The sequence below is a fragment of the Pseudophryne corroboree genome, chromosome 12 (assembly GCF_028390025.1).
Source record: "Pseudophryne corroboree isolate aPseCor3 chromosome 12, aPseCor3.hap2, whole genome shotgun sequence".
Classification (NCBI taxonomy): domain Eukaryota; kingdom Metazoa; phylum Chordata; class Amphibia; order Anura; family Myobatrachidae; genus Pseudophryne; species Pseudophryne corroboree.
Genome location: NC_086455.1, coordinates 21,243,614 through 21,315,702, shown reverse-complemented (window position 1 = coordinate 21,315,702; position 72,089 = coordinate 21,243,614). Strand labels below are relative to the sequence as shown.

General features: G+C 44.8%; 1 protein-coding gene across 1 annotated transcript; it reads right to left on the bottom strand.

Annotated features, from left to right (window-relative positions):
• Positions 1–25,358: 25,358 nt before the first annotated feature.
• Positions 25,359–60,543, bottom strand: PLEKHO1 (pleckstrin homology domain containing O1). The gene is made up of 6 exons (XM_063947176.1): positions 60,246–60,543; positions 59,421–59,567; positions 35,381–35,521; positions 34,127–34,231; positions 33,167–33,268; positions 25,359–32,094 (listed from the first exon to the last, which is right to left on the bottom strand). The coding sequence occupies exons 1-6, from the start codon at positions 60,270–60,272 to the stop codon at positions 31,399–31,401; spliced, it is 1,218 nt and encodes a 405-aa protein (XP_063803246.1). The 5' UTR covers positions 60,273–60,543; the 3' UTR covers positions 25,359–31,398.
• Positions 60,544–72,089: the final 11,546 nt, after the last annotated feature.

The following is a 72,089-nucleotide window of genomic DNA, read 5'->3' as shown; positions in this document are numbered from 1 at the left end:
TCCCAAAATCCTTTCCTTGTACTGTCAGCTCTTCCGGGCACAGTTTCTCTAACTGAGGTCTGGAGGAGGGACATAGAGGGAGGAGCCAGAACACACCAGAATCTAAATTCTTTCTTAAAGTGCCCATGTATCCTGCGGAGCCCGTCTATTCCCCATGGTCCTTACGGAGTCCCCAGCATCCTCTACGGACTACGAGAAATAGATTTACCGGTAAGTAAAATCTTATTAAACCACCCAAATCTAAAGGGGGGATCACACGGAGAGATCTGACTAGATTGCTTAGAAATTAAGCACGGATCTCTCCGTCTGTACGCCCATAGCGATGCGCGGCCCTGCACCTCGCTATCGCTGACTCTAGATTTGGCATGCATGCTTGCCAAATCTAGTTGATGGCTCATTTCACCGCTGGGTGAAATGAGCCCCCCCCCCCCCCCTCATTCAGCACGCGTCGCGCTGAGTGCTGAGTGGGGGAAATGTGTGTATGGGGTATATCTCTCTCTGCACATGTTACTTCTGCCAAACCTGCAGTGCACATGGTTTTGCCCATTAGAGGAAGATTTTGCTGCTGCTATCAGGTCTGAATTAGGCACTCTATCAATTACTGTTAATAAATGAAATAATATCTCATCTCTGATGACATCACAAGTGGCGTGTAAAGAACAGCATCTAAAGGTTGACTGCCTTAGCAATCTGCTGCTTAGTGCAACCCCACACATTAGATTTGTGCATTGCAGTATATTGCTGCTATATTAATGGGATGAAGATATGGGACCGCCGGTCACAATACTGGCACCTACATCCTGATCCCTCACTATCCCGAAAGGCGGCATGCTGACCAACAGAGACCATTGCCACTCGTGGGTGGGTCCACGACACCCATAGAGTGGGAATGCGTCGCCACCGAGCCCGCAAGGGGCTTCGTTGCGCTTGCCCCCCCTCCGCTGGGCATCTAAATGCCATACCCAACGTATATTAATAACTGTGATAAATAAATAGGGCACCGGTATCTCTTAGCTGATCCATGTGACCAGGCCTTGGGTTGTTTAAATAGCACATCAGCCGGTCCTTGGATAGCGGAGCCAAAAAACTGCCCCTCGTTTCGCTGACATAATAAATAAATAAAAATCAATGACAAATTACTGTTAGAATAAGTTTATTATACAGAGATAAGACATGGTAGAGGCTGAGGTCAGGAAGCTGGTGGACATTTGAGCCAGGAGAAGGCAGACAAAGGGTTAAAGCCTGGTTATGGCTGGCTATTGAGTAAACGGAACAATCAGAATTCTGTAATGAGCTGGACAGCTCTTATATAGAGGAATGTACTGGTGTTCCGAAGCAGAGTTTCCAGAGAGTATATTTCTCCGTATATCATAATACAGAGAGACAAGAGGGAGCAGCACTTTAATGGAAAAATCTCCTGCGCTTGTAGACCAGTCACGATGAATACAGCAGCGGGTTATAAAGATGTCACTATCTGTGTGAGGTAATGTCCGCATGATACAAAGAGCAGTATCTTTTTACCTCAGTGCTTTATGGCAAATCATTTCATCCCATGTCACACAAATGGCCTGCGGACCACTGTACAGCCTGCATGAGCTCAGTGGAGCATGTAATAGACGGTAATAAATTGCGGGGTCAATATTTCATATGGAGATCAGGGTCCCTCAGAGAGGCAGCAATGAGCCAAAGGTTAGTAATTGCACACTTGCATCAGACTTATTACACCAGATGGGACTCAGGCTGTATGGGGTCATATACATGGCAGTGGCTAATCAACAAATTCCCCTTCTAATAATAAACTGGGGGTGCGGATATTTATGTGAGCATTGAAATGTTTGGATTGACTTTTATTGTAGCCTAGCAAAAATGCTCTAAGGAGCCTTCTTAGAAAAGGACGGGGGGGGGGAGGGACAGGTGTTTTTGCCATTAAGGCCTAGTCATCAAGTATTTGAGGTTGGTGACACCGCAACAGAAGCATTGTAAATACAATAACAAGTTCTGTTCATACAAAAATAAATAAAGTTTGTTAATTCAAAAGGACATTACCATCTGATCCGGCAATCCTTATAAGTTCACCCTCTTAAAATGGCTGCAGAGATGGGGGGGAGGGGAATTGGGAGTGATACCGGGCAAACTGTCTTTGTTATTGCGGTTTCCAGTTGGTTCTCCCTATTATACCCCGTTATGAATGTGAGATGAATCACAGAGCCCTGGCTGATGTGGCTACATTAGTAAGCGGTGCCCTTAGGATGGTAAATTTAAGTTTTAAAAAAAAAACAACAGCCATTTTCTGGGTGATTTCTGCACCACCAAGAGACAGGTATGTTGAAATATCTGTGTACTGTTTGCGATGGTATTAGCAGAGTAATAGTATACATCAGATGATCTAATGTCACCAAACAGCCCAGTGCATAATCAGTAGTGTAGTTTATTGAGCAGTAGTATGTTTGTATCGCCGTACTCACTGTTACATACACTCAGGATTAGAATGTTAGCCTTTTAATGTCACACTGTGCAGGGCAGCAATGAAGTAAAAATAGAAACAGAACAGCAGATAAGAACCTCTTGGTTCATCTAGTCTGCTCCTTTTATTTCCTAAGAAACCTTCAACCCTATTTGATCCTAATTTCTTTGTAAGTATAAACACCTACTCCCCCGGAATGTCTAGGAGACTCCTGAATCTGCTACCCACATCCCAACTTAATATACCCAAATGAAGCCTACCCTCCAGGTGGCTTGATCACACAATCTATATATTATTAGCAAAAGGATGACTTTTATGAGTGACATATTTCTATGATCCCATTGTCTGAGCAGTGCACATCGTATACCAAATTAACAGTCTTGGGTGGTTATTCCGAGTTGATCGCACGCTGACGATTTTCGCTGCGCTGCGATCAGGTCTCTACTGCGCATGCGTATGTACCGTAATGCGCGCGCGCGTTGTACGGGTACAATGCGGATCGTTGCTGAGCTATGGATTAACGAAGAATCCATACGCACAGCCGATCGCAAGAAAATTGACAGAAAGAGGGCGTTTATAGGTAGCAACTGACAATTTTCTGGGAGTGATAGGAAAAACGCAGGCGTGTCCGGGCGTTTGGAGGGCGGGTGTGTGACATCAATTTCGGCACCAAAAAGACTGAAGTGATCGCAAGGGCTGAGTAAGTTCAGACCTCCTCTGAAACTGCACAAAATGTTTTTGCAGAGCTCGGCTGCACAGGCGTTCGCACACTTGCAAAGCGAAAATACACTCCCCCGTGGGCGGCGACTATGCGTTTGCATGGCTGCTAAAAACAGCTAGCGTGCGATCAACTCGGAATGACTTGCAGAAAAATTTTGACATTGTAATTGGTTGCTTCATTTTGCAATTATATGTCAAAATGTACGCCTGCCATGTACAATGCATCACCAGTGTGCTCTGGAAAATGTGACACTTGGTGAACTCTGCCTGTGCATCTGCTGGGTGACCTGGAACGAGTGACCTGCTGGGTGGTCTGGAAACTGTGACAGTTATTTGCAGCCAACCACTATGCATGGTTTTGTTTTTTGTTTTTTTGTTTTTTGACTCCTAAGGGGTGGCATGTATACGATTATCTAGTAATATTTATGCACAAAAAAAAAAAATCATGCCTTTAGGTTGTTGTGCATCCAATTTGCTTTTTAACTGCATGTTGTGTTTTATTTATTCTTTCTTGCATTGAACAATTGAAACGAGGTAATATGCATTTAAGCAGCCCAAAAATTCGAAGTGTATTTTATGTATATTTTAGCATACATCCTTCATGATCTTTAGCAATTACCCGACATTAGCAGTTGAAGACTGCCATTAAGACCGCACTCCCTGCCTCTGCCTTGTGCCTATGGTCTGTGAGTTGTGTGTGTCACGTACGCCGCACACAGCGTAACATCTCTCAGTAAGCACCCACATCTGGCAGTCACAAGCTGTCGGATCCCAGGAAGCTTTATTTAGCTCTCCCACTGCAAAGATATTTAGGAAGCTCTTAATTATGGTACTTCATCCTCTGTCACGCCTACACCCCTACCCAGCCAGGAGAGCCAGATCTGCGCCCTGACAGAGGCTGCTCCCAGGCTTGTGACTACGGTTTATGTACAAGAGCTCCAACCTGGAATTATTACAGCCCATTGTTCTTGATCCCACAAAAGCTTGTGCCTGTTTTAAGGGGACTTACTAGGATTACCCTGTCTTAAAAAAGAAAATAACTACTGAAGATAATGACAAGGCATAAAGAGACTTTCATCTGATTTCTTTCCAAATTATAACCGCTGAGAATTGTATTTAATTATCCTCAAGAAATTATCCTTTCTATATCCTGGCTGGTATACTATAGATACATTTATGTAAAGAATTTCCGAGATCACTATGGGGGTAATTCTGAGTTGATCGCAGCAGGAACTTTGGGGGTCATTCCGAGTTGTTCACTCGTTATTTTATTTTTTTTGCTACGGAGCGATTAGTCGCAAACTGCGCATGCGCAATGTTCGCAGTGCGCCTGCGCCAAGTAAATTTGCACAAAAGTTTGGTATTTTACTCACGGCCTAACAAGGTTTTTTCATCGTTCTGCTGATCGTAGTGTGATTGACAGGAAGTGGGTATTTCTGGGCGGAAACTGACCGTTTTCTGGGAGTGTGCGGAAAAACGCAGGCGTGTCAGGGAAAAACGCGGGAGTGGCTGGAGAAACGGTGGAGTGGCTGGCCGAACGCTGGGTGTGTTTGTGACGTCAAACCAGGAACGAAACTGACTGAACTGATCGCAGTGTAGGAGTAAGTCTCGAGCTACTCAGAAACTGCTAAGAAATTTATATTCGCAAGTCTGCTAATCTTTCGTTCGCAATTCTGCTAATCTAAGATTCACTCCCAGAGGGTGGCGGCCTAGCGTGTGCAATGCTGCTAAAAGCAGCTAGCGAGCGAACAACTCGGAATGAGGGCCCTTGTTAGCAGTTGGGCAAATCCATGTGCACTGCAGGGGAGGCAGATGTAACATGTGCAGAGAGAGTTAGATTTGTGTGGGTTATTTTGTTTCTGTGCAGGGTAAATACTGGCTGCTTTATTTTTACACTGCAATTTAGATTGCACATCGGCGGGGGCCTTAATCATACATTGTGGCGGCGGCTGCGGGCGTATCACCACGACAATGTGGTGATACGCCACGGGACACATAACACCACACCCAAATCTAGCTCTCTCTGCACATGTTACATCTGCCTCCCCTGCAGTGCACATGGTTTTGCCCAACTGCTGCCATCAACTTTGAATTACCCCCTATATCGGTATCCGGTCTTTAAGTCGTCATTAGATCGACCACTATTGGTTGGTCACCAGGACGACATCACAATGGTCGACACATGAGTTACGTTTGTTTTCAACTTTTTTCATACTTTACGATCCACCTGGACTACGATTTGGGAACAATGGGCCAGATGTGTGAAAGTGCGCTGTGGTTTCTGCTGAGCACAGCGCACCTTAAGGCAGCATTTTGCGCTGCACCCATATGTATGAGCGGCGTGTTAACACGTATGCTCTGGCCGCCGCGCGCCCCCGCCACTTACCGCTTCCCCGCAGTACTGGACAGGAGACGAAGAGCAGAGGCAATGTATGATTGCCTCTGCTGTCCCTTTTCGTCTCCTCAAGCCGCCGGTCCGGAACGCCTCCCCCGGGGCAGGCGATGTGGTCAAAATGTGCGGTGGCTTTGTTTTTTGTTTTGAATAAACTTTATTTAACGTGGACATTCTTCTGCTGGTCCACACAGCTCTACTGCGCATGTATCGGGGGCCTCCAGCGGTGCACACAGGAAGAAGGGTGCATGCGCACACATTGCGGCGCCGAGCCGATGTGGAAGCTGCGCTGCCGCAGGACAGGTAGGATAGCGCACTCCCACATCGGCGGGGGCCTTAATCATACATTGTGGCGGCGGCTGCGGGCGTATCACCACGACAATGTGGTGATACGCCACGGGACACATAACGTTCGTTAGGATGTTTTTTTATACATCACCCCCAATAACCTTTGCCAAGCGCAGCGGTAGCGGAGTGAGGCAACTTGCCTGAAGCTCGCTTGCCATGCAAGTGCACTAATTGGGGTTCCTGGTCATTTTACGAAGAAAATGACACACACAAAAAAAAAACTTACGTCGACCTTTTATCCATGTCGACCTATTTCAGGTGTCAACTTAGCCACTGTCGACCAATAGTGGTCGATCTAGTTACTGTCGACCCAACGATCCTCACCCCACTTTATCGTACTCGATAACTTTAGATAACTGTCTCTTCTTGTCACCGCCTATTGCGCCAATAATAAATAATTTTGTGTGCATCTTATCTTTCTCATACCAGGACAGGGGCTCCGATAAAAGTGAACAGAGCGTCACGGCACACATGCAGCGGCCTCCTGGGCTATAACTAGGGGTGTGCCAGCGGTGCCCTACTGCGGAGCGCAGGGTTCTGCATCACTGACGCTGCCCCACAGTCCCTGCATCTGGCTGAATCGCTGACGCAGTGCCGCCTGTAGCCTCCTTTGTATGCTCCGGATATGCACACTGCAGCCTGTACACCCCATGGATGCTCCGGCTCCGCGCAGTGTGGTTCTTACTGGCAGCTGCCAGCTCCGTCTCCTCAGTATGACGCCACAGTGCTTTGCGCTCAAGGAGCGCAGCCTGCACAGGGCGCCGTAAAGCCCAGTTAGGTTCTGGTGGCTTTGGATTGAACCATCGGATGATTCAGCGGCGGACGCTCAGGCGGTTGTAGCGAATCGGCGCTATGCGAGGTAGCGTTGAGGGGGTCAGAGCGCATTAATAAGGCGCTACTTCAGAATTGCATTTTCAGCTGCAAAACCGTCATACCATTCTTTGCAGGATAGACCTGGCACAAACATCCTCTCTGGGCATGTAAATAGGGAAGTGTCACGCAGAAAACTGTACACCGTGGCAGGAAAAGACCAGTCCAATCAAACACTTTCTTAAATGTACACGCCGTGTTCTATAGCGAGAGACTGGTAATGATACAACGCTGGCTGTGACACTTGCAGCAGCACATAGGAAGGCCTAGTGCTGGTGCAGCATGAGAATGAGTGCTCTGTATAGAGCATGGTAATGCAATCCCTGACAGCATCTATTCCCACTCTGTAACGCTAGCAGGACTCCCTGTCTCCTTCCTATCCTTATATGGATAGGAGCAGAGAACGGCCTCGGATTGGCTGGGCTGGAAGACAGAGTAAATAGGAGAAGCTGCTACATAGGGAGGGAAAGCAGCAGCAGGGCTGAGTGACAGTGGGCTGCCCGGGAAACCTGTCTGGGGATGTTAATGGTCCGCTTGAAGTCTGATACTTCTGACGCCTAGTGCAGTTTCCTTTGGTGTAAGAGCCACTACCATGTGTCTTAAAGTGATAGGTGTGGTTGTTTATCCGTGTCAGTATCACTGTGACTATCATGGTCCATGTTCTCTTCATTTTGTTACAGCTATTCATCAACAGCAAAGACGCTGGTGCCAGTTCCGTGTTGTGGCACATAAAATGAATCCAGTTTTGGACAGTAATATATATTAAATCAGGATAAATAGTATATAACTGCCCTCTCTCCCGGAACGACTGGGAGACTCCCAAATTTCCAGGAGCTCTGAGGAGAGCCTGGCAGGGTAAGACCTCCTGTGTCCAGGGCAGTACAGAGTAGGGATGGCCATCGACCATCGATGATTCAAAATCATCGATGGTTTATGGCCAACGTAGAATACTTTTGCCATCGATGGGGGAGAACCAGATGGTTTCCCTCCATCGATGGAATGGTATAACTAAATACTTTTTTTTTTAGGTGGTGCAGAGACACGGTGCTTAGCTCTGCCCCCGACACCCGCTAAGCCCCGCCCCTGGTTTTTCATTGGTCCGTGAACCAGCCTGCACCTTTCATTGGTGACCATCGAGTGGTGCAAACCATCGATGGTTCACCAAAGATGGTTTGTGTACCATCAATGGTTATAGTCGATGGTACCATCGATGGACACCCCACCGATGACCATCCCTAGTACAGAGCCTGGCCGGACCCAGGTACTTTTCAGAGGGTGTGGCCTACTTATGGGAGGCGTGGCCCTTCACACTTAGAAAAACAAAGCAGCGTGTGCTGGGCTGAGGAGAAGAGCTGCAGCTGCTACTGCCAGGTAAGGTGAATGGGAACTTGGGCCCCTCCATCAGGCCTGGGCCCTGGTAAATAGTACCTGCTCCCCCCACCTCCACGGCACCACTGCCCACGTCCTGTGTACCTCTGCAGCGATGATGGGATTCGATGTGAATAGTTGCATTCTGACCCTGTGTCCCGCTGCAAAGTGCCACAGTCCACTGAGCCATGATACAGCAGCTGCCCCTGGGACCTTCCACAGCTTCCCTTGGAAGCTCCTGGAGGAGAGTCCCGCAAAAGTCAGTATATATAGTTTAATGATATGGGGCGGGATTTACTAATAGTAATCGCCGGCCATCGCATCGATGCTAAACGCATATGTACTAACAAGGAGTGCAGGGGTCTCCTGGGGTCACCGTCACCTCCCAGCCCCGAGAGGGGACATCTGCAGTGAGTCCCAGGCTTTTCCTCCTCCTCCTCCTCCGCCCTGCAGCCGGAAGTACAGCTAGCAGTGTTGTTGGGGGAGGAGGAGGAGGCTGGGTTCGGGACTGCGATGGGGAGGCTGCCTGCAGTCAGGTATGGGGGACGGTGTGAGCGGCGCTGGGATGTGGCGGAATGTGGTAAGAAGTCCAGAGGCTTCTATAGGGTATCGCCATATAAAGCTGGCGGTACCCTCTGTATCGAAAAGCTGGCAGCCAGGGGTTGGTACATTTGAAGATGCTGTAAAAACCCGGAAAATGCCCTCAGTGTGGTATCTGCAGTGCCGTAACTAGAGGTCTGGGAGAAACTGGCAAAATCAATTACTTTGGTGCCCCAAATCCACCCCTCCCCCCAAAAAACAAACAAACACAGGTTGGGTCTAAATATGACCCAGGGACTATTGTGAGAAACAGAGGTGTTACCAGTGGATTGTGGGTGTGGCCAGTGTTGTGTGGGTGTGACCAGTGCCATGTGGGCTTGCACACATCCTGCACTATCATCCCAAATGTCTCCCTGAATACGTAAATGTGAAACTGAATAATTCTGTGAGGAAAATAGAAAATCAATTTTAATAGCTATGATTTATGGTAGACTGTGTGGCCCAGTGGTCATCATTACACTGTCATGATGATGGGCCTATTTTTATGTGGGGGCCTGGGGCTGCATAGGCATGCTGAGACCTATCAAAAATTATTATCTTGTCTTTTTTTTAATAACTATTGACCTTCATCCAGCACTTGGGGGTACGGGAATAGCCCTGGTACTGTCCGCAAGATGCTGCTTTTTCGAGGGGCACAATTTTTGTTGTACACCTGATCCCCTAAGGACTGCAGCTCTGTGCTGACTAGACTGGGGCTATTTGGCACTAGGCCTGGGGGGGCCCACGCTGCATACTTCCCTGCTATAGTGCCACCAGCCCCAGCTGACATGGTGCTGGAAGTGGGAATTTTGGGGTCGCCCCATGATTTACACCCTCCCAATTTTGCCGCTACCAGCATGGGATATTAGCGCTAGTGTTGGTTGCACATGTTCTGGGGATATGTTTGTAATTTTACAGTATTAGGTATGCAAGGTACGTATATGCAAAGACGGGTGTGGTATGTAAGGTCGACAGTAAGTAGGTCAACAATGTTTGGGTCGACCACTTTTGGCCAACAGTAAGTAGGTCGACAGGGATGCTGGGTCGATAGGGTATTTAGGTCGACATGTTCTAGGTCGACAGGTCAAAATGTCGACATGAGTTTTTGATATATATTTTTATGTTGTTTTCTCCGTACAGTGACCGGGAATCCCGGTTAGGGCACCGTGTCCCCTTGCATGGCTCTCTTTGCTTGCCATGCTTCGGGCAGGTTACCGTTCCCAATTGTAGTTCACGTGGATCGTAAAGTATGAAAAAGTGAAAAAAAAAATGTTTTTTAAACTCATGTCGACCTTTTGACCTTAGGAAATGTCGACCTAAAGACCCTGTCGACCTACTTACTGTCGACCAATAGTGGTCGACCAAAACATTGTCGACCTAAAGACCGGATCCTGCAAAGACTAAGGGGGAAATGTACTAAGCAGTGATAAAAGTGGAGAAGTGAGCCAGTGGAGAAGTTGCCCATGGCAACCAATCAGCATTCACATAACATTTATAATTTCCATACTGTAAAAGTATACAGAGCAGCTGATTGGTTGCCATGGGCAACTTCTCCATTGACTTCTCCACTTTTATCACTGCTTAGTACAACTCCCCCTTACTCCTGCGTATTGTCATGTGTCCCACCTCTGTGTAATGCTTACCTTTAGCATTTATTTAGAGTTGTACCTGGCCAGTTGATGACACTAGGAAGAGTCTCATCGTTCACCTCCAACGTGAGCTGACACGGTGGCTGGGTAAAGCTCATCTCTATACATAACTATTTGTATTGTTCATGGTTTGTAATCCCAGGCAAGCTACTTTTTCTATATGTTGGATTTTGCACCAGGCCAACATTGTTGACATTGAGACAAATAACTTGACATAAACCCAGAGGAGTTTGGGGCAACTAATAGCCAGGTGGTCTGCTGGCATATTAGTGTAGGTCATCATACAGGCGTGCGCTTACATTGATCCTTTTAGTACCCGCTGGGATGTTGCACAAGGTTGATTGATAGCATTAAGGTAATTCTTCTAAGCTGCTCAAAGCTTAAGATGGCTCAGTGGGCTAATATCCTGCTACATATTTCACTGTTGATGGCAGGATCCCTAGTTTGCATCACTAAGCAGGCCTCCTTATAAGTCCCTTGTATGTTTGCTCCAGTCTTGTAGATGTCATTGTTAAATGTCTCCATCTGCACAAAGCATGAGTTGGAGCTGGTTCGAATGACTGATGGCTAGTGTTGATGCTTTGGTAGTCGTCATGGTTAGACCTTGGTCCCCTGGAACGGTCTCTTTTAGTTCCTTGGGTAATGTGCCTATCTGGTTACTGGAGAAAGGTTGCTCTGCTTGCCTTAGCAGTGAGCTAGTGCAAATGTTTGCTATATGGTTTGAATCCCAAGGTAAGCTTCTTTTGGTTGTTGAACAGTGGTGACTGATGACATTTGGACAAATCTGAGCACAGACCTAACGTCCGCAATAGCACAGACAGCATATAACCAAGCATGTCCCAGCTTTGGTGGTTGCTGTCCTGGTTCAAACGCTCAGACGACAGGCAGGTGGATGACACAAGGTATGAGCTGGAACAGCTGACCAGCAGACAGAAGCCACTGTCAGTGATGGTGGATGTTCCTGGTGCCTTGGATGTGGCAATAGGCTGGCTGATGGCATTGGGGACATCTGCCCCACTTGCCAAAGGCATGTGCTGGCTGAGTGCATTATTAGCTGTCATGTTAGATTCCACAGGCAAGCTTTCTCTTAGCACTATGGGTGCTAATAGGCCCCCTCTGCTCTAAGTAAGAGGTGGTGCAATTGGCTAGAAAACTAACCGCAATGCTGGAGTCTGTGGTTCGAGTCCCAGGGTGCGCTTATTATTTTGCAGTATATTGGCCATTGCTTGAGGGTACTAGATAACATTGAGAAAAATCTTGCAGTTACTGTGAAACCTGAGATGGCCATGTCAGCTGGTATTCTATACTCATGAAGGCTCTGACACAAGTCCAAAGAGTTTATTTTGTGCCATGCTGCTCCTAAAGAAATGACTGTGCTTGAACTGTGGACTGATCCGTGGTTTACCAATGTTGGTCCTGACTTGTGTTACTTTAACTACTTTTGAAGCTCTGAGTGGACACCCTGTAGCTGCCCTCCCTACTGGCAATGATGAGGCATGTCCTAGTTCAGATTTTCTTACCAACGATGGTGGAGATACTGATTCAAGTGGAAAGAGAAGACTCCTACTAGTCCCTTGGATGTTTGTTAATGAGAATAAAGCTACTACGGAGCTTCAGCAGTTTGGCTAGGTAAGGATGAGAAGAAAAGCCCAGTTCTCTAGTACGTGTGTGATGTAGCTCAGTGGGCTGGTGTGCAGGTCTTCTCCTGATTATGACAGTGGAACTCCTTGTTCACGTCTGCAATTCTCCTGCTATTTAACGCCTTTTTAGATTTTTTACTACCTTTGCAATTGACTGGTTGATAAATAGTAAAAGTCTCCATACTGCTCTGTGTATCTAATAGTACAATGGGCTAGGAGGCTAACAGCAATGCTGGAGTCTGCGGTTCAAATCCCAAGTTGTTCTGATTTTGCAGTATATTGGCCATGGCATTTGGGTAATTGATAACTTATATTTTTACTACTTACGATCCCAAGATAGCTCAGTCATAAGCAGGCGCTCTACAGTTGTGGAATCCTTGATTTGAATCCCAAGGTGTTCTCACAGGTGTGGCTTTGGTTGGCCCTCTGCATTGTGCATTGGGGCGGCTGCAGCAGTCACACTGACCTTAGCACAGCCCGTACAACGGCTATACTGGTTATATGATTCCATCATCTTAAACTTAAAAGGCAAGGACACTAATTAGAGAATTGCCAAATGTGACATTGATCAAGCTACAGAAGACACTGTATAATATTAGATAATGCCTGGGTCACCAATGTCATAAAAAAAAAAGGTCTTCTCAGTAGGGCGGCATGATAGGGCTGAGTATAACCCAAATCAGTGCCTGCAAAAAGCTTGCAAAACTCCATCTACAAGATCCTGAAAACGTGGCAGAAAATATGGCCTGAGGGACTAAAGTGGAACTTTTTGACCTTAGTCAGTATGATGACCCAAATAAACCACCGACCCATGGAGTATGCTGGTGGTAGCATCAGGTCATATAGATGTTTTTTTCAGAGGCATGACCTATGGTAGCTTTACTAAGGAGCAGATTGTTAAAGACACTGATCATCGGTCTTTGACCGATGGATTTAAAACAGCAATAGAAATTGATGCTAAACAATCATGGTTTACCATTTATTCCTATTGCTGTTTTAAAAATTTTGGTCAAAACCACTGATGATTGGCGGCTGTGAAATCTTGCTCCTTAGTAAATGCGATTCCATGATCACTGGTTACTGCGGGCTATACTGATCTTTTTGCTGAGGTGCCCCTAAGCTGTACTTACCACGTGCCCCGGCAGCACACCAGACCATGTGCACATGAAGACTATCGGAATATGGCCATAAATGTTGGAAGAGTAATGTCCCACTCTGGAATCAGTCTCCAGCAATCTGCGCAGAAGTTTGTCTGCAGGTGATAGAAGGTCTCGGTCGTCATTGTTTCTATTCCTGTACAGCCATAATAGTGATTAAACCAGATAACCTTTAGCGTCTTCCATCAGTGGACCGAAAACCTGCCTATTCATTCCTATTCCCCATGTCTATTAATAGCTAGCTACTTGTCTTTATTTGCTGAGCCATGAGGCTTGCACTGGCTGGCTGCTCTGCCTGGAAAGATGGATTTCCGCAGGACAGGAGATGTTGGCAGGCAGATTTGCTGTAGAAGGAAGTTCAAGTAAAACCGAGGAAAGAAAAATCACATCCTCCCATTGGTAAGAAGACAAGTTTTATATCAATTTGTAAGCGTTAACGCTAAAAAGAAAACTGCATGGGGAATTGAACCTGGGTTTCTCCATAACTAACTTGTACAGTATCAGATCACAAGTCGTGTGCGCCAGCTTAGGACATGGAACTACTTGTGATAGTGGAGGTCAAGGCTATCTTTAAATTTAGTACCTTGAATCTTGCAGCAGGCTGATGTAATCACTGAGAAGAGTACTGTATCACATATCAAACACAATGCGAGTTGACTCAGGCCCAGATTTATCAAGCCTTGGAGAGTGACAAATTGCACGGTGATAAAGTACCAACCAGCCATCTCCCAACTGTCATGTTACAGGTAGTTAGGAGCTGATTGGTTGGTACTTTATCACCGTGCAATTTGTCACTCTCCAAGGCTTGATAAATCTGATCCTAGCGAGCTAATAGCCTGGTACACTTTATGCAGCATAGTGAGGATCCCAGTGTGTATCCTCTCTGGCTTCCTTTTTAATCTTAGTGCCTTGAAAGTTGCATCTGAGTGGCTTAAGACTTTGAGAAAAGTCTCTCTGCTCGACACAGATATGTGCAGGCTCAGTGGCCTAGTGGAAAAGTTCCTTGCATATAGATATGGTGAGGTCCCCAGTTTGAATCCCTGGATCAATGTTGTTTTCATTATTTGTAATTTTCCTCCTGGCTCCTGATGATATTGGTAATAGTCTCAGGAAGTTCTCGGTCATGTGGTGGCTCAGCTGAAAGGCTGCCTGGTATTCTGCTGCCTATCAGTTGCAGGAGGTCTGGGTTCAAATCTCCAACCAGGCTTGAGCACCTTCAGAATACATCCACATGACACGGAGCACCCTGGGCTAGTGGATGATGGTTGTGTACTCAGTCAGGTGTCCTGAGTTGGATGTTGCGCTGTGTTTATTATTTATTAAAGTGCAACATCAACACTAAGGGACAGCCTTCTGCAGGACTACACACCTTTTGACCCTGTCGCCCTACTGTCTTTCTAACATATGGGGGTAAATTTACTAAGGTGGGATTTTTTTATTAGAACTGGTGATGTTGCCCATAGCAACCAATCAGATTCCATATCTGATTGGTTGCTAGATAAATGTTAAGCAGAATCTGATTGGTTGATATGGACAACTACAACAGTTCTAAAAAACCTCCCACCTTAGTAAATTTACCCCACGGTGTCTATCTATTGACTATCTAACTAGAGACTGTCTATCAACCCACACCCAAATAATTACCAAGAAGCCTGGTGTACATACTAAGACACAACTGAGTCAGATTTTGCTTTTGGTCAATTATATTTCTCAATATCATCACTTATACCCCTATCACATCGCAATGCCGGGTCACACCCAAGAAGAGGAAATGGGTCCTTCCTGGTGCGATCCGGCATTGGACCCTTATACACTGGCTTCCCGACCCGGCAATATGCCGGGTCAGATTGCCATTGGGGGCAGGGACCACGGGGGCATGAGATCATCTCTACGCCGCCTCTGCCTATACTATGAACGGGTCCTGGGTCACACTGACCTGACCCGGTAATAACCTGGGAATAACCCTTCTTTATTCCCGCTTTGAATGACCGGGTCAGGCGACCCGGGAATTTGTCCGTGGCATCTTTCACACCGCACAGCGACCCGCGTGGACCCGGCAATATTCCAGGTCACTACCGGGTTACTTGTGCGGCGTGAAAGGGGTATTAGTATGAGCAACTGTAAATTCAGTGGTAATTTCACTAAAGGTCGATTGTAAATTTATGTTGGGTTTAAGGCGCTAAATTGCACATTTACTAACATATACATTTTTCTATACATTTTTAAGTGTTAGTACTAAAAAGAAAGCTGCATAAAGAATTTAACCAGTGTAGTATCAGGCTACTAGCCCTGTGAGCCAGTAAAGAATCTGATACAGAGGTAAGGCTCATTGAAGTTTTATAAATCACTCAATCTATCTAACAAAATACATGTAGACTTCTTAACTAACTAACTATACAACTGCACAGGGTATCAAACCTAGGCCACCCCATCACTAACCAGTGCAGTATCAGGCTAGTAGACCTGTGAGCCCACACAGTACTTGACACAGAGGGCATACTCCTTTACATTTTATAAAGGACTTGAATGATCTAGTGAAATACATGGAGACTTCCCAACTAACAAAAAAAAAAAAGCTGCATGGTGAATTGATCCAGCAAATACTAACACTGTGAGCCACCATAGTAGCTGATCCAGGGTGGAGGCCCTTTGACGGTTTATCAAGCACTTGATTGGTATAGTGAAATACTAACTACAAACAATAGTTGCACGGGGAATTGACCCTGAGCCTCCCCAACACTAATCAGTGTAGTACCAGGTTATTAGCCCTGTGAGCCAGCACAGAACCTGATAGAGAGTGAAGACTCCTTGAAGTTGTATAAAGCACTCAATAAATCTAGTGAAATACATGGAGACTTCCAAACTAACCAAAAAGATAGCTGCATAGAGAATTGAACCTGGGTCTCCCCATCACTACCCATTGCTTTATCAGGACATTATCAATGTGAGCCAGCACAGTACCTGATATCAAGAGAAGGCTCCTTGAAGTTTGATATATCTAGAGAAATACATGGAAATTTCCAAATTCATTAAAAGGAGAGCTGCATGGGGAATTGAACCTGGGGCTTCCCATCACTAACCATTGCAGTATCAGGATACTAGTCATGTGAGCCAGCACAAAGATTAGTACAGAGAGGAGACTAATTTAATTTGTATAAAGCACTTGATCGATCTAGGTCACGGGTTCTCAAACTCGGTCCTCAGGACCCCACACGGTGCATGTTTTGCAGGTCTCCTCACAAAATCACCAGTGAAATAATTAGCTCCACCTGTGGATCTTTTAAAATGTGTCAGTGAATAATGAATACACCTGTGCACCTGCTGAGTTACCTGCAAAACATGCACTGTGTGGGGTCCTGAGGACCGAGTTTGAGAACCCCTGATCTAGGTAATGCATGGTGATTTCCCAACTAACCAAAAAAGTGAATGGGGAATTGAACATGGGCTGCCCCATCACTAACCTGTACAGTATCAGGAAACAAGCTCTGTGAGCCAGCACAGTATCTGATTCCAAGGTGAGGCTCCTTAAAGTTTTATGAAGCACTTGATCGATCAAGTGAACTATATAGAGACTTCCAAGCAAACTAAAATGGGTAGTTGCATGAGGAATTTATAATGTTTGCTTCAATCGTAACCCGTACTCTCTCCGATTTCGGTTGGCTCCACAAGACACACTGAGCAAGCCTAGATGCAATGTAATAAAGTTTGATGTTTGGGAGACATAAGACACCTCTAGATGTACGTTTTTGCAAGATGTCACGTCTTAACCTTGTTCGCTTTTTGGACCATGTAAACTGGGAAGTGTTATGATGCAGGTATTTCTAAACATATGAAGGGATCCACACCGGAAAGGTTTGTAATAAATACATAAATCTTGGCAATAGGTTCATCTTGACGGCATTGATCCGACCGATCTACGAAATATAGCAGTCATTTGTCAATGTCCTTCTTAAATTGCTTGGGATAGTTGGCTTGGAATAATTGATAATTTTTAGTAAGAATAACTACTAAATATTTAAAATATTAAATTTTTCATATTGATTATTAAGTGTTAGTACTATAAAGAAAGCTGCACGTGGTATGGAACCTGTGACTCCCCTTCACTAACTATTGCAGTATCAGGATACTAGCCCTGTGAGCCATCATAGTACCTGATACAAAGACCAGGCTCCCTGAAGTTTTATCAAGCACTTGATCGATCTAGGGAAATACATGGAGACTTCCAAACTAACTAAAAAGAAAGCTGCATGGGGAATTGAACCTGGGTCTCCATCACTACCCAGTGGCAGTATGAGGTTACTAGCCCAGCAAGCCATCACAGTACCTGATACAGAGGGAAGACTCCTTGAAGTTTTATAAAGCAGTGATGCTGCAGCAGCCCCAGACTTGACTCCCGTCCTGTCACTTTTTCCAGTTGATGTCTCATTATTGCCACGCAGGCCGGTGAAGGAGGGAGAGGTGGACACCACCTGCATCATTTATGGCTGGGACATGGCTGGCCTTGCATTGTGACTCCTCTGTGAGGAGTCCAGTTGATTGTCAGGCCAGGAGAACTGCTGTGGTTTTGCCCATGGCCAGGATGGCGCTCCCTCTTCCTTCACCCAGCACCCTGGCAGGAACCATCTTTGAAAGCCAGTATTGGACAGTAACATTTATGGCTGGATATTGCTCAGATGAGGGGAGTGTTTCTAAAATCACTCAAAGCTCAGTGAACGATAAACCACAGTCAGTAACATTCTTGGTCATTTTGAAGCCATGGTCAGGACCCCGTCTGCTCTCTCCAACACTTTTACAACACCCCCCCCCCCTCCCATTTTGTTAATGATTATGGGGGAGTTGTATCAAACCTGCTAAAGACGACAAGTGTAGAAGTTGCCTATAGCAACCAATCAGGTTTTAGCTATCACTAAGCAGATTCTATAAAATGATAGGTTAAAGTTGCTATAGGCAACTTCTTCACTTTTCCTCTTTAGAAGCTTTGATGCATCTCCCCCTAAGCACTGTGTTCTCTAACCCCGCGCCCACCCTTACCCCCATCTCGCACTTACTTTGATCTCTGTTTTACTGACGCTTCCCATCTTCTAAGTTTTCACAATACAGCCGGGATGCTACTCATCACAATATGACATCACGTGCATGGCAAAGAGGAGAGCCTGGAGCCAGAATGAGGAAGATGGGAGCCAGGTTGCACATCCTGTATTGCACTGGGTGCTTAAGTGGCAGATTCAATTAGCCCTGAGCTTTTCAATCATGGGTCGCTATTTCGCACGTCAAGCGTCAGAGGTTGCACTTTATGCAGATTTTCACTTGTAGCGATGCATTGTCTAGGGCTTAATACGCAGGATAACCCATAGATTCCTGCACTTAATGCAGAATCTATGGATTAACACATATTACCCAAGGTTTTACTGTGCAGAGAAATTGACTAATAATTGAATAGCTCAACCTGCACGGTAAACACCATAGGTAATTAAATATGCAGGAACTGGGGCACAGGTGTCGCTGTGTTTGTGGCTGTGCCGCACCCCTCTGCATTGTGTGGCTGCAGCAGTCACATTGACCTGGGCACGGACATTACTACAGCTATATTGGTTATACAGTATGATTCCATCATCTAAAACTTAGAAGGCAAGAAGGACACTAATTAGAGAATTGCCAAATGTGACATTGATCAAGCTACAGAAGACACTGTATAATATTAGATAATGCCTGGGTCACCAATATCATAAAAGAGGTCTTCTCAGTAGGGCGGCATGATAGGGCTGAGTATAACCCAAATCAGTCTCTGCAAAGAGCTTGCAAAACTCCATCTACAAGATCCTGCAAACGTGGCAGAAAATGTGGCCTGAGGGACAAAAGTGGAACTTTTTGCCCTTTAACCAATATTAATGAGTCAAATAAACCACCGACCCATGAGGTATGCTGGTGGTAACATCATGTCATATAGATGTTATCAGAGACGGTGACCTATGGTAGCTTTACTAAGGAGCAGATTGTTAAAGACTCTGATCATCGGTCTTTGACCGATGGTCTTAAAACAGCATTAGAAATAGAGCCTGGTTTACCATTTATTCCTTTTGCTGTTTTAAAAATATCGGTCAAAGCCACCGATGATCGACGGCATTGAAATCTTACTCCTTGCAAGATGCTTTTTGGGGGAGATATATCAAACCATCCAAAGGCTGGAAAAGTTGTTCATAGAAACCATTCAGCGTATTTGACAGAGTATACCTGGTAAACGCTAGCTAGCAGCTGATTGGTTACAGCTTCTCCAGCTGTTCACTTCTCAGAAGCTATGATACATTTCCCCCCATACTAGATTATTGTGTCTAATTACTACCGTCCAACGGTCTTGCGATTCCATGATCACTGGTTACTGCGGGCTATACTGATCTTTTTGCTGAGGTGCCCCTAAGCTGTACTTACCACGTGCCCCGGCAGCACACCAGACTATGTGCCACATGAAGACTATCGGAATATAGCCAAGAAGGTTGGAAGAGTAATGTCCCACTCTGGAATCAGTCTCCAGCAATCTGCGCAGAAGTTTGTCTGCAGGTGATAGAAGGTCTCGGTCGTCATTGTTTCTATTCCTGTACAGCCATAATAGTGATTCAATAAACCAGATAACCTTTAGCGTCTTCCATCAGTGGACCGAAAACCTGCCTATTCATTCCTATTCCCCATGTCTATTAATAGCTAGCTACTTGTCTTTATTTGCTGAGCCATGAGACTTGCACTGGCTGGCTGCTCTGCCTGGAAAGATGGATTTCCGCAGGACAGGAGATGTTGGCAGGCAGATTTGCTGTAGAAGGAAGTTCAAGTAAAACCGAGGAAAGAAAAATCACATCCTCCCATTGGTAAGAATACAATTTGCAATAATTGTTTTCAGTTTTTCCACTGCCTCGTTGTGGTTTAAAAATTACCTTTCATTTCTTTCTAATGCATCTGTGAGCCGGAGATTTCACCCCACACATTTTATGGAGAATTATGCAAGGAGATAATAGAGGTCAACGATTGGCGGAGAAGTTGGGGTCAGATGTGTTTTTGGAGAACTGAACAGATTTCTCTCTCGGCTAAGGGCAGTAGTATAGGGACAGGATGCACAGCAATTCCTGGGTGCAGCTCTGCTGGGAAGACAGCAAGACATCTGAAGGCAATCTTAAACTGTGGGGTGAGGTGTAGGGTTGAAGTACAGTAGTAGGCTTATTTGAAGGAGATGAGAAGAGTGAGGGACGTTAGAGACACGGTAATAAAGTATATCAAATAAAAATTGCCAATGAAAATGTAAAATGTATTATAAAATGAAATATTAGGGGGTAAGTGTGTAATAACCTAAGACTTGCAGGCATTGGCTACAACTGGCAAGTCTGACCAATGGCAGAAAGGGGGCAATAATTTAAAAGGCAAAACCAGATTGGCCTTTTAAATGATTTCCCCTTTAAATCATTGGTCAGACTCTCCAAAGAGTCACCAACGCCTGCACGTCAAAGGCATATTACAAAATATGCCTCAAAACATCATCATCATCTCCCATGAAATCATTGTTACCATCTGGGTGCTAGAGTTAGATACTGTCCAAGGGAGGAATGGTCAGACATATTCTCCATCTCACACTTGATGTTGAGATGTTTTAACCAGAGAGATGCTTTATAGTTAACCCATCATCTTTACTTATTTACCACTAGAATGCATTAAAACTTCCCCTCCACAAAATTGCCCTGAGGAAGGCACCTTCTTCTACATCTTCCTGTCTTCCACCCTCCCCACGGCTCTACTAGAGCTGCCATTACCACAGCTTGGCCATACCAGAACAGATGCACTTAGTTTTATGAGTAGTACAAAGTAACTTTTTGCCAAGTCTCCCTAAGAATTTATTTTTCTCAATGGTGTATCATGTGCCTCTGTGTAGCAGAGCCTGTGTTCTGTTCATTGGGTGTGTTATTATATTTTTAGGATGTACCAGAGAAAATATATCTTAGTCCTGATCTAAAACTTATTTCAAATAACAATCATCAAATCTATTAACATTAGACATTAGACAGACCTTCTTCTAGTGACCTCGTAATGGGGCGGAGGGATAATTCAGCAAAATGAGGGCTAAAAATACTAGCCTGATGTCAGAAGTTTGTCAATTTCAGGGAGATGTGGATGTCAGTCTGCCACTGAAAATCTGTCCATGTTTTGGCCTCCCAGATGGTCACACACAATTATGTATGCAAGTTTTGACTCATGTTTATTTTATGAAACTGTTTTGAAATGATATTACTGTATGTCCCTTTGGTATCCATTCTCTACATACACATCAAGCACTGTGACTTTCTTTAGCATATTAAACTCCACTCAACAAAGTTCTGACTTTGTGTTCTTAAATGTATGTGCAAGTTTAGCTTGGTTGTTTATAAATGCTACATTTGAGGCATATATCTATTTTGGTTACAGTAAATCTCAGTAATACAAACTATAGAACATAGTATTACTGTTGTATAAATCACTAGTTAGTCCATATCTTGTATATGAGCTACTTTTTTTAATCCCCCTTTTTAACCCGGGATATAGAATTCTAGGGGGTGCAAAGGACAACCACATTAATGGAATGGGAAGGGCTAATATATAAATCGAGATTAGAATAGTGGTTGATTGCAGCCTATTTTCCCTGGTTCTGTCAGAGCAACATAAATAGTTTTAAAAGGTCCATTAAACCAAACACAAATTGAAACAATGGGGGTCTTTCCGAGTTGATCGCTCGCTAGCAGATTTTAGCAGCATTGCACACGCTAAGCCGCCGCCCTCTGGAAGTGTATCTTAGCTTAGCAGAATAGCGAACGAAAGATTAGCAGAATTGCGAATAGAAAATTCTTAGCAGTTTCTGAGTAGCTCCAGACCTACTCACAGATTGCGATCAGCTCAGGCCGTTTCGTTCCTGGTTTGACGTCACAAACACACCATGCGTTCGGCCAGCCACTCCCCCGTTTCTCCAGACACTCCCGCATTTTTTCCTGGCACGCCTGCGTTTTTCCGCACACTCCCAGAAAACGGCCAGTTTCCGCCCAGAAACACCCACTTCCTGTCAATCACACTCCGATCACTTCAACGATGAAAATTCTTCATTCGGACGTGAGTAAATCTACTAAGTTTTGTGTTAAAATACTTAGCGCATGCGCACTGCGTACCATGCGCATTTTAGCCTTAATCGCTCTGTTGCGAAAATCGGCAACGAGCGATCAACTCGGAATGACCCCCATTATTCATAAAAGTGCATATAAAAGTTCCATACTCTGATAAAACCTAATAGAATGTACCTAACCTTATTATGTACTTTGAAGCAAGATACCCTCATTAGATTCTATAAAATCTTTAAGTGGTTTATTAATTTTTTATTTAGCGTGACACATAGTTTGATATGACTATATCCTTCCCCCACACACACACACAAATACACACACACAGTCACACACACACACACTTTATGAAATATTTTGTTGACTACGTTCAATTCTTAGAAACACATGTGAATAATGAATTTTGCAATTTAGACTTTGTGAATGTTAAAACAATAATTTGTCTATTTAACTGTGCTTAGCGGACACAGCAGCCACCTGTCTGCTTGACCTGATAGAATGATGCTCAGTCTCTCTTCATGTAAGTTTAATACTGTGCAGGAAGTGGAACTTCTGCATCTTGCATCACTTTGTAATGAGCCGGGAAGTAGAACATAGAGAATAATTCATGCTTGCACGCACTTGCCTACGCACCTGCAAATCTTTAGGCTACGGAATCATGGCAAGTGAAGCTGCCGATCAGAAGACAGACACCACCGGAGTCATCGCAACCTCATTCGCAACTATGCACGCATATGCAGCCTATACACAATAACGAGGATCATCGACTGCTTATTTAGATCTATGGCTGCGCGGACCGGACACGGCAGTAGCGACGCTGGCACCACGTTTTTGTACGTACATGATCGCAGCTGGCGACATATACATAGAGGTGACTGAAATGCATCGCCGCTCCCTACAGGTGTGACTTATTTACCACGGTGATCTGCCTCCAAGTATATCCAAGTTGGAAAGTCCATAGACCAATGAACAATACCCGAGTCTGTGGAAACCTCTGCAATCCGCTGAGAACCTGTTTTCTGTGTGATCCCCGGAGCTGCTGCAGCTACTAATTCCCTGCTCGAAACTCAGACAACCAGCTCACTGGAGGAAAGATGAGACTTATATTGGGGTGGCCCAGAGACCCTTTGGGACTATCCGCTGTGATGGTATGTAACGGCAGCCAATGAGATGCTGGCTGGCGGAGAATTGTCATCTCCTAGTGTGGCTGGAATGAGATTGGAGACCTGCATGTCTATTTTGGATTCTATAAAGACTGGGCATAGGGCCTAATTCAGTAAGGATTGCAAATTCTGCTAATTATCAGAATTTGCGATCCTTTGGATCACACGCTGGGGGCTGCCCATCGCAGGGCAAGGCCGCCCACCAGCATACTGACCAGCGCCTCCCCCCGTTCAACAAGCAGAAATTGCGAACGCATCGCAATTTCAGCTTGTTAGCAGAAACTGAGGATGGCTCCTGCAGGAGGCCAGCCGCCATGTTTTTCGATCACATCGGCTGCGTGTGATGTCACGCAGATACCGCGATCACGCCCCCGTTAGCGCCACACTCCCCCCCCCGTTCGCGCCACAACGCTCCGGCTCCACCCTGGAAACGGAGCATTGTCACCCCCTGCCTGATTGACAGGTAGAGGCGGATTGCATTCTCTGCGGCCCCCCACAGAAAGTGTGGGTGCATGCGCAGGACAGGCGCTGTGCACACGCCCGCGCCCGTGGGGGCGATCGTAATATTTCCGGTTGGATCACAATTTGCAATCCAACCTGAATTAACCCTATAATACGTTACAGGTTGAGTATCCCTTATCCAAAATTCAAAATCACACATTTTTGGTTCCTCTACTGAGATAATGACACATATATATATGTATGTATATATATATTTATTATATATCTAAATAGATAGATAGATAGATATCATTATCTCATTATAAGATAGATAGATAGATAGATAGATAGATAGATAGATAGATAGATAGATAGATAGATAGATAGATAGATAGATAGATAGCATTATCCCATGATAGATAGATAGATAGATAGATAGATAGATAGATAGATAGATAGATAGATAGATAGATAGATAGATAGATAGATATCATTATCTCAGTAAGGTACCCAAAAAATGTGGGATTTTGGATAAGGGATACTCAACCTGTACCATATGAGAATATTAAATGAGCATTTTGGAGAGACTGCCTTACAATAACAACTGGTATATACTTGTGAGGGGTGGTAGTCATGTGACCGCCGGTCGGCTGACCGACAGTCACATGACCTCCTCCGTGAGCCCGACGGCTCACTATCCTGATGGTCGGCATGCCGACCAACAGGGACTATTTCCACTCGTGGGTGTCCACGACACCCATAGAGTGGGAATAGAACCCGTGGCGACCGCAGGTCGCCACCGAGCCCGCAGCGTGGCGAGCGCAGCGAGCCCGCAAGGGGCTTGCTGCACTCGCCCCTCCCCGCCGGGATCCCGGCGTCGGTATGCTGCCAGGATCCCGGCGTCGGTAAGGTGACCGGCGGTCAGGAGACCGCCGGTCACCCGTACTACACCCCTTGTGAGCACTAGCAAATGAACAGTTATTTATTACAAACATTGTGGCTGGAAGACATATAAGGCGGGATGTAATGACTTCCAAGTTTGCCGGGAGGTGTGGGATGAACTTGGACGTTTCTTTAATGTGGCAGTCGCTTTAAAAAAAAAGGCAGAGTTTGGCGGCATCAAGTACCTCCAGCAAATTTGGACGGCATTACATCCTGCCTTATAATCTCCAATTGCTACAATTAATTTATATTGCTACACTACCCCGTTACCTCCCCAAACAGTCTCACTGCGAGCGCAATTGCAATGGTTCACGGCACGTGTGCATTGCGATCGCAGCACATATGCAGTCTGCTGTTGTCGAGACAAACATGAATTACTGTAGGCCTAGGTGCCCATAAGCCTGCGGCTTACTAAGTTTCAGCTATTGCTTGTTAAAGTTGCGTAAAGACTGGTAGGTTCCAGGACTTGGATTCTGCAAAAGTAAAAATAACCACAGACGACAACGTTTTATTTTTCTGTAAAAATCTCCATATTGTTTATTCAGAATCACAGCTTTTAATCTGTAACATTTCTGCCATCGGCGGCTAGCCAGGGAGAGACCGAAAGCCCAAGTATCAGTGCACATATCTTCCCTGGCAGAAGAAGAGAAAGTTTGACAAATAGTACAAACTTTTATAGAGAAGGAAAAACAAACGTATATAGGATATAGAATGTTAATATGAAGTTGCATTACAAATTAGCAATAGCATAAGACGCCATTTTAAGGTTTAAACATCACCCCCACACCGTCAGAGCAGCCATTTTGTGGGATGAACCATTGTTCATGAGATTGCAGCCTAAGAATTGTTGACATCGCTGAGTCATGAGGCATGTTGTGCCTCACTGTTATCAATCTTTCCTCTAGGGCCAGATTATTGGTTCAGCCCCCAAACTGGCTAGCTCCACCGTGTTCAAGCAACAGATACACTTTGAGAACCATGAAACCTTCCCAGGGTTCAAAGGTCGGTGACTAGATTTCAAGAGCATCAAACATCGGCGGCAAAGGTGGCTCAAGATGCAGAAAGCAGTAGGATTTTGTACATCATGTCATCATTCTCAAGAAAACAAATGTATCACACATTCTTGTTAAATTAAATTTTCCTGACATTTCATTAAAAAAAAGAAAAAAAAAGTTATATTTGAACATGCGGTTTTATTCAAACTAAATACAAATTACTCGTCTTAAAAAAGGCCTAACATAACATACATCTGTATATATGTGCAATTACATATTATTTCCAGTGCCTCGGGCTGAAGCAGTTTTCCGCTGCACACATTATTCATATTAAAGAGTGAACTGTACTGCATTTCCTTTATTTAAATGTAAGAACAGATCTTTTTACTCAGACGTTGCTCCTTGCAAGCTGCCATCTCTCAGTGAAAGTCCAACCCACATCAAGTCATCGACTTAAATCAACAAATAAACTGCTCTTTCAGCATGAATTAATGTAACTTACTGTGTTTCTATACAGAAAAGACTAAAGCAAAATGTAGTTTGTAAAAGTTGCACAAGGGCACATCAAATAAACAAGTCATCTGGAGGTAGAAATCCCTTTTAATGCGGAATGAAAGAAAAGAAAATCACCGGTCTACTGCCTCACACTGGGAGAGATGTATTAAAGACATTGGGGTCTATTCATGAAGCAGTGAAAAGTGTGGAGAAGTGAGCCAGTGGAGAAGTTGCCCATGGCAACCAATCAGCATCGAAGTAACATTTCTAATTTGCACACTATACAATTGTATGGAGCAGCTGATTGGTTGAGAGAGATAAAGTGCCAATTCCTGACATTTTTCAAACACAGCCTGTTACACGGCAGTTATCTTTCTCTCTCCAATGTTTGATACATTTCCCCAATAGGGTGGGAAATGCCATGAAACTCTTGTGAGTAATAATCTGTACTAAGAGCCACGGAGAGGCGGCACAAACGTTTCACTCACACAAAAATACACTCCTTTGGCTTAAGTTCCTCATCGAATAGGCAGAACTATTCCGCATTTAAAAAAATTGGACAGTGAAAGGGTTTTTGTATCAACAGATACAAGGCCCCAACTTCAGGAACTTGCATAAAGAATTGTGCAAAGATCAAACACAATAGGCCGGTGAAGCAGAACAGATCTCTTTACATATACAAAATGTCTCCCAAACAGGAAGAAGGGGACAATCCATTGTCACGTGTTCTGGAGAATTGGGTGTGCTATTTTTAATGGGCTACACTCAGAAATTCATATAGGGCGATATTTAAGTATTTGAAGAAAATACACATATATAATAGAGCAGCGGATGTTTCCCCACAGAATAGGTCACACCAAGCTCCCTTACAGTAACTGATCGGTGAAGGAGGGAAAATAACTGGAAAACAACATTATATGGCATGGAAAATTAGCATTACCCATTACTGTTCCTTGTGGAAAGTAAAGTGATCATCTCCACAGATTTCTGAGGTAAAGTCCCCCCAGAAAAAGAAAAAAGTCCTATGCATGACCTTTTTTTGTAATTTTCCTACAGCGCCATGTTCACACAATGCAATATACAGCACATTACCTACGGGGGAACAAAATTACCTCAATGACTGTAAAACTATAAGGGGGATTTATGAAATATTGGAGAGATATAAAGTGGAGAAAATGCCCATGTCTAGCAACGTTTCCACTTTATCGCTCTCCAAGATAAATCTCTCTATGAGAGGTAAATTTACTAAAGCTTCTAAAGATGAAAAGTGGTCATGTTGCCGATAGCAACTAATCAGATTCCATCTGTTATTTTCTAGGATGCAATAGAGAAATGATAGTCAAAATCTGATTGGTTGCTAGGGGCAACATCACTACTTTTCATTTTTTTTAGAAGCTTTGGTAAATGTACCCCTAAGAGTTATTATATTATTCTTAAGCAGTTATGCTGTCTGCTATGGTGGTATTTTCTACTCAAATAAAATAAAAATACTGAGAAAATGCTGAGAAAATATCAGTAGTACAGAACACGTAATTAAAATTAAACATGATACAAATCCTACTTCAGGCATCTATTCATGAAGCAGTGAAAAGAGTGGAGAAGTGAGAGTTGCCCATGGCAACCAATCAGCTGCTCCGTACAATTGTAAAGTATGTAAATTATAAATGTTACGTCAATGCTGATTGGTTGTCATGGGCAACTTCCCCACTGGCTCACTTCTCCACCCTTTTCACTGCCTTATGAATAGACCCCATAGTTTTCCAACACAGGAAGCTAACACCACCTTCCCCTCCATTAATCGCATATGGGTTATGCAGCTGGTAGCGTCAGGAGCCAATGTAGAGAGACGTCTTCAAATCAACCACTTTCCAGAGCTAACCCTGAGATTTTATATTCAGCTCCTGTAAATTGTTTGGAAATGGAATATAATGTGTCACGTACGTGACTTACCAAGAACAGGTGAGGTAAATGTTGAAACCCTTACCACATGTATTTTTTTTTCCCTGTTCATTGATAGGTGACTGGAAAATAACGACTGATCTACATAGAAAGCCAGCAAGTTACAGATAAATGAGCATATTACAGTGTGTAGCAGTTTCTGCTGAGCAGATGACACAGGAAATATATTTTACAGACGGTCTTGTCTATTTGGTTAAAGAGTAAGAGGTGAGACTAGGCGCGCTTATGCGTCTCACCGGAAAGCTTAAAGTACACGAGTTACTGAGTCCGCTATTTGTGGCAGAGCCTGGTTGGGGTCTTAGCAATGATACTGATTTGGGACCCCACCCTCCATTTGCAAAGAAAACCCAATATGAGATGTTTTTGAATAATCTTGGCCCCTCTGTGCCCAATGGGCCCTAGGTTGCCTCATCAATGACCCAGCTCCGATGTGTTGGCTGCACTAGCAAATTGAACGCAGCCTATCGATGCATAGGGAGCTAGTGACATCACTGTGGCAGATTGTCAATATTGCTGAAGCACACAAAATGGCTGCCTTCTCTAGGTGAAGGCAGCTGGTACACTTTTAAGGTACTCTTCCACATGCACAGTGTGAGTTTTTTCCAGTGAGACTAGAAAGTGTTCCAGCACAACCTTTAATATGCAATCAACAGCTCAGAATATTTTCCCTTTAACTGCTCTTATTTCTGGTTTACAGGGAAAATACTTTATATTGTGCAAGGATGGGTAGGCTTTACCTCAGGAACACAAGTGTACTCAGCGTCACCTTGACATTAAATGGAAGACCACAAAGTAAAAGACATTTAGCAGCGTCTCTGCACACTTGATGAAACACTTTTTTCCTCTCCAAGATAAGCTATCAACAGGCAATATATGTGTACTACTACATTGTTCTCTCTGCCCATGTGCCATCTCAGCCAGTTTACTAACAGGAATACAAGACTGCCTCCATTTTGCCTCAGGAACCATCTCAGCCAATTTACTAACAGGAATACAAGATTGCCTCCATTTTGCCTCAGGAACTATCTCAGTCAATTTACTAACAGGAATACAAGACTGCCTCCATTTTGCCTCAGGAACTATCTCAGCCAATTTACTAACAGGAATACAAGACTGCCTCCATTTTGCTTTAGGAAGTCCAAATACTACTATTACTACATGTTAACAGCAATTGAGATAATAGCACTGTCATAATAAAATAAGCCAGCCAGCCGAGCCAGGTAATGAAACTACAGGAAATGTGCTTTGGAAATGCTCTACGCTCACCAGTAAACAGGACCACGTGCTTTCATCACGGGAACCAAACACCTCCAATAAAAGCTTAGGCAACAGCAGCTGTTGTTGGACCTCAAATCCCTGTATGCCCTATTTCCTCATGCAGATAAATAGTGTGCTGAAAACTGAAACTAAAAAACACAGAGAGGGGCAAACGTGATGAGCGCAATTTATCAAAATTGACGATTACTGGAGCCGTATAAAAAGCATCTGCTTTTGCCTTTGAAAAAAGTGCCCCTTTAAAAATTGCAGCAATAATCTTTGATCATTACATTTTCCTCAGGGTATCTTAGCCAACTTAAATGTAATCAGGGGCTCTTTAGTGGTCATCACATCAGGTCTCCCATAATCCTTTGCCATATCGCGGGGCTAGGAATCAGACACTTGTGGTAGAACATTTTTAGCAATGTTCCTTACTGATAAAACTCCTGCAATGCAGGTGCTGATTAATATTGTTCTTAAGCGGCTTTGTTCATGGACTGTGGGTACATCCTTGAGCATTTATACTACAACACGTCAACAATTCTGGAGTTCCTATTATTTAAGGCCATTTATGGCAGCCGTTCAGCGGATGTCTCAAAGCTCCGACGGTATAATATTTGTGCAAGAGATAGTTACTGGGTAAGATGCCAAATGTGCGACTGGCACCCTTTCTAAGCAGAGCGGCACTAAATTATATCCAGATGCCTCTTATCTTAAGAAGTTTTTACCCTATTAAAGATGGCTAGCACTTTCAGTCTGAGCAAAAGCAAATCCATATTTTTCATTAAAAGTATGTTTGAGATGAAGGAGTTTCACAGCATAAATTAAAATCGGAAGACAGGCCTACCATTATAAACCGTGGCAACATAAAACTGAAATAAGCAGTATTATACAGTATATTAAGTCAGACACCTGCTCATGTCACCGACTCACAAGGGAGACCGCCATCTTGTAAATGCAGCCTCTGTCGACCCATGAGGAACCAGTGAGATCACTGACGCACTTCCTGCCTCAGCGATGTCACTGCTAGTGAACTAATGGATGTGTTTTACCAAACAAAATGGATGTGTTTTACCAAACAAAAGGAATGTGTTTTACCAAACAAAATGGATGTGTTTTACCAAACAAAATGGCTGCCTACACGATGTGAAGGTGACATTAGCACTTTAACCTTCTGACAGCTATTTCCCTTGATGCTAGCTGACCACATCTGGTGCCATCATGTTCATCAAAAGCAAAAAAAGGGGATTAAGGAATGAACCCGGAGAGAAAAAGTGCATAGTTATACTCAAGACTGATTTATGCAACAACCTAATTGGGTTTGAAATGGTTAGACACTGAATTCCCTTGACCGTTATGCGTAAAGCAGAAAGGTAAAAAAAACACTAGAACTAAGCTTATGTAAACATGGGTAACAATGAAATGGTTTAATTTGTATTGGATAGCACATTCTACAAGACTACACAGTGACACATGCCTCAGCCAGCGGCCCACAGCCTGCTGCACCCTCGTAGACATCGCTCACTGTGAACACGGCCGAGCCTAAGGGTTCCGGATGCGCAGGCTACAAGCAAATGTTTTTAGACCTCAAGCGCCTCCAGTAGGGTGGGGGGGTTTCTCCCTGCATATATAGCAACAGCCTGCTGCGTCCCACAGCATGTACAGCTGTCCCGAGTGGGGGGTAAAGAAAAGTGCAAAGCCAAGGGACCCTTCCAGAGGCAGCCCATCTTCTCTCCTCTGGGCTCCTTGGCTCGCCTTGGGTCCTTGGCTCTGCAGTGTGAAGCCAAAAGCAGGAAATATTCCTTTTGGAAATGAGAACATTGTAAAACGCGTGTGCCCATCACATTAGGCTTTTCCTGTAGTGACTGCTCAGTTTCTGTTTAGAGTCTGGGGATTGCATGTCCGCTTGTTTGTATAGGTCTCTCAGATCCCTAATTTCCTGCAGAACCTTCCTGGCCTGCCTCCAGTTGGAAGAGGCTTCTGCTAAAAGCCTCTCAGCCTCTTGCAGGGAGTTCTCCAAGTCCACCTTACCAGAGGCTTCCTTTCCCTTTTTTGACCCTTCCCCACATTCTTTCACGTCGGTGAGAAGTTCCTGAGTTTTATCAATCTTTTGCGCAATCAGTTCCTGTATTTGCATCATCCTCTCCGACTCCGAGACCTTTTTTGGTAGTGGTCGGTGACCAGAAGAGTCTGAACGGGACAAGATCTCCTCCATGGAGGCACACTTGTTCTTCTCAGAATAGGACAACTTTTTGGGGACCTGAGGTGTGTAGGTTGTTCCCTTTCCAAACGAATCACGATGCAAAGCCCATTTGTCCCAGGGTACTTGCTCCCGACCGTGATGGGTATCTGACCTCCCCTTTTCGGGGCACTTAAAGTTCTCAGAGTCTGATCTGCGGCGGCTAGAAGCCAGCTGGGCCACTGATTTATCCAGGTTCACCCTGAAGCTCTGGTCACAGCTTTTCTCTTCTGGAGAGGCGTCTTCTTCCTGGATGAGGTCTAAAGTCAGCATTCCATCGGACGTTGAGGTAGATGCCTGCCGACAAGTAAAAAGCACATATTAACCGCATGAAATATTCTCTAACATATCATTGGCTGAGAGAAGGAATCGCTATTGTTGATGCTACTAAAATATAGATAAACTACCGTGCCGAAAACGGTTATCTGAATAAATATATAGTTTAAAAAAGTAAGAAATATTTTTTTTCACCAACAATAAAATCACTGGTGAGAGCAATTTTATCTCAAGCGGCAACACTGTGTTCTATAGGGGAAGATGTATCAAGCCTTAGAGATAAAGTGCCAGCCAATCAGCTCCTAACTGTCATTTTTCAAACAGCCTGTACGTAACATGACAGGAGCTGACTGGTTGTTACTTTATCTCTCTCCAAGGCCTGATATATCTCCCCCATAGATAGAAGCACGCTGAATTCACCTTTTTAAAAAATTATTCAGTGACTGTAATCATCCACTTCAGCTTTCTGTGTTTGCAGCTGAGATGTCAGCTAGGTCAGAGTTCATGGGTTACAGGTCACAGTAAACCGGAATGACCCAATTTTGACATGGAGGCACCTGTTGTTGACGGCGGCATAGAGGCTGTCTGCATTTAAAATATATTTTTTAAAGCATAAAATCGACTTAACCTAATGACCCTGGAAAATATTATGACCAACATAAAACAGCAGGTGATGCCATAAGACCCCTGCTGCCACCGGACAATATCATGGCCTAGATCCAGAACTGGAAAACTTCAGTATATACTTCTAGAATTTGAAGCATCGGGGTGGATAAAAACATTAAAGAAAGTTAGAATGACTTAACATCTTCTTCATTATAATTACAGTAATTCATTATTATCCAGGCCGCTTGCCCAAAACTTGTCAAGTACCGGTAATTTGTGTTCCTAAAAATCAACCACAATGGGTCACCTTCTCCGCAGAGGATCTTTGTTAGCCACCTAACCCCCCACCCACCACCACCACGTGCCCAAAATGCATTACCAATTAGTAATTTTTCCAGCTAGAGTTTTCATGCAGATGTTTGCCCATTTCTGATAACAAATGAATCGAACCTTGAGTCCCCCAATCTGCCATTTACGGTATACGTACCACTGCCATGAGGTGACCTCTTGTTGGGGGACGTCTAGAGTGTTGTATTTTTGCTCTATCCCGGGTGGGATGGGCCAGATAGCTATCTTCTTCCACCGTGACCTACAAGTGACAAGGTAGAAAAGAATTGGTCAGACCGATTACAAATTTCAATAGTGATCCTATATCCGCACAGCGAAACGGGGCAATGGCTGCAACTTAACCAACTGTTGACCACTGCAGACCAAGATAATGGGGAGGTTGGAAGTATATAAACCTCACAGATCATGTAACAGAAACCACCAGTACACCAGTAACTGGCTTTGTACATGTGGAAGAGAGCATGGGAAAGCGGTGGTAGGGGCCAATGCTTAATTGCTGAGGCCAATCACCACAGAGACATGGACAACCATTAGAGAGGCCATAGCTGCAGACAACAGGTGTAGATTAGAAGATTGATAGTACATAGATAGACAATAGGTTGTCACCAGATGGTCGACAGGCAGGGTCAAAAGGTCCACAGATTCAAAAGGTCGACACAGAAAAGGTTAACACATTTTTTTTTATTTTAACACTAACCCTCCGCCAAGTGCCTAACCCTAACAATTATGTAAAACCATGGGTCAACTTTTCTGTGTCAACTATTCGAATGTTGGCCTTTTGACCGTGTCAACCTAAACCCATGTTGACCAATTCACTGTTGACCTTTTTACCCTGTCAACGTATTGACTGTCTATCATCTGGATACTGCAGACAACATGGAGACTACAGGTTATAGCACACCTCCTGCTTACTGCTTGGAATTCTGACCTGATGGCAACAAGGGTGAAAATAAGCGAGAAAGTTAAATATTAAAAAGTTCAGGGATCTTATCCCTATTTTTACATGTGTGGGGTCCAAAACATATGCAGGAACAGTTCATTACAGATAACAGAAACGGGCCAGCTGCCAGGATACGCAGCCCGTGAGGGCACCGCTTACCTCATCTAAGATGCGGTTCTTTGCTCGAGTGATTGCAGAGTTCAAGGCATTGATCCAAGATTCCTTCTCCTCAGGGCTGACTGCGAGGAAGATCAGGTTCGGTGCCTAACAAAAACAAATAATGTCTCCATTACTTACAATAACTGTGGTCTGATACGTTGAACAGGCTTGTTTATTAGGTTCAATTAAATGTAATTAAATGTGCGATGATCCAGAGGCCTTAAAGGGGTCCATCGCTATAGGTGAAGATGGAGCATTATTACAGGTCTACGGGTGGCATGTAATGTGCTACTTCTCCCCGAGCACGTGTTGTTTGGGAAAGTAGCCTGACAGGACATGAAGGATCGCGGTGCTAACAGCTGAAGACAAGATGGGGGACGGAGGGGTCAGTGAGACTCCACAGGTGGGTTCCAGAAGGAACAAGAGTCAGCCTCCTACTCTACGAGTCCAACAACAATTCTATCAAACGTGCTGATTCCAGCAGATCCGATCTAACAAACTAATTAAAACAGGACAGTAATATGACTGGAATGTTACGCCTACAGACTATATAAATATATATATATTAATAAACTAGATACCGATACTATGGTTGGCCATTGGCCATCAATGGTTTAGTAAACATCAGTAGTCAGAGGCTGCTGGAGATGGGGTTTGCCATCGATGGTCAGCCACTGAATGTATAATATTGAAGGATGAGCCGATGGTGAAACACAAATGCATTTTGCACATGAGCGGACGCCGTTATAATTTTGCTCATGAGCAAGCGCAAACATGTGTAGGCACCATCTGCGCATGTGCAAAACATTGATGGCTTCTATCACATGGGGTTTAAACCATCGACCATCAATAGCAGAGCTGTCGATGGTCACCACTAACCAGTACACAAGGTGAAATTCCAGACTGGAACATATATTTAATGTTGTAAATCTAAGTTTCAGATCCAGATTCCTATTAAAGCATTATATCACACACAATCATGGTGGGGGGAGGGGTGTTACTATTGAAACATACTGCCATTATTTAATGATAAGTGTTACAGACACCTGCACACAGTGCGGCCATTTTGTGGGCAGAACCAATATCTAGCCAATCTCACGTCACCAAGAGCTACTGGCGTCACTGAAGCATGAATTATGCGCCTGTTCACAAAATGGCTGCTTCCACCATGTTTAGGCAAATTTAAGAGGCAGACTGAATAGAGCTTTTCTGACAATGAGTAACTACGGCAGGAAACCAGTGGGGGCAACGTACCGTGTTCCCCGGTTGCTTTGACCGTACAAGTGAAAACCGGCTATGGTTCTTCTTGGACCTGCTTCTCGATTTCCGAAGCTCCTCACACTTCTCGTAGTCACTCAAATCAAAAACGTCTTGTCCGTTCTTTTCATCTTTTACCTGGGAGACATTGTGACAGGAATTACTCAGCGTACAAAGACATTTATTTCTCAGGTCAAGAAGTCTTTAAACTAGGAATCGCATTTTTAAGAAAATACAGTTTTCTTGGAATATAAGAGAAATACATCTGCATCAAGTGTAATATAATGGAATTATCAGTGAACTGGTCATGTTGGGTAGTTTCAAACCCTTATGCAACCAGGGGTGCAGAGAGGATACAGGGTAAAGAGATCTCTGGGCCGAAGAGATCTCCTGGCAGTACCCCTCACAACATGCCTGAAGGTTCACTGACCAAATAGCAAGATGTGTCTGGAACTGCACTGCGGTTCTTGAGGTCTCGGTTGTAAGCCACAGAAATTTCCCCTGCAGACCGGTCTGTGGCCCAGGTGTGTGACGCTTACACTCCCGCACTTTGGTGGTCATTCCGAGTTGATCGCTCGCTAGCTGTTTTTAGCAGCCGTGCAAATGCTATGCCGCCGCCCACTGGGAGTGTAATTTAGCTTAGCAGAAGTGCGTACGGTTGGATCGCAAAGCGGCTACAAAGTTTTTTTGTGCAGTTTCAGAGTAGCTCAAAACCTACTCAGCTCTTCCGATCACTTCAGACTGTTCAGTTCCTGTTTTGACGTCACAAACCTGCCCAGCGTTCGCCCAGCCACGCCTGCGTTTTTCCTGGCACGCCTGCGTTTTTCCGACCACTTCCTGAAAACGGCTAGTTGACACCCAGAAACACCCTCTTCCTGTCAATCACTCTGCGGCAGCCAGTGCGACTGAAATGCATCGCTAGACCCTGTGCAAAACTACATCGTTCGTTGTGCCCGTACGACGCGCGTGTGCATTGCGCCGCATATGCATGCGCAGAACTGCCGATTTTTAGCCTGATCGCTGCGCTGCGAACAAATGCAGCTAGCGATCAACTCGGAATGACCCCCTTTATACAGGGGTGTGTGCTAAATTCCTGCAAATCTCTAGTATACTCTGAAACAACCTCTTTTGCAGTTTAGTTGGGGGGAGGGGAGGGGGGGTTATTCTGTATCATGTTTGTGAGACCAGTCACAAGGGGAGATGTATCAAATCTCCGAGAGAGATATAGTGGAGCAGCTGCCAATTGCTTCCAATCAACTTGTAGCTATCATTTATCTAGCACAATCTATAAAATGACTGTCAGAAGCTTATTGGTTCCTCACTTTATCTTTCTCCAAGGTTGGCTACATCTCCCCTACCATCTAGAATTCTGAAGTAACCATTTATGTTCTGTTACCAATTGTGATATCCATTTATGAGAAGTGCGTCCCCACCCCCCATCATTGATCCCATGATAGACTGAACTGTGGTATATCTGGGGCACTGATCAATAGCTTATCAATACAGCAGTTGTTCTCCGAATGGCGCTTCCTAGAAATCACATGTCCTGTTAACCTCTTCACTGGTAAAAGCTGCAGCTGGTGAACAATGGGCGGCCATGACTGGAAGTGCTGTACCTTTATACAGGACCACAGTACTCTGCCTGGGCTATTACCTAGAGGCAGGAGGCTCAAGCGCTAATAAAATCCACAGGATATACATTAGCAGGATGCACTAAACAACAAATGCATTAGGGAGCATGGATATAAGCACTATAGTAAGCTGGTAAAGATTCAGGGGGAGGTGTATCAAAGCCTGGAGAACGATAAAGTAGAGAGAGATAAAGTACCAACCAATCAGCACCTGACATTTTCCAAGCACAGCCTGCAACATAGCAATTAGGAGGGATCAGTATGTAATACCGACGGTCGGGATGCCGGGCGTCAGTATACAGACAATGGCATCCCAGCCGCGAGTATGCAAGCAGCGGGGCGAGCGCAGAGACCCCCGTGCTGCGGGCTCGGTGGCGCGCTGCAGCTTCTATTCCCACTCTATGGATGTTGTTGACACCCACGAGCGGGAACAGCTCCTGTGACCCGAGATTCCGTCTGTCGGCTTTGTCAGCAGTCGGGATTCCGGCGTCGGGATCCTGACTCCCGCCAATTTAACTGCATCACAGTTAGGAGCTGATTGGCTGGCACTTTATCTCTCTCCACGCTTTGATAAAGGTTTTGAAAGGACAAAGGGCTTAATTCAGACCTGATCGCAGGAGAATTTTTGTTCTCGAATGGGCAAAACCATGTGCACTGCAGGGGGGACATATATAACATGTGCAGAGAGAGTTAGATTTGGGTGGGGTGTGTTCAAACTGAAATCTAAATTGCAGTGTAAAAATAAAGCAGCCAGTATTTACCCTGCACAGAAACAATATAACCCACCCAAATCTAACTCTCTCTGCACATGTTACATCTGCCCCACCTGCACTGCACATGGTTTTGCCCATTAGAGAAAGATTTCGCTGCTGCGATCAGGTCTGAATTAGGCCCAAAATCAGCCCAGATGCACAGCAATGGCCAGGATAAGATTCTTTAGTACACCAGATTATTTAGGACCAGGAAATCTTTAAGTGAACGCAGCAGCACTTGGGTGCACAAATCAGAGCTTTTCAGCAAGCCGGAAAAAACGCAGATAAAAGAAAAACCCAGCTTAGGCTACATTCGCTCCGGGGCAACCATATAAGAAGATCTGTCAGTGGTTTCCAGCCCTGGATCTTTATCAAAGTGATATGGATGACGTAGGGTGGGCCCTTTCCAGCTAGAAAAGCAACAGTATTGATAGCGCACTTTCACCCCCTTGGTGACAGGTTGAAGCGAAGGGGGTGTTATTCCCCCCTCCCCTCCGTCACACAGGGAAAATTAAGCTCAGGAACATGGGGGGTAATTCAGAGTTGATCGCTGCAGCAAATTTGTTAGCAGTTGGGCAATACCATGTGCACTGCAGGGGGGGGGGGGGGGGGCGGCAGATATAACATGTGCAGAGTGAGTTAGATTTGGGTGGGGTGTGTTCAATCTGAAATCTGAATTGCAGTGTAAAAATAAAGCAGCCAGTATTTACCCTGCACAGCAACAAAATAACCCACCCAAATCTAACTCTCTCTGCACATGTTATATCTGCCCCCCCCCCCCCCCTGCAGTGCACATATTTTTGCCCAACTGCTAACAAATTTGCTGCTCCGCTCAACTCTGAATTACCCCCATTGCCTGCAGAATCTACAGGGCTTCACTGCACCTGAGTGACAGGGGAGCAATCCCCCTGTAATGCAACCCGACACCACAGGGGGGACAGAGATGGAAAATAGCTGGAGTTCAAAATGACCGGTACAACACCACCCAGGGAAGAGAGCCGAGGTGAGATGTATCAAGCCTTGGAGATAAAGTGGAGAAGTTGCCCAAAGCAACCAATCCACATCTAACTGTCGTTAATTTAGACTCTGTAAAATGACAGATGCTGATTGGTTGATACTTTATCTGTCTCCAAGGAGCGATACATCTCCCCCTAAATATTAAGCACTTTGGCACGCCTAAAAGAAGTGGCATCAAAATGTTTTAAAGCTATTCGTTACACCTACAGAAGAGTTCCCGTTTATTTAAAAGCACTAGTTCTGAATATACTGTGTTATATGGTATTTTATTAGTGTTTGGAGCCATTGTGTATATATATCTGTATGTGTGTGATTTTATTATTTTATTATTTTTATATCTAACATTTAATTACTAGTGTAAAAATATAATGCCAAATAAAAACATTGGACAATAATCTTAGGGAAACACTCTGACCCGTGTGTGGTACGTTATGTCGGCATTCAGAATGCGGGGTCTATGTACTCAGCCTTGGAAAGAGATAAAGTAGAAAGAGATAAAGTACCAGCCAATCCCCTCCTGCCACTTTGCATACATAGCCTGTAATATGAAAGCTAAGAGCTGATAGGCTGGTCCATGTGTACCGCTCCTGAACATGAAACTTAAGCTCATGCATGTAACGTGTTTTATGTAATAGGCACACATGCATTAGAGTCACAGACAGCGAATGTGGCTTTAAGCCCCTGTCAGCTGCTGTCCGCAGCTTTCCAGGCCTACCCTGAATAAGGCTGAGGGATTAGCAGGTGCTATATTTGGACACTTTTGAGCAGAGGAAGTGGACAGAGAGAAGAGAAAGGCTGCTGCCAGGAGACATATCAAGGACGCAACTTAACTCTACGTGGCCTAGGTGGGGAGAACGCAGCCAACACATACATAGTGGCGGCATATCTGTATTCGGAGACCCCACGCATCGGAAATTAGGAAGTGCCTTGTGTCAGGTTGTTGACAGACGACCAGTTTATTTGTAGAATATAGCGTGACTCGTGGGCGAAATTTGCGCAACACCTTCTTCCTCTTTTCTTCAGTTTGTAAAATAAGAAACGAGAAGACGAGATGAAAGACGGCGCCTCAGACAAGTTTTGTGGCTTAATAAGGAAGTCAAATTATTTCTAGCAGCTTATTTTACTATTTTAGGGAACATCGATTCATTTTTGTCAATATGAAGAAGATTAAACTACAGACGCAAGTCGCTTTACATTAGGGGCGCACTAAATGCGTATTCTAGGATTCAGGCGAATATCAGGACCTCGTACCAAAAATATTGCATCACAACGCCAAAAAACTGATTCCGGCCAGAGTTTACATGAGCAAATTAATATTATATATATATATATATATATATATATATATATATAGATAGATAGATAGATAGATAGATAGATAGATAGATAGATAGATAGATAGATAGATAGATAGATTTGTAACACTAACATAGATGTGGGTCTTATAAGGCACGTAAGCGGCCGAAGTCGACAGACATGTATTGTGACATGATGTACTCTATGGCACTATAACTATATACTATATACTATGTACTCTATAGCATGTAACAAGTGGAGTCGGAGGAATTATTGCAGCATGAATACAATTCTGATGAATATGTTGAAAAATGTTGAATTCCTGATGACAACACTGAAAGCTGATGATGTATAAGGCACAGTATTATGCTGAATTCTGGACATGCTTATTAAGACAGCGATCTGATACAGCTCTGCCTGCAGATTGAACCAATAAACATTTAGCATTTTTTGGAAACATGAAAAACTAGTGAGTGCCCCTGCTTTGGTGGATATGGATAGTTCCTGATAAGGGACCATTAAGGACGCACCCTGCATGATGTGAAAAGGAGAGTGCAACGATGCAAATACGGATAGATAGATAGATATATATATATATATATACACACACTATATTTGTAACGGAATCCGGTCTCTAGGTCGACAGTAACTAGGTCGACACTGTTTAGGTCGACCACTATTGGTCGACAGTAACTAAGGTCGACAGGATCTCTAGGTTGACATGTTCTAGGTTGACAGGTCAAAAGGTTGACATGAGTTTTTCACAATTTTATTTTATTTTTTCATTTTTTTACCCTTTCATACTTTCCGATCCACGTGGACTACAATTGGGAACAGTAACCTGCCCGAAGCATGGCGAGTGAAGCGAGCCATGCGAGGGGACACGGTGCGCTAATTGGGGTTCCCAGTCACTGCACGGAGAAAACAACACCAAAAAAAACATTAAAAACTCATGTCGACCTTTTGACCTGTCGACTTAGAGACCCTGTCGACCTAGTTACTGTTGACCAATAGTGGTCGACCTAGTTACTATCTACCTTCCATACCACACCCACTTGTAACACTGACAAATAACAGTCTCTTCTCTACATGCCAACCACTGTCCCTCAGCGTGTGTTTTTATAACAGGAACCTCTCTACTGATCTGGAACACGAACCTCTCCGCTGTGTAAAGATATGGCGCAGTAGGTCTTCCACATCACTTAAACACTTGGCACATATAAAACATACATGATCTGAAAACACATGATGGAGGCAACACTGCATTCCTGTCCTCTGACATAGGGGTCATTCCGAGTTGTTCGCTAGCTGCTTTCGTTCGCTGCGCAGCGATCAGGCAAAAAATCGGCACTTCTGCGCATGCGTATGCGGCGCAATGCGCGCGCGCATCGTACTATTACAAAGAACGATGTAGTTTTGCACAGGGTCTAGCGAAGCTTTTTAGTCGCACTGCTGGCCGCAGAGTGATTGACAGGAAGAGGGCGTTTCTGGGTGTCAACTGACCGTTTTCAGGGAGAGTTCGGAAAAACGCAGGCGTGCCAGGAAAAACGCAGGCGTGGCTGGGGGAACGCAGAGCGTGTTTGTGACGTCAAAACAGGAACGGAACAGTCTGAAGTGATCACAAGCGCTGAGTAGGTCTGAAGCTACTCTGAAACTGCACAAAATATTTTTGTATCCGCTCTGCGATCCTTTCGTTCGCACTTCTGCTAAGCTAAAATACACTCCCAGTGGGAGGCGGCATAGCGTTTGCACGACTGCTAAAAACTGCTAGCGAGCGATCAACTCGGGATGACCCCCATAATTCCTTATACATCACAGAATGCAGAGCAATGACGTCCTCTCTATGGTGTGATTCAGACCTAATCGTTGGGCTGCAAATTGTGTTGTCCTGCGATCAGGTAGGCGCCGCCCAGACAGAGTGAAAATGAGGCCCGTGCAAGTCTGCATACGCCGTGCGAAAAGCTTCGAAAATCCGTTCGCAACTCACTCACCATTGAATGTTTTTTTCAGTCGGTGCGTAGCCCAGGACTTACTCCTACAGTGCGATAGAAATGGGGAGTGTAAATTCGCCCCGTGCAAGTGTGCGATCGCATGTGTACGCCATGTGAAAATGTCCCTCAGTCAGCGGACAGCTGCAAATCCCTTCACAACTCACTCACCATCGAATGGATTTTCCACTGTGTGCAGTGTGTGCGCAGCCCAGGACTAACTCCTCCAGTGTGACGAGAACAGGCTGATCGGAGCCGTAGCTGACGTCACACACCCTCCCTGAAAACGCTTGGGAACGCCTGCGTTTTTCCTGACACTCCCAGAAAACGTCCAGTTACCACCCACAAATGGCCTCTTCCTGTCAATCAGCTTGCAAATGGCTGTGCTACTGAAATTTTCGCACCAGTTTGTCGCTGTTTAGCGACACATGTGCGCATTGCGGTGCACACGTATGCACAGTCAAACAATAATCATCCGCTGTGCGAAAATGCACAGCAGCGATCAATTCTGAATCGGGCCCTATGTACGCCACCACACCGGGCTGTGAGAATCTGCTAGAACATAGACAACAACAGCAACAGTGACACAGACTCATCTTTTTTTAAGCGCAGGCGCCCTAAAGGCATCTACACACCTACATGTAACAAATTCTGCATGGTCACAGACAGGTGGTATTCAGTATGCCGGCTGTTCGGACCCCGGCGCTCAGTATACCGGTGTTGGAATTCCGACACCCGGCATACCGACACCTATTCTTCCTCTTGGGGGTCCACGACCCCCCTGGAGGGAGAATAAATAGCGTGGTGCGCATTACTGTATCCGCAGCGTGGCGAGCGCAGCAAGCCCACAAGGGGCTCATTTGCGCTCTCCCAGCTGTCGGTATGCCGGCGGTGGGGATTCCGGCGCCGGCATACTATACTACACCCGTCACAGACACCTATAACAGCACTGCTTAGCGAGAGGGGGCCAGTATTTTTGCCACGTGCAATATAAACACAGGGGTCCTGGGCAAGCTGCATTATCGGCTCTTTTCCCTGGGAGACGTGTGATTACAGCAAGTTACGAGCGCTGTTCCCTGGTAAAGTAGGCCAGGCTGTAACTGTCTCCACACACAACTTGCTAAAAGATCCATCTGATTAACATGCAGAACATTTAGATCTCTCTCCATGCTGTGAATCTCAGAACAAAGCTCTCCCGCCAGAGAAAATGAAAGCGGTCTGTAAAGGCCGGCACCTCGAGGGAACTGCACGTACACACGCAGAGCTCCTGGGAGACGGTTCTGAGACTTCATCCAGGGTATAAGACTGACAGTGAGCAGAGCGAATGCAGAGAACGGTATATAGTAGTAGTTAGATGATTGTGGTAAATGCCCACATAAAACTGCTCTCAGAATTGCACGTCCAGCTGGAAACATGCATGGTGGAAAGAAGTTCTTCAAAGTTCTGAAGATACTTTCTGACATTAAGGACTCCTCCTCTGGGAGAGACGGAGCAAAGAAGGCAGGGGTGGGGTACAGGGGGTGTGGCAGTTTGATGCCCTTTCTCATAGTCCCGCCCCTGCGGAGCAGTACTGGGCCCACTAACCCATGCACTGTATCATATAAACAAGGGGACAAATAAAGGCACTCACCGTCCCAATACAGCATTTAAATCTGTCAGCAGTGTTTTACTAATAACAGTAAACTCCCGTTGCGATCTCCTGACCTGCTTATACGTATTAAACAAACCTGCTCCACCTTCCCAGAATGACAACAGGGTACTATGGTTATATTGTTTAACAAGTTTAGGGGCTTAACTAGAAATGACTGGTTCCCAAATAGACAAAACTTTTAATGTGCCCAATGCTGAATTTGCCTTATCTCAAAACAATCAGGGAAATGTAATAGGGTCCGCATATGCGGAGGTTCGGGATTTTCACCTGGGATTGCCCGTATTTTTAAAGCGCCAATCATTTACGAGTATGTTTTAACGGGATGCACTCAATATACCAGCTGTCGGGCATTCAGGAGACCGATGCTGGAATCCTGACAGCCTGCATTTTACCGACAGACGGAATCCCGACAAACGAGGTTTACGATCAGACAGTTGCCGCCCAGACAGAGTGAAAATCTGGCCCGTGGAAGTCTGCATACGCCGTGCGAAAAGCTTTGAAAATCCGTTCGGCACTCACTCACCGTTAAATGGTTTTTTTTCAGTCGGTGCGTAGCCAGGACTTACTCCTACAGTGCGATAGAAACGGGCTGGCGTCACACACCCTCCTTGAAAACGCTTGGGAACGCCTGCATTTTTCCTGACACTCCCAGAAAACGGGCAATTACCACCCCCTAACGTCCACTTCCTGTCAATCAACTTGCGTACGCATAGCGATGAAATAAAAATTAGCTGAATTCTTTTGCAGTTTGGCCTCGCGTGTGCGCACTACGATCCGTACGCATGCACAGTTGATTGGTGATTGGCTGCCTTGCGAATTCGCACAACAGCGATCAGGTCTGTATCGGGTCCTAAAGCTGTGTGGGAGGCCACAGTGGACGAGAACTGGTCTTCTAGCATTCAGTCCGAAAGGTCAGATCATCCCACATCAATTAAACCTGTCATAGTCAGAACCATAGCAGGTGTGGCACAACAGGTGAGGGATCCCCCTGAAGATACCGTGCTCCCTCCCGGAGTTCCCCCCCAATCGATGCACAGTGAGTCTATTCAGGAAGCAGTGAAAAGAGTGGAGAAGTGAAGCTGTGGAGAAGTTGCCCATGGCAACCAATCAGCTGCTTCGTACAGTTGTATAGTATGCAAATTATAAATGTTACTTCAATGCTGATTGGTTGCCATGGGCAACTTCTCCACTGGCTCACTTCTCCACCCTTTTCACTGCTTCATGAATAGACCCCTTAGGCTGATCTGTGAGAGAAATGAGGATACAGGGTGCCATATGTGAGTATATCACTCAGACGTGTACAGCGACATGGCCCTGTATTAGCTGCCATACTATACTCTCACTACGAGCCCAGCTGCTGCACAGGATGCCTCCAGACTGACGGGCCTCCGTGATACCCCAGGGGAGGGAATAGGAAGCCTTCAGCTGGTCCCTAGGAGCTCATATATAGTCATACTGTCTGCTGCAGCCAGACGGCCCTGAGGGTCCCGTTCAAACTAAGGCAAAGCCTGTAACCCCTTCACTGCTGGCGTTCCCAGATCACCTTGCCGGAGTTTTAGGGATATTTTATTGCATCTCCCACATTGCAAACCACATTTACCGAAACAGGGGTCTATTTATCAAAGGCACGTAAGTCCTAAATGCTACAAAATCAGCGTTTCACCGGCCTTCTGCCTGTTTATCACAGTCTTGCCTGGTGATGACTACTGTTGGCAGTAGTTTTCATCGGGGGGCCTCCTGCCTGGTTATGATCACTTGGTATGGTTACTGTGATTTAATACATGAGAGATAGGTTGTGCCACACCCTAAAGGGGTATTTTTACTAAAGTGCAGGTTTTTTAGAAGTAGAGATGTTGCCCATAGCATCCAATCAGATTTTACTTAACATTTATTCTAGAAGATAATAGAATCTGATTGGTTGCTATGGGCTACATCTCCACTTCTAAAAAAAACCTGCACTTTAGTAAATAAACCCCTAAGAGGCCGATGTCGGACGCAGTTCAGCTCAATGTTACTTCAGAGAATACATCTATGTCGCACTGCGCATACATCCAGAGTCCGGGCACATAGGGTAAATTTACTAAGATGGGAGTTCTATTAAGGATGGGATGTTGCCCATAAGAACCAATCAGATTCTACTTCTCATTTAGCTAGCATCTTCTAGAAGATAATACCTGGAATGTGATTGGTTGCTATGGGCAACATCCCATCTTAAATAGAACTCTCATCTTAGTAAATTGACCCCACAGAGTCACAGCTGTGATTGAGATGCACGATCTCCGATATCTCTTGAAAATATATTGGGCGTTCCTGGGTGGTGGCTGTAAGGTGGCTATATGGATGAGGTGTGGTGTAACAGATCTACACTGTCTAGGTAGACAATCAATAGGTCAGCAATATATGATCGACGGGTACAAAAGGTCGGCAGATGAAAGGTCAACAGTGGGTAAGGTTGACGGGTAACAAAGGTCAACAGGACAACAGGACAATGTTCGACACATATTTTTTGGGCAAAATCTTGTATATTTCATGTTCTGGGACCACCATCAGTGGAAATGTAGACCCTTGCGGGTTCAGTTCTCTCGCCATGCTTTGGGCAAGGTGCCTTACTCTCGCCACAGGTTCTTGTTCTCAATCATAGTCCACGTCTATAGTAAATCAAGCAAATGCTGGAAAAAACGTGAAAAAAAACAAAAAACGTGTCAACCATTTCTGTGTCAACCATTCTCATGTTGACTTTTTGAACCTGTCGACCTCAAGCACTGGTGACCAATTGTACCTGTCGACCTAAAGCAGTATGATGCTGACCTATTGACCGTCTACCTAGACACTGTGGCGCTATCATCAGGATACCATAGGGATGCACAGAGATGGGCCACCTTATGAGCGTGTTATGGGGGTGACGTGTGCGTGTCCCGGTAGCGGCCACAATATCAGACGCACTATCGCTCCCATTGGAGGCCATACTGTGCCGGAGAATGTGCACCTAGCACAGGAGCAGTTGTGAGTTTCAATGGTGCAACCGGTGGTTGCATCTAAAGAAGGACCAATCATTATTAAGGCACCAAAAGATGCTCAAGGTGGGTGTCTCAGTCCTTGCACATTCAGACGCATGCTTGTGCACCAGGGAAGGGCTTGTAGCACAATTTGCATAACGTTGCTGGCGTGTGACCGGCGCAAGTAGCAGATACGGACGCCGCTACATGCGATTTAGAATCGCCCCCTAAAACACTGCGATAAAACTTCAGAACACATGGGTGGAAAGAGCACAATCCCCTCTTATTCTGTACGTTTCGTGTGTTTATTAATGCAGGATAGGAGAAAAGGAGCCTATAGAAGTGGAAGTGGGGCGGGGAGAAGTCGCCAAAGCAACCAATCAATCAGCTTCTATTTCATAACTTGCCATCTTGAAGCTGGCTGGTTGCTACGGGCAACTTCTCCTCTTGTCCACGCTTTTCACTGCTTGATACAGCTCCCCATAAAGGTTAAAGGGGAACGCCACCATGTCCCAATAGATATGTTTTGTATCATCCTATGCACCAGCCTGGGCTTAGCTGTTATTATATCTCAGGTAACTAAACCCTGGCTGTAAAAGATGGAATTTCTCTTACGTCCTAGAGGATGCTGGGGTCCACATTAGTACCATGGGGTATAGACGGGTCCACTAGGAGCCAAACGGGGTTCCCCTTTAGGTTTTTCAATATTAGTGTTTACCTTTCAAGGGTTATAATTCAATGACCCCCAAACACGCCAGGGCCTATACAAAGGATCTGATGTAATTACTTCTTTTTATAGCACCCAACAAACTAGCCGCAGATTTATTTTTAAAGAGCTGGTATGATTGCCGAATCGGTCTGTTCTCGCACTTTTGCATGCTACGCCTATAGTAACACATACAGCCTCCGTGCGGACACACTTCTCTCTCGGCGGTGGAGATGCGAGTATACTCCAGCACTCTTCCAAAGTGTACTGCGGGTCTCCTGAACCATAGCGCCCGCGCCATGTTTCCTGGTGATTACTGCGCATGCACGGGTCTCCTGGAACATGGGTCATTTTGCATGTGATTTGCACGGTGCCGATGCGGGACTCCGGAGAGGTGAGTTTACCAAATGTTGCAGGGTGTGTAGTGTGGGCCCCACTGGACCCAAGATAGCACACTCTGCACCCAATATATATACGCCAGTGGAGGGGGTATATACACTTCGCTCAGATGTGATGTAATTTTTTATTAAAATACCCTCTATTTATGCAGAGGTAACATATTTCGCAGCCCTGTGCTATAAGAGAACTTTACCCAAACACGTCCCACTTTGAGCCCGGCAAAGCTTACAATCAACAATCCTTGTGGTCATTTTAGCAACCTGCACCTGTCACAACCCGTGCAGTTCCTCTTTTCTGCCTGGGGTGGCGCTCTCTGCTCTGGTGCTTCTAACACACTTGGGTCTGTGTCTCAGTGCTGAGATAAAGACCAGAGTGTGCTAGAAGCTCCAGAGCGGAAAGCGACACCCCAGGCAGAAAATAGAAACTGCACGGGTTGTGACAGGTGCAGGGTGCTAGAATGAACACTACATTCCCTATTACACATGCACACTCTAGGGGGTGAATTTACTAAAGCTTCTAAAACAGACAAGTGGTGCTGTGGCCCTTAGCAACCAGATTCTAGAATGCATTAATGATAGCTAGAATCTGGTTGCTGTGGGCAACACCATCACTGTTTTTTTGGGGGGGTTTTTAGAAGCTTTTGTATAGACCCCCTAGGTTTAATAGAAACCACATACCTGCCAGTATGTCCTGATTTAACAAATGAGCACCCGGAGGATACACACGTGAACCGGGGGAGAACATACAAACTGCCACAGACAGTACCAACCATCAATGCAAATCCATAGGCCTACCTAGTTTTCCAATGCAGAACATACAATAGGGGTTTCCATGACGCTGAATTCAGTTTTAGAAGATATTGAGAGGGACATGTATGTACTAAGCAGTGATAAAAGTGGAGAGGTGAGCCAGTGGAGAAGTTGCCCATGGCAACCAATCAGCTGCTCTGTATACTTTTATAGTATGCAAATTGTAAATGTTACGTCAACGCTGATTGGTTGCCATGGGCAACTTCCCCACTGGCTCACTTCTCCACTTTTATCACTGCTTAGTACATCTCCCCCTAAATCTGAATTCTAGCGCTGGACAGAGAGATAAAGTAATAACGAAACAGCTCAGTCTGTGTTTGAAAAATGACAGAAGCTGATTGGTCGGTACTGTTTCTCTCTCCACTTTTTCTCTCTCTAAACTTTGACAAATATCCGCCATATACTGACAGACACCAACGCCGCAACAAAAGTTTTTTGTATTTTTTCTCCTAAAATGACTACACTGTGCATGATTTATATTCATTCTTTTTTTTTTCTGCGCTGAAGATTTCATGTAAAAGCTGCCCTGTTATAAGAGCCTAGAGCACTGGTATTAGTCACCATCAGGGGGTTGCGAAGTTTATACAACAGTCAGTGTGAAGGGAGAATATATTTTCATTACTGTTCCCACTCATTTCATCTAGTCATCAAGCACAACTGTGAACAGAGCTACAGGACCGACATTTCAGTTGATTTTATTTTACGACAAAGGCTGAGGGGAATCTCATAGGATATTTTACACAATGTTGCCTGTTTCGATGAATAGCGCATATAAATTCAGCCATACAGGGCAACATTGTGAGGACTGGGGGAAGGACACAGGACATGGTCACCTCTTGTGGGGTGGAGAGGACGTCTTGTGGCGTGGAGGGGACGTGGAGCGCTAGGGATACCCTTATCCCCCTCTGGTCTCCTCCAAACTTTTTTTACGGCCATGAGCACTTGCCACCGGTATCCGGTCTATAGATTTGCACTAAAAAGGTCTACCATCAATAGGCCACTAATGGTCGACATGCATTAGGTCGACGGGGTCAAAAGGTCGATAGGTACAAAAAGTCGACAGGTTCAAACGGTCGCCATGGCAATGGTCGACGCACATACAGTATGGTCGACACATGTTTTTTCAGGGAAAAAATAGCACTGGTCACACTACCGGTGAAAATTATTCGCAATGGGGGACACGTTTTACGGACCATCTCACAGATAATAAATTGCTGCCGTAAAACATTCTGTATCGCTGTGGTAGAAGGCGATACAATGCTAAGTACAGCTGCAAATATGGGGTTAATGATAAATAGAAAGTCCCTAAACCACCGCTCATGCTGCCTATTCATTCCAAAAGAACCAATGATCTCTCTGATGCACCATAGAGGCGGCCATTTTGTGAATAGAACCCTGGGAATCATTGACAGCACAGTCTCAGAGCGGCTACTGAGAGTCAGGCAGATCTTACTTCTATGCAGCAATCAGTTCACTCAATACTCCACAGTGACTGTATAGTCTGTATATAGCAACAACTGTATGTGACTGGCCTAAGAGGCTTTCCCTCAGAGCTTCGTGCAGAGGGTATAACACAACCACAATAAGCCTGATGAAAGACAATAAGGTTGTAATGAGGTTGTACCTCTATATAACCCCCCCATTACCGCTTACTACAGCCCTCTCGGAAGACGTATGAGGGCAACAAGGAGATATGTTGATCTGTGTTATTTTCTCAGGTGCACAATCAAATAATGCATAACATTTTGAGGTGCAAGAGTCTCCAGCCTCCCAAGTGTCCAGTATCCCTAGTGTCCATCATCCCAAGAGTCCAGCCTCCCAAGTGTCCAGCATCCCTATTGTCCATCATCCCAAAAGTCCAGCCTCCCAAGTGCCCAGCATCCCAAATGTACACCCTACCAAATAATTGAGATAATCATGAGGGAAAAAAAATAAGAGAAATGTTTTCCAACACAAGTTTCTCACCCGCCATTTCTAAATACATATGAATCCAATACACTGGTTCTCTCGTTGATCACTGATTGGATCAGTGGTAAGAGGCACCTTGAAGGTGGTGGAAGGATACTGTAACTCTGCTTTATTACTGTACTATAGCAAAACAACAACAAGGACAATCAGGTCCAGTTATAATAGAGGCCGGTCAATGTCTTCAATCCACCTAACAAATGCCAGACACACATAACAACGGGATCCGGTCTGACTTTCGACACTGTCTAGGTCAACCACTATAGGTCGACAGTCACTAGGTCGACAGGGTTTGAAGGTCAACAGGGTTTCTAAGTCGACATATGCAACTATCGGTCAAAAATGTTATTCAGATTATAAAAGAGATCTGTTTTATCAACGTATAAAATGTTGCAAAGGAAACCAGTAAATAAAATTTTTACATAACATCACCTTAATGCAAATTGATAAATCATTACCGACAAAACAAACAAACTACACACATACGGTACACACATACACATAAACACACACAAATCTTTTGTCTTGATCCAACCTGGGGTTTTATAAGCAAACACATAAACAAAGATGGATGACATTTGTTAGAGCACTTCTACAATGGACTGAGGAGGAGAGCGAAGCTTCCATCAATTATTCCAGATGGATGGAAGGAAAGATCCGATTGGACAAAATGACTATTCACTATCGATTTAAAATCGCATTGTTGTTGGCACCCAAGAATTTGGGACAGACACATGTCAGTTTCAGGCCAATCACCCAATGCCAGCTGCAATTTCTCGGTATAAGCCTCAGGACCTTATCGGATAACATTGGAGAAATGGGGCAGGCATGGCTGACAATGACAATGAGACTTGCGGTCAGTAAACTTACTGACGAATATAGGCTGGGTTTCTCTGTTTAGGACACGTCCTCTTTTTCTTCCCCCATCTGAAACCTTACACTGCTTATTTCCCCAAAGTTCAGGCTCAGAATTAGAGATGAGCGGATTCGGTTTTACTCGGTTTTACTCGGTTCTCAAAACCGAATCTTATTGGCTATCCAAAACACGTGACATCCGTGAGCCAATAAGATTCGGTTTTGAGAACCGAGTAAACCCGAATCCGCTCATCTCTACTCAGAATATGACAGGATTCATAATGCTTCTATGTTATTTGGGGCCTAAAAGGGTTCTGTAACTTGAGCAAACTATAGGTCACATGGGAACCCCCTAATTACAGCGTACCCTTCCACATCTAAAATGGCTTAGAATAGGACAACTGCTTGTAGACAGGCAAATAATGCAACATTAAATGGTTATACTCACACACACATTATATTATATTTTATATATATTATATATACAGATGTAGCCATGTTCAGCTTTGCTGCAATTCGGCATAGTGCATTGCTGCTTGCTGTATGGCGCCAGGGCAGCCAACGGGGGGGGGGACTGTGGGGACTGGAGTCCCAGGCCCTTAAAGAGAGGGGGGACCACCAATGGCTCCAAATTTCAAAACGAATACTCCTTTAATAATAAATTAGGAGCAGGTTATATTCACGTTATTCATTATACTGAAAATGAAAATGTGTTATCTACATTTGTACAACCTCCGTGACCCATAAGACTTCTTACTCTACTTCTCCTGATCTTACGCTAAGACAAAGGCCTGACATCAATTAGTAACTAGGTCACATAAGACGCCAATGAGCAGAGTAACTATCTTTAGCCGAGTGACGGCTGATGTCATCCAAGTGCAAAGGAGCTTTCACATATGGATTAAGGAACGTGCACGTGGGAACAGTTTCAGCCCCAGAAGCCTATACTTAGAGATCTGCGGCGGCAGAAGTATTTGTAAAACTGGCAAAAATCAACTTCACAGAGCAGATATAGGGTTTTTTTTAAATAAAAGTTTGCTCTAAAAATCAAAGGAATACCAAAAGCCACAAAAATGTCAATTCAAATTTTTGGATTTATTGTTCTTACTCTCACTCGTAGGAGAGACTGACAGCGACAAATCAAACACTTGCTTTCATTGGTCTATCCTGCTCTAAACTTTTACAGATACTACCAGATTAGTTGATATGGGTTACACTCATATTTATAACACATTAATTACTAACATTACATTATTATTTTTTTAAACCTCCATTCCTTAGTTTAAAAGGGATGCGTCTGGGATGCCGATGGTCATGTGACCTATGCCGGAATTCAGAAACCACTAGGAAGACCCGCGCCGGAACACCAACAGCAGACATCCCTAAGGTAAGTATCGGGGGCACTGTTACGGTTAGGGTCTGGGGGAGGAGTGGGGGGTTAGGCACTAGTGGGGTTAGGGTTAGGCACAGGGGGGCGGGGTTAGCCCTAGACGCCACACCCCGAGGCTGAGCCCATGACGGTGGGTTGAGGGGGTGGTAAAAATACTTACCCCTTCCAACGTCGGGATGCCGAGATTTGGTCATCTGACCATCGGCATCCTATCTAGTGGTATATCATACCGAACCCTTAATAAAAGCCCTCCATATTTTTTCATAACAGTTCTTGATGAATACGCACCAAGCCATAATTCTCCAATTACTTTTAAACTAGTGGATAGGGAATAGGCCAGTTCTCGGCAACGTGTGGCTGTCTGGGTCACCAAAAAAATTTCTGTACCCTAACCGTTGCACCTCTACGGTCCGCGTGGGCAAATGTCCACAAGGTGCCGGCGTTCCGGCTGTTTATACGCTTCCAACTGGATTCCCACCACAGAACTACTGTCAGTTTAGCGTAGTTGAGTATTTTTTCGAAATACCTGTCTATAATGTACACAAGCGTTTTGCTCGAATATAAAAAAATAATAAACAAGAACCTCTATAACAGACAAGTGACGCTAATATATGTATAAACTCCTGTGCATAGTAATCAGATGACATAATTTTAATTAGCAACATGTTTATTAAAAGGAATAATGCACCAACATTACTTTGGAGATTTACTGATAGATGCAAAATATTAATGTTTGGTTTAATCTCTTCTGAAATGCACAAAGAAAAAAAAACCCTAGCCTGTTTATGCAGCTGTTGTACCTACAGTCCCGGAGATGAAAGGAAACTCACACTGGGGATTTTTTCTCTCTTTCAATGAGGGTTCTCATTTCCCACAATCCTCTTTGAATTACGCTCTGTGCAATTCTCCACCCACATATTCCCCAAGTGCCTTCCTGGGGTGCGTGGGGACTTTACGGAGACACGGAGCGGAGGATCTCACATGTGAAAGCTATAATCCAGCAAAGCTTTCTCCATTGTAAGACGCCAAAGAGGCCTATAAGGCATTAGTTAGGCTTTGTTGCACACGTAACGTATACTTCCACCAGCCAGCTTGTCAGCGCCTCTCCAGAGTAAATTAAGTGACACAAACTCTTAGAAGTTTTCATTTGAGGAAAAGTAGTCTTCAATAAGCCTACAGTATATTCTGCAATCAAGGTCTTTTTTACTGTGTGCTCCTGGGGATAGAAGCACCTGCAGCAAATCAGCTAATCAGAATGGCCACAGCAGCACAGAGTATTTCAAGAGAGTTATTGATTTACTGATCTTGTGGGAACCAGTGACGAGTCCACTCATGACACAGGGCAGACCATAATGGAGGAAGCAGAAAGTCAGAGATAGTTGAACACTGAAAGGAGCAGGGTCCCCAACAGCACACTGTAGCAACGTGAGGCTCCTGTCACACTGATGCAGGAAGACTGATGTACACCTCTAAGCACACCTACCAAGCACTTGCCGTATGGACTAGGCAGAAGCTGAGCACTGGAGCAACCGAAGTACACAGCTGCTTTCTAGCCTGAAGATTGTCGTTTCAGGCACTATGCTTGCCAAGTACAGGTGCCACGGGGCAGCTAGGCCCTGTGCCATTGGCGGCGGCACCCCACTCCCACCCACAGTAGCGGCCTTGCGAACCACTGAAGTGTTCTCTAATCCCCTTCCCTTGCACTAAAAAGAACCTTTCGGAAGATGCGCACGACACCCATTAGAGGGACACTGCTCCCAACTGTCTTGGCTTTTGGCAAAAAAGTATCCCCCCGCCCACCAAGCTGAATGGCAGCAGAGAAAAAAGTAGGAAGATGTCACAGGTATTTGGCCGGGGCTATCAGACAAATGGGGGAGCCCCAGGGCTTTGGGACAGCAGAGGGACCAATATAGGAAAGTTTGTTTTTAGGAGGTAGTGCAGCTTTCAACAGCTTTACATTAACAGGAGATCTACAGTGGCCAACCCCAATGACAATGACAAAATCAGTCATTGGATCGTCACGGGAAGATGGGTGACAGAAAGAGCTGTAACGCTACGCGGAAATGACAAACGTGAGAAAATGAGAAAAAACATCCACAATTAATTTTTTGTATCCATTTTTATCGTTGTCAAGTTTTTCCTTCCTGCACTTTAAACAGGTGGACAGGCCCTAAACCCTAATTTCACCATAAACCTTTCCATGAAGTATTTTAGGTGTATTGGTTGCATTGCTGAAGGTGTGGCGGAAGCTGGCATCAGCGGGCTCACAAGCGCCTGCAAAATCGCCCGGTTTCAAGACCAGAACGCCAAGAAACACAATATAGCACAACAGGTGAGGTCTCCCAACTTTAGGCACCTCTACAGATGCTTCAGAAGCCCAACAAAGGGATCTGGGATTGGCGTACATGTACTCACATATTTCTACACACACCTGCATACATTTTGGCAGACTTCCCAACAATTACAATAAAAGACGACTTCCTATGCCCAGCCGTAAACTATTCACTTCTAAAAGAAGGGACAACAGATTGAATGTAACAGGACAAACACACTGGGCGACTGTAAGGCGGGTGTTACTGCGGGATAATAAAGAGATAAGATGACAGAATGCAAGAGACAGGCACACACAAACACACCTGCGCCATGACACATTAAATAAATCATAATAATATTAATTACGTTAGCAAATTCTCTGGGGGGAATTCAGTTGTTTTATCGCTGCTGCAGCTCTCGTGTAAAGTGACGGGACCTAATCAAATGCTTGTGCCACTGGGGGTGAGTACTGTGGACGCCCACTTATCACAGAGGTAAATGCTCCCCCTGAGCTCTGTATACAATACACCAAACTAATATTGCAGAGTCCTGGAATTGTACAGTCTCCCATATAAAGTATGGATCAGTGCCCCATCCTTTGGAATATCCCACAGTTTTTACAACAAGGCTTTGCATAATTCCTGCTGATAAGAATCAAGTCTACATTCTGCTCAGGTGACAGGCATTTACCTGGGAAAGCGTATTTGCGTAGTTGTGCTTAGTGCAGGTGAATGCTTAGCTCTCTTCTCAGAACTCCCGGCAAACGTATTAACATGCAATGGTCTCCTACAGGTACAATGGTGACCTGGTGTAATGGCAGGTGGTGAGGTGTGATATAACATTATATCATGGTGGGTTTTGGGGCTTTTTGGTTTTTTTTTACAGAGAATTATTTTGGGCCAACTGCACATATACTCAGCTGCAGTAATGTCAAAGCAGCCATATCCCACAGGTTTTACAACAAGGCTTTGCATAATTCCTGCTGAAAATAATCACGTCTACATTCTTCTCAGGTGACAGGCATTTACCTCGGAAAGCGTATTTGCGTAGTTGTGCTTAGTGCAGGTGAATGCTTAGCTCTCTTCTCAGAACTCCCGGCAGACGTATTAACATGCAATGGTCTCCTACAGGTACAATGGTAACCTGGTGTAATGGCAGGTGGTGAGGTGTGATATAACATTATATCATGGTGGGTTTGGGGCTTTTTGTTTTTTTTTACAGAGAATTATTTTGGGCCAACTGCACATACTCAGCTGCAGTAATGTCAAAGCAGCCATCAGTCATCGCAGGGGGACCTCTGCAAATATTGTTCAACCTAGGGTTCCGCAGCTGGTAAGTGCACATACCATAAACAGGACCAAACCTCCATTGAGGTGTAACCCTCTCTATTCTGCATCAGCGGCTCTTGTATAAGTCATTTAGCTACCCTGATCAATCTTTATTAATATTAGTGTTTGCATTTACTTTTGTTGACCTGTGAATTAAGTTTCCAAGAAAGTCCAACCTATGTTCTTGCCGGAGAACACAATGGGGTAGATAGAGCAAACCTTTGAGAAAGAAGTTGCCCATAGCAACCAATCACCTGTCATTTTATAGACTGGGCTATATAAATGATAGCTACAATCTGATTAGTTGCTGTGGGCAACTTCTCCACTTTAGCGCTCTGGAAGATTTGGTACATCTCCCTATAGAAAAGATGGACTCCATTTTGTTCTGTCTCATGAGGCCATTTGTACAATCACTGCACCACGAAGTAACCACATCAATGTATTCTGCCATAGGTGGCCTGTCACATTCACGTGATGGCTGAGTAAGAAAATAATGCGACAGGAAGACAAAATTAGGTTACCAAGGCCCAGTCAAGTACATTTTTATTAAACCAATGTTGGATGTATTTTATATAGGCCTGGCTTCCAAATGAATCAAAGATGGCTGCCATTAAGTGTGGCACTGGTAACCTAGCAACCATATTTGTGCCAGTTGTCCACGTTTGAGAATATTAGCCATTACCCTTTTAATAAGGTGTATTTACTACAGGCTCCTTGTATTTAGAAGATGATGGCAATGCACAGCACAACACTGCTAATTATGGTAACCCAATATCACAGATTATCCTGTGCGCCTCTATGGAGTTCGAAGATAGATCTGTGATGTTGGTGGTGCTGAGGAAACTGCCGGAACATTGACAACTCCCAGCCATCACCACTAATGGAGTATCACCACACAAAGTAAAAAAAATCTGCACAGTCCGTTCACGCTGTGAACCCACCGCTATATGTTAGTTGAATCAAGGACCTTTAGGGGTCAATTCGATCAGCGGCGAGGGGGGCAAATTGCCGCTGTAATGACGTGGAAACACCACCAGCAGCACCGCAACTTGTCCTCCTCGTGGCCTGACCTCACCCAGACCCGTGGATTTTTCTGAGCAGCCCTACGGGGCTGCGAACAAAAATCTGCAGGTCCAGAGGTACCGTAAGTGTGGCGCATAGATGCACTTAATCTCACCGCGAGGCGACTCACGTCTACTTGAATTAAACACATAAAGTGGACCAGGCCCTTAAAGGCAGCGAAGGCAGACATTTGTAAGGGAGGAGCCAATATTTATGAGAATGTCCCCTAGTCTCTAGGACAGTGATGGCTAACCTTGACACTCCAGCTGTTGTTGAACTACACATCCCAGCATGCCCTGCTACAATTTTGCTAATTGGCCATGCTAAAACTGATGCAGGGCATGCTGGGATGTGTAGTTCAACAACAGCTGGAGTGTCAAGGTTAGCCATCACTGCTCTAGGAACTCATGCCTCCGTCATGCTACCAGTGAACCAATAGATCGCACGTCGGTTCAGCCTACAATATAGCCGATTCCAGTGTAGATGTAGGGGACGTGAAAAAAAAAAGACTAGTAGGAATTCTACTAACAAGGCAATGGTTGGGATAAGACTAACTATTAACCCATTTGTACCTGTGAAACCCAAAACTTGACAATCAATGCTATTAGCAAAGTACTGTACATTAAAGTGTGCACAATTAGTCTCCCACCCGTCCCATCTGGCTCAACAACTGTCCCTACAGCAATCTAACATGTAAAAAAATGTTCTGCAAAGTCATTTTCACATTAGCGAGTATTGTTCAACACGTCTAGAAATTAGAATTGTGATCCCCAGAACAGCAGATGAACAATTACTAGAATGTAATAATCCAGAGATCTGAGATAGTCAGTTTCAGAAAGAGCAACATTATTAAAATTCCAAACATTTATTTAATCTCTAAAAACAAAATATATAAAAAAAAATCCTGTTGCACAAAGAAAAGACAAATAAATGCACAGCAAAACTCTGTTGCCATACCAGGTAAGACGCTTCGCACACAGGTAGATGTGACCATTTCAATACCATTACAACTTAAATCAAGAGCATCCTGCATGTACACAGTTCCCGTACCGGTATGGTAGCAACCATCCATTAGATGACATTCCAACAGTTCCAAACCACTTACATGTTCTAGGGTTCAGCATGTCATATTGTAAACACAATACAGCATAATATACTCAATTTATAGAAAAAGCAGCATCTCTAGTGCTGACTACACCAGGGCACTGAATAACAACGCTTCTCGGAGAGGAGGTCAATTGACCTCAATTCTTGGGAGCCATGAGGCGCATTCATCACTGTGTCTCTGACCTGTGCTGCAGCACGCTGGGCTGTGTACGTTACGCAGAGCCTTGATGGGCATTCCTATAGAGCTACACTGTATGTCACCAAGTGGTAGCGACCGCGAACGCTGCAGGCAACAGTGACATTCACGCAAAGCTTGTCAGTAAGCGTGTGTGTCCAGTCGTTTCAATCCAGCAAACGGAATTCCAGTAAAGGGAGTCGTTTAATAGGCTCTGCTCACCTGTGCTAAAGGCCTCATGTCAATGTGCAATTGTACAAGCATTTCATTGGTTACATTCACTTCACTCCCAAAGAATATTTGTAAATATATGCGCTAAAATCATTACTACACCACTAATATATACATGTAAATATATATATAAATATATATATATATATATATATATATATATATATATTATATATATATATAAATTCACTGGCAATGTCAGTGATCAGAAGAGCTTGCAATCTAGAGGGCTAACATATTCAGATGATGCTAGGAGGGATAGATAGAGAGATAGATGGATAGATAGATAGATAGATAGATAGATAGATAGATAGATAGATAGATAGATAGATAGATAGATAGATAGATAGATAGATAGATAGATACCTCTTTTTCGGACATGTAGAGCTGGTCACCCCTTATGGCCACATATCTGTTCTTCCAGATCTCCCTGAAGATACCCTTCCCGCAGAATTTCCGAATCCAGCCCACTTTTTCCGGCTGGCTGGGGGCCTGGTTCCCATCCAAAGGGCCCTACACATGTGAGAAAGATATGAGTGTCAATAATGAGAATATTTCATTACCCAGGGATGACAGACCAGTGTCTGGGGTGAGGATATCCGACGGTGCTGGATTCACACACGGGGAAGGGGGATCAGGCTGTAAAACAATATATCCCAGGGCCGGGCTCCATCCTCCACTGACATAATGAGGATTTCCAAGCTAAGGCACAAAACCACTAGGACAGCTCATTGTGCAAATATATATATATATATATATATACATACACACACTTGCATGCACATATCAGATTCCATGCCACTGCACGCCAATGTACGGTGTAGGAGTAAAAAGTAAGCATGCGTGTATAATATATATATATATATATATATATATATATATATATACAGGCACACGCGCAATTTGTGCAGCCAGCCACTATAAACTACTGTTTTGCATGTGTGTGTGTGTGTGTGTGTGTGTATGTATGTGTGTGTATGTATGTGTGTATGTAAAAATATAGATAGATGGATAGATAGATACAGACTAGCTCCAGGCTGCTGTGCATGCACATATAGCTTCCCTTTGGGTACTGAGTGCAGCTGCTGGCAACGCAGGCGGGCACAGGGGCTGCACAGACACAAATCCTGGTTACATAAGGCATTATAACCCTGCCCAGACCCAGACGGTGGTGTCCCCCCAGCAGCTCACCCTCTTTGCAGAGACATTCTTCTTCATGATGAAGCTAGATGCTAGCTGCTGCTGCTGCTGCTGGATGAGAGGAAGCCAGTGTGTCTGCTCCTGCAGAGTGGGAGTAATGCTGCTGCCTCTGCCTCTCTCCCTCTCCCCAGCTCTCTCTCTCTCTCCTCTGTTTTGCAGATCAGACAGAAGATCTGGTTACACTAAGTCCAGCCAAGCCTCTTTAACACACAGTCACACAGACATGTCCACACACTCACACACACACACACACACACACACACAGCCCCCTCTCTGTTCAGTAGCTCCATCTATGGTGAGCCACTGTGTGATGTAGAATCAGGGGACAGACCACATTACAACACGTGAGGAGGGTTCCTCCTTTGTTTCTGATTTATCACCCCCCTTCCTCTAAACTGGAGGAGGAGGGGGACACAGTGTGGTGCTGGAGAAGGAGGTTTGGTGGTGACTGTGTAACACAGGAGCCCCCTCATGTCTTCACACTGCTATTTAGTCATCACATTTCCTATCTGCATATTGTCAGCTGTACATTGGCCTTTTTCTGCAAAAAATAATATTATAAATAAATATATATATATATATATATATATATATACACACACACACACACACACACATCATATTATTAGATGCCACTACTGTCTATGGAAAATCAGGTACGCTGAGCAATAACAGACATCTGCATGAGCAAAGTCGCTGACCAACGCTAGTGTGTGTGTGTGTGTGTGTGTGTGTGTGTGTGTGTGTGTGTGTGTGTGTGTGTGTATTTTACAGGGACGTGCGGTGAGCTAAATGGCTCAGGAGGCACTGGCTAACCCCAGAGCCTGAATTCCATGCAATATATGAGCCAAAGGGTACATCTGGGCATTATGCACAGGTACAGCAGTATAAACTCCTGGAAATTTGGTGAGTTTTGATCAGAGATGTGCGGAAAAGATAAGCAGGTGAGGCACTGCCTCACCTGCCATAGACTTTTACTCCAGAGTTTGGGCTATAAAAATTATTAGAATAATGCAAAGAAGATATTTCCAACAAATTATTCGTATTTTTCATATACTTTATTCAGTCAAAACTCTGGTTTAAACGTAAGTATGACAGGAAAGGCTCTGCCTCACCCCACCGCACGTCCCTGATAGATATATATATATATATATATATTGTACACAATTTATCACAATATTTGCAGTGTTTCCCTCAAGGATTAGCAGAAAAAGATGCTTGGGGCTATTAACTCATGAGCAAGTCACGTAAAGCTGCCCATCGGAAAAGCAGCTGGTCCTGAGATCTACACCTGCAGCCCTGAGCATTTTTCAGGGTGTACTATGTACAATGTCATTTCCAAATTGAGGAGCCTCCACACTGCACGCGTCACGTGTCAAGCATCTGATTTCTCCTTTATTGCTCCTTTCTCTGATGTCACATACAGATCATAAGTACCTCAGTTTCTTTCTACAGTAGGCGACTAAGCTATACAATAGTGAAACGCCATCGAAATTCAAAATTAATTCAGTAGTTTTTGCGTGACGCCGAAACGACCAGATAAAAATTCAGATGTATTTTTTTTTGTCTTCTACATTACATAGTTCATAAATAGTTCCTGGAAGTATATTTCTCAAAATAAATATGTAGACACAAACCTTAGTTATATATATATATATATATATATATATATATATATATATATATATATATATATAAATAATACATATATATATATATATATATATATATATAAATAATACACGTGTATATATATATATACACACATATATCCACAGACACACATACATGTATATACATATACACACAGCAAGTCTGGCTATTACTAATGCTAATAATAATAATAATATTAATAATACTAAGAAGGATATTGTTTATTTATACAAGAGCACCAAGACGTATAGATGGTGTCTGACGGAACAATTCAATTGTTTCTCCGTTCGGGCACGAACATCTTTCAGCACCGGCATTTCAGTTCACTGCCCACCCAACGATGAGTTTTGCGACCCATTTGGGCGCAGAAAGGCAATTTTCGCTTGACACCCAGCATTTTGGTCGGGTTTAACCATTTTACGCATAAAAAAGGAAACAATTGAATTGCAACGCCGCAATCTCCCGTCACTTTAGACAGATCGGGCGAGTAATACAGTTGAATTCCCCCAATGAAACCTGTATTTCGACAATAGCTGGGGAGCCACGGAGACTAGCTGGGTATGCTGGTACCTGTAGTCCAGCAGATCCATATTTCTAGTTTGAGTAATCATAAGATAACTATTACCAGGGAGACGCTTATACCCCTTTCGGACAGTGAAAACGACCCGATAATTTGCCTGGGATAGGCAGGTCAGGACTGAAGCCCCGGCAATTTTGAGCCAAGCGGACCCGTAAAAACCTGGATTAAGCCGGTTTGCCCTGGTAAATTACCGGATTCATATGCTTGCCCCGGCATTTTCATCTCTTGTGTGAAAGGGGGTAGAGAGCTGGGGCTGGAATCCAACCAGTGTTCCAAAAGCTGGGAATAACCAAGGTCCAAGCCCTGGCTTCCGTCTTAAAGGGGTATCAGTAATCCAATATCTGTGTATAGTGACTGTACAGGGTATCAGAGTGTCATATATTACATGTGTTGTCACTGTATACACAAAGCAGAGAGAGAGGCCTCTGTAAGGGGCTAAAAGACCTATCTCCAGATTTTCCCGAACAAGGGGTTACCGTAAGTAGTACGATCGGTCAGGGGAACATTCCCTATGCTTTGCATTAGTTATCCTATATAACAATACTCTCACCAGTCTGAGCCAGTATTGCAGCACATGGGCCCTCATTCCAAGTTGTTCGCTCGCTAGCTATTTTTAGCAGCCGTGCAAACGCATAGTCGCCACCCACAGGGGAGTGTATTTTCGCTTTGCAAGTGTGCGAACGCCCGTGCAGCCGAGCTCTACAAAAACATTTTGTGCAGTTTCTTTTTTTTTGTGTAAACTGTTTTTATTAGTCAAAGCAGTATTCAAGAACATTACAGAAACATCTTCAAAAACAAAAGCAAAAGGAGGGCATACAAAATATCGCGTAGCATATATCCATCAGTACACCACACATTAGTCAATGAATATCTGTCTGTATTTCTGTCATCATTAAAGTTTATAAGTGAAGAGCATAATATCAAAACAGCATCAATGAATGGGAAAGAGATAAAAGAAAAAAGGAGAAGAGGAAAAGAGGATAAGCCGGGAAAGGTTAGGGTGGGCAGGGTCAGGTGTGTCGGTCTGCGTGATGCGAGCAGACTATTTGGGGAGCGTATGGGTGATCTCCACCACTTCTGAGTCTGGGCCATAGTACAGAAACAGCGTTGTTGGAATATGGGTGTGGGTATGAATAATGATACAGATATGAATATGAATATGGGCCTGTTTACCAACATGAGGGGGGGTTATGTCGCAATATAGGACCGATACTGCGGTGTGTCTTTAAAGTCGTACCAGGGAAACCAAATAGCTATGAAGTTAACTGTTTTCCCGGATGAGAAGGAAACCAGGTCTTCCATGTCCAAGAAGTGGTCAATCTTTGTGAACCACATTTTAATTGAGGGTGGAGAGGTAGATCTCCAAAGAACTGGGATCACCGCTTTAGCAGCGTTGCAAAGGTGTCTTAACAGGGAATGTTTGTAGGAGTGTGATCCTGCGGGGGGGTGATTAAGTAGCCAGAAATCTGGGTCTCTCGGGATTTCGTCACCTACTATCTGTTTGGTGCACTCAAATACTTCTGTCCAGAATGGAATTATAAGAGGGCAATCCCACCAAATATGTATAAAACTCCCCGGGGCATTTTTGCATCTCCAACACATATTCGAAAGAGAGGGAAACATTCTATTAAGAACACGGGGGGTCCTATACCACCTATATATAAGTTTGTAAAGGGTCTCTAGTGTCGAAATGCATAAAGAACTCGCCTGAGCGTTCTTAAACACGGATTCCCAGTTAATTTGAGTAGGTAGCCCCGACAATTCCCCTTCCCAGGAAGCCAAGAAGGTAGGAGGTTGCGGGAAGAAATTTTCCATAATCAACGTATAAATTTGTGAAATAGTATGTGTAGGTGAACTGGGGGAGATACATAGTCTCTCAAATCCAGTGAGGTCTCTAGTTACGTCAGAGAAGCTCTTGTGAGATGATATGAAATGGTGGACCTGCAGGAACCTCCAAAACTCAGCACTGTGTAGGTTCCAAGAGGACTGAACATCTGAGAAGGAGCGCACCCTACCCGAGCTCACCAGCTGACCGACTCTAAAGATCCCAGCTTCCGCCCATGGGGTGAAAGCAGTCCCTTGAAGGCCTGGGGCAAATTCGGAGTTATAAAGAAAAGAGGTTAGAGGGGACCTTTTGGAGGATATATAACTCTGGGATCTCAGCTTGGCCCATAATCTGAGCGTGGGAGAAACCGTGGGATGTGACACCTTCGGGAGGGTAGGGAGCCAAGGTGCAATTTCTATATAATATGGTAGACAACCCTCCTCTAGGAGGACCCATTGTTTGCGATCCTTGGCACGTGTCCATTCCAGTATCCTGTTCAGGTGTACTGCGTGGTAATAGTTAGGGATATGTGGGAGTTGTTGCCCCCCTTGATGTTTTCTCCTGAACAGAGTATCATGTTTAAATCTAGGTGTATTACCCCCCCACACAAATGTACGGATAAGCCTCTGGACATCTCGAAGCCATAGCAGGGGGATGTGTATCGGGAGGGTCTGGAGAAAGAATAAAATCCTGGGGAGGGCATTCATTTTTACTACGTTGATCCTTCCGAACCAGGACAGCCTCAGCTTTTTCCACAACAGGAAGTCTAAACGAAGCCTGGATAATAAGGGTTTAAAATTTAGGGAGAACACTTTGGATAAGTCATTGGTCAGCAACACCCCCAGATATTTTAATTTATGATCATGCCAGGTGAAGGGGAAGGCTTGTTTCAGGCTGTCTACTATATCAGGAGGAGTGGTTAAATTCATAGCAATAGACTTGGAATAATTTATTTTGAAGTTAGAGAGGGCTCCAAACTTCTCAAACTCCACCATTAAGTTTGGCAGAGATGTGACCGGATTCGTGATTATTGCTAGTAGATCATCGGCATATAATGCCAGTTTGTATTCGGTCCCCCTTACTAACAGGCCCGAAATGTTTGGGTTAGCCCTAACGCTTCGGGCTAGTGCTTCCATGCAGAGGACAAAGAGCAATGGGGATAGCGGGCATCCCTGTCGTGTACCGTTGAAGATTGGGAAGGAGTCAGAAAGGGTGCCATTAATCCTAATTTTGGCGGATGGGGAGGTATAGAGGGATAGGATTCTGTGGAGACAGATGCCACCAAGTCCCAGATGCCTCAATATTCCGGTCATAAAGTCCCAGTCCACTCTATCAAAAGCTTTTTCTGCATCTGTTGACAGTAGGATAGATGGGGATGAGAGCCGACCAGCATAGTGGATCATGCTGAGCACTTTGGTGGTATTGTCCCTGGCTTCTCGCCCTAAAACAAACCCAGCTTGATCTCCATGTATCAGACCAGGCAACAGTAGTTTAAGGCGATTTGCGATCAATTTAGCGAAAAGCTTTATATCAATATTTAATAGGGAGATTGGGCGGTAACTGGAGCATAGACTGGGGTCTTTACCCTCTTTGGGTAGAACTGCAATATGGGCTTCGAGAGATTGTGGGGAGAAGGGCGATTGATCAGATATAGTGTTAAAGGCTCTTGTGAGTATGGGGATTAATTTGTCTTTAAAAGCTTTGTAATAGGCAATAGTATATCCATCGGGGCCGGGACTCTTGCCATTAGGAGAGGATTCAATAACTCTCTGAACCTCTTCAGTGGAAAAAGGGGCGTCTAGATCTTCCACTTCTTTTGCGGTCAGTGTGGGGAAATGTAAGGTCCTTAAATAGTCAGCTATGGCTTTTTGATGGGACGACCTGTCAATTCTGCCGGTTGGGCCGGATAGGTTATACAGGGTAGAGTAATATGTCTTGAAGGCCCTGGCTATGTGAGATGTCTGGTGTTGGGGTTGGCCATGATGGTCTTTAATTGTATGAATGAAAGAAAGAGCACGTTGTTCTCTAAGTGCTTTGGCCAGTAATTTTCCAGCCTTATTGCCCCATTGATAATATCTGCTACGGCACTTCCGATAGGAAAACTTGACTCTATCTGAAAGTAACTTATTCAGAGCCGCCCTAGCAGTTTCGAGGTCGGTGTAGTGTTGTGGGGTTTGGGATTTTTTATGTAGAAGCTCTAGAGATTGTATTTTAGACAGTAAATCCTCTCTGAGTTTCTCCCTCTGCTTTTTGCGAAAGGATCCTATTTGAACACAAACCCCCCTGATGACACATTTGTGTGCTTCCCATACTGAGACTTTGGAGATATCGTCTAAGTCATTGGTACAAATATAAGAGTCCAAGGCGTTATCAATTCGAGACTTACAGTCTGCATCTTGTAAGAAAGTGTCATTGAAACGCCAGGACCATTGGCGATGTGTGTTGGGAGGGAGGCGTATGGTGAGGTTGACTGGGGCATGATCGGACCATACAATCTGTCCTATAGAGGCATCAGACAGAAGGTGCAAGTGTCGGTGACTCAAAAATAAGTAATCAATCCTGGAATATGTCTGGTGTGGGTGTGAGAAATGGGTGTAATCTATATCAGTAGGGTGTGTCAATCTCCAAGTGTCGATCAGCTGGTGGTCGAGCAGAGTACGTCTCACTCCCCTATGCTCCTTTTCTGGCTTGCAGGAGATCTTTTTAGAATTGTCCTGGCGAGGATCCAGGGTCCAATTCAGATCACCTCCCATCACTACCACCCCCTCCAATAGAGATTCCGCGTCTTCTAGAACTGAGGATAAAAAGGAGGGTTGTTTAGCGTTAGGGGCATATATGTTTAAAAAAGAGAAGCGTTGGCCATGTATGGTGCATTTCACCAGCAACCCCCTACCTTCAGCTATTCTGTGGGAGGCTACATTGAGGACAGGCAGATGGCGGGCAAGTAGGATGGCTACACCCAGTGTCTTACCAGCCGAATTATTGGACAGGAAAACATGCGGGTAATAGTGACATTTTAGGGACGGCGCGTGTCCCATCTTGAAGTGTGTTTCCTGAATAAAAGCAACGTCTATTTTCTCGTCTCTAAGCCATTTAAGAAGTTTAGACCTTTTTTCAGGGACATTTAGCCCTTTGACATTAAGGGTAGTTACGTGTAAATCACTCACCCCCATAATCAGTCAGGTCCAATCGTTTCACGATAGTCTTTTCTTCGGCAGACCCTGGGAAAGGTGAGGGAAAAATAACAGGGGGGGGAGATAGGAAAAAAGGAAGAGCAAAGAAATAGAAAGAAAAAGCTGTGGCGGGGGAATCCCCGCCAAAAAGCACTGTAACATTAAACATAAGCGGTATTACTACCAAAACTGCTGCAAGAAGTACAGGAGCGGAATCCTGCCGGCTCCCGGTCCAAAGAAACAGGGGATGCAGCATATCGGGGTCCTGCGGGGGGTTCAGGACAACGACCATTCCCAAAATAGAAACTCGTTAAATATACGTTATTACCGAGGTGTGCACTAGGCATATGTGAAACATGAAAAATAAAGCATACATATATATGAGTATATATAATGGCATAAGAGCGCACAGACAAGCCTCAAGTTATCAAGTCGGGTTTCAAATAGGCTTTAGTGTCCGTGCACTGTTATCCATCTACACAAACAAAAACAACAAGAGATAAAAGGGGAAAAAGGAAAATACAAACAAAAACAAAAAACAAGAACCGATCACAATGGTGAACAACACATTGCACTATAAAGAAAGAGAAAACTCAATGTATAACATATTCAGCAGACAAATTTACATCCATTCGGGATGAGGCTTCTCAATCAAGGAGGCTTCGAATGTCGTGGGCTAGGAGTGGATCCCCGCAGCCGCGGGGTGTGAACTTGCTGCCATGCGTCATCTGGAGGGAGTACCACGGGCAAGTCCGGCAGGTGGTGAAAGGCGTCCCAGTCAGGAGTCGGGACCGGGGGGATACCCAGAATCGTAAAGAAAGCCTGTAAGTCTGACGGTCTAGAAAGACTCGCAGTTTTGCCGCCATGAGAGACCTGGAGGGAAAATGGAAAGCCCCATCTGTATTTCAGCTCGAGCTTTCTGAGGGAGTCCGTAAGAGGTTTCAAGGCGCGACGTTGTTGTAAAGTAGACCAGGCAAGGTCAGGGAATATCTGAATCTTGTCTCCTTGAAATTCAATGCTGTCTAGTTGACGGGCCGACCTCATTATATCCTCTTTTTGGGTGTAATAGTGGAGCCTACAAATTACGTCCCGTGGTCTGTCGGAGGGCAAGCCTCGAGGACGAAGGGCTCTGTGGGCTCTATCGAATATAATGTCTTTGTTCGGGGCCAGGTTAATAAGTTCCCCGAATATCTTAGATAAGGCGTTTACCAGGTCTGTTTGCTGGACGCTCTCCGGCAGGCCTCTGACTCTAATATTATTTCGCCGGCCGTGATTATCCATGTCCTCTATGCGCGACTTTAAAAAGGAGATATCGTCCCGCTGGTGAGATAGCACTTCCCGAAATTTAGTCAAAGAGTCCACAGTAGACGATTCATGGCGTTCCAGGACGTCAACTCGAGTCTCGATCTGAGACATATCTTGTCGGAGCGCTGTCACTTCTTGAGTGATGGTGGATAATAGACGGGTCTCCAGGGCTGAGAAGTCTTGTTTCGTAGGAAGCGACCGTACATGCGACAATATTTCACTTATCTCCGCAGATAGGGAGAGGGCCTGTGAGGGCTCTGGAGTCCCAGGGGAGGCCATGTCGTCCACCGAGTCGTGTACACTTGGGAAGGTCGGGGCGTTAGAAGGAGCAGAGGGGGTCGAGGTTGGAGAAGTTAGGAACTTACGTAGATCTGATGAACGTCGGTTCGCGGGGGGTGGGATCTCGTCCGGCTTAGTCTTGGCCTTCTTTTTTTTCCGTATCCCTTTCACCATGAGATCGGTCTTTAAATAAAGCAACTTAGAATTACACTTTCACATTACCTCGGTATTATGTAGCATGAGGGCCGTCGTCGTGCAAAAACCCCCCTCGTGGTCTTAGGGCAGCATCAGGCAGGCATGCTCGAGGTTAAGGGCCCATTTTTTCACTTGTAATCGTGATGTTTCTGATATAGCCCGATCGGGGTGTATTCACCGTGCCCCAGGTCACTTTCACTGAGCTGAAGATGGCCGCCGGGCGTCTTCCTCCGTCGTCCCGTCTAACGAGCCGCCGGGTCGTCGCAGCGGTGAAAGCCGAGAGCAGGTAGGAGACAGCCAGCCCCGGCAAGCGGCCGGCAGCAGGAGAGTTTGTAAAGCTCCGTTTGGTGCTCACTGCCCGAGCAGCGGGTCCCGGAGCCGTCCCCGGCTTATTGTTCAAATCAAGGCCCCGGCTTCGTCCAGCCCCACAGGCCGCAATCAGCGGGAGCAGTTAAAACTGCTCCCCAATTCCGCGGTACCTCAGGGGTCTCAGTCGGGGGGCACCAGGAGGGCAGCGGCTGGGATGTAAGTGGAGCTGAGGATCGGGGGCCGCGTGGCGTCCCTCTTGCTGTGCGGGTCCTGGGGGGTGAAGCACTCAGTCACTGTGAGCTTCAAGATGTAGCACTACCTCTCAGTGCAACGTCCAGGCCACGCCCCAATAATAATTTTATGTTTTATTTTTATTACTATTATTTTTATTATTATTATTTATTTATTTATTTATTTATTTATTTTTGTTGTTGTTTTTTTGCAGTGGGTAGCTGGTGTGGCCCCAGAGAGTGTCCGGGGGACAAATGCACTAATAAAGTTTCCCCAGGCAGCGGTAGAAGCAGTGGGGTCCAGGTGTGGGCAGAATGCCAGTAACCAAAATGGCGCCGCCAGACCTCCGTGGAAGCTCCCGGCCGACAAGGCCCCCGGAGGCCGCCAATCAAGCAGGAATGCAGTGGCTGGCTGGCGCCGTGCGGAGCCCAGGCCGGGATCCCCCAGTCCTGGCGTCAGTGAGCGGGTGAAGCAGCCCCGGCCGAAGAAAGCGGCAGAGTCCACCCGCCCTCGGCTCCCCTCAGCGCAACGGCGGTGTCCGGCGGGTCTCCGTGTAAGGTAAGGGGGCAGCGGGCAACACTCACCACCCGCCTGACAATCAAGCGAGGCGTCTTTCAGGGAGTAGAGTCCCGATGTGGTGGGGGCACTCTCTGCGGCGAAACCCAGCCACCCAAGGCTTTCTCCTCCGGGGCAGCAATAAAATGGAGGTCCCGGCTTCACCTGGGTCAGTAGGCCGCAACCCGCACGGGTGTAGGAGACACCCGCCGGCTCCGCGGACCTCACTGCCCACTACAGGTACACCCCAGCTGAGAAAAGGGGGTCCCCACGATCACTAAAAAGCAGCAGGGTATTAGTTTATATGGACGTAAGGCAGGAGCTCCAATGCAACACGTCTGCCCAGATCTGCAGCCAGGCCACGCCCCCCCTTGTGCAGTTTCTGAGTAGGTCTGAACTTACTCAGCCGCTGCGATCACTTCAGTCTTTTTGGTGCCGGAATTGACATCACACACCCGCTCTCCACACGCCTGCATTTTCCCTACCACTCTCAGAAAACGGTCAGTTGACACCCATAAACGCCCTCTTTCTGTCAATCTTCTTGCGATCGGCTGTGCGTATGGATTCTTCGTTAAATCCATAGCTCAGCAACGATCCGCATTGTACCCGTATGACGCGCGTGCGCATTGCGGTGCATACGCATGCGCAGTTGAGACCTGATCGCAGCGCTGCAAAAATCAGCAGTGTGCGATCAACTCGGAATGACCCCCTATAGCTGCTTTATTGAGAATTAATAACAAATTATGTCAAAAAGTGGTTTTCTGTCTATTAATGAATAGATCTCTATGTATCCTGACAGAGTTCCCATACATGTGTACATTTGCAGGAAAGGAATTCCATGAGGAATTGCAGATGTTCAGGAAATGAGGGGATGAAACACATCCAGGAGTGACAAAGTACCACAGACCTCTCCAGGCGACAAGAGACAGAGAAGAGATTTTACTACTATATCAGATATAATAGGTGTCTGCACCTCTGCAAGCAATCGTATGTAAATGATCATAAAACAAACCTTATTTACCAGTACAATATAGTGAACCCTACTAATATAGAGACCTAGGGTAGGTGAATTTGGGAGCGCGACAGGCACCTCTGGAAGTCACTGGAGAAGGTTAGTGATATTGCATAGTCCAATAGACCCATAATAGGTAGTTTGGAGAAAAGAAACGACACGGTTCTGGATTGCACAAGTTTATCTAGTAATTAAATATTTCAATTGTAAAGCGCAACGGAATTTGTTGCGCTATATAAGAAACGGTTAATAAATAATAATTTCCACTTTCTCTGGAGAAATTTTTTTTCCTTTTGCAGGATTTACGGCTTCTCCCCATACATAAAATGGTTACTGCCGGAAAGCAAGCCCAGTTAAAGTTTGTGTACCGCTGCAATCCTCATCAATATAGACATCTCAGGATGATGATATAGAGGGCAATCCACTGGGGGGGAAAAAAGCTTTAAAAAAAATATATATGTTCTTAAATTTTTTTAAACAAAAGTATAAGTGAAAGCCCAAAACTCTGTTATCACTGCATCTTCAGAAATAAAACTTTATCGCTACAGCTTTATAATTAAAACTTTATCGCTACGTTTATAAATAAAACTATCGCTACATCTTTATAAATAACACTTTATCGCTACATCTTTATAAATAACACTTTATCGCTACATCTTTATAACACTTTATCGCTACAGCTTTATAATTAAAACTTTATCGCTACGTTTATAAATAA

Coding starts and splice junctions, on each gene's coding strand:
- PLEKHO1 (XM_063947176.1), bottom strand. CDS start 60,272: ATGAAGAAGAATGTCTCTGCAAAGAGG. Junction 59,568..60,245: donor AGAATGTCTCTGCAAAGAGG/GTGAGCTGCTGG, acceptor TCACATGTGTAG/GGCCCTTTGGATGGGAACCA. Junction 32,095..33,166: donor GAGGTCACCTCATGGCAGTG/GTACGTATACCG, acceptor ACTTGTCGGCAG/GCATCTACCTCAACGTCCGA.